This window comes from Ornithodoros turicata, chromosome 1 (assembly GCF_037126465.1).
Source record: "Ornithodoros turicata isolate Travis chromosome 1, ASM3712646v1, whole genome shotgun sequence".
NCBI lineage: Eukaryota > Metazoa > Arthropoda > Arachnida > Ixodida > Argasidae > Ornithodoros > Ornithodoros turicata.
In genome coordinates this window covers 76,401,037-76,472,164 of record NC_088201.1, presented here as the reverse complement: position 1 = coordinate 76,472,164, position 71,128 = coordinate 76,401,037, and the positions used below count along the sequence as shown (strand labels likewise).

General features: G+C 47.0%; 4 protein-coding genes and 2 long non-coding RNA genes across 7 annotated transcripts; 3 read left to right on the top strand and 3 right to left on the bottom strand.

Annotated features, from left to right (window-relative positions):
* Positions 1 to 4,984: 4,984 nt before the first annotated feature.
* Positions 4,985 to 6,988, bottom strand: LOC135401109 (zinc finger protein 235-like). Its single transcript, XM_064633302.1, has 2 exons — positions 5,523 to 6,988; positions 4,985 to 5,412 (listed from the first exon to the last, which is right to left on the bottom strand). The coding sequence occupies exons 1-2, from the start codon at positions 6,814 to 6,816 to the stop codon at positions 5,390 to 5,392; spliced, it is 1,317 nt and encodes a 438-aa protein (XP_064489372.1). The 5' UTR covers positions 6,817 to 6,988; the 3' UTR covers positions 4,985 to 5,389.
* A 7,194-nt stretch (positions 6,989 to 14,182) lies between these two features.
* Positions 14,183 to 24,250, bottom strand: LOC135376331 (zinc finger protein 708-like). Its single transcript, XM_064608882.1, has 8 exons — positions 24,045 to 24,250; positions 22,756 to 22,837; positions 22,444 to 22,666; positions 19,532 to 19,684; positions 18,715 to 18,867; positions 15,532 to 15,827; positions 14,902 to 15,049; positions 14,183 to 14,583 (listed from the first exon to the last, which is right to left on the bottom strand). The coding sequence occupies exons 3-8, from the start codon at positions 22,547 to 22,549 to the stop codon at positions 14,183 to 14,185; spliced, it is 1,257 nt and encodes a 418-aa protein (XP_064464952.1). The 5' UTR covers positions 22,550 to 22,666; positions 22,756 to 22,837; positions 24,045 to 24,250.
* Positions 24,251 to 24,995: 745 nt separating this feature from the next.
* LOC135378413 (uncharacterized) lies at positions 24,996 to 29,662 on the top strand. Its single transcript, XR_010418366.1, has 3 exons — positions 24,996 to 25,067; positions 25,400 to 25,526; positions 29,450 to 29,662. It is a non-coding gene; the product is annotated as an uncharacterized LOC135378413 (long non-coding RNA).
* Positions 29,663 to 29,672: 10 nt separating this feature from the next.
* LOC135378412 (zinc finger protein 883-like) lies at positions 29,673 to 63,516 on the top strand. Its single transcript, XM_064611442.1, has 3 exons — positions 29,673 to 30,861; positions 37,275 to 37,430; positions 61,062 to 63,516. The coding sequence occupies exons 1-3, from the start codon at positions 30,621 to 30,623 to the stop codon at positions 62,648 to 62,650; spliced, it is 1,986 nt and encodes a 661-aa protein (XP_064467512.1). The 5' UTR covers positions 29,673 to 30,620; the 3' UTR covers positions 62,651 to 63,516.
* LOC135378539 (uncharacterized) lies at positions 46,802 to 48,154 on the bottom strand. The gene has a single exon (XM_064611595.1). It carries the CDS (start codon positions 48,152 to 48,154, stop codon positions 46,802 to 46,804), a length of 1,353 nt encoding a protein of 450 aa, XP_064467665.1.
* Positions 63,517 to 64,837: 1,321 nt separating the features above from the next.
* LOC135378414 (uncharacterized) lies at positions 64,838 to 69,372 on the top strand. 2 transcript variants are annotated; one of them, XR_010418368.1, is made up of 3 exons: positions 64,838 to 66,395; positions 66,451 to 66,643; positions 69,058 to 69,372. It is a non-coding gene; the product is annotated as an uncharacterized LOC135378414 (long non-coding RNA). The 2 variants fall into 2 exon arrangements; XR_010418367.1 differs by having other exon boundaries at positions 64,838 to 66,643.
* Positions 69,373 to 71,128: the final 1,756 nt, after the last annotated feature.

Sequence of the window (71,128 nt, the reverse complement as noted above, 5' to 3'; positions counted from 1 at the left end):
TCCATTTTTAAAGGAGTGTTCAAAGTGTCCACATGGAAATAAAATGTTTTGGGTGCACACTTGCGTCCGTGTCTTCATTTCATGATTAAAATCACATACTCCCATAGGCGCGCGATATCTATGGGGCCAGAATAGATCCTCCACAGGTCCCTCGAAGATCCGCATCGGCGGTCCTACGACGTCCATTTCGCATATTTTTTTCTTGATTAGCAGGGTGGTACAGGTGTAGTCATAACGTATCCGGGAGCAAATATGTACGTTCGTGAGACGTAGGGTTCTTTTGACGTGCGCCGGAAATCTCAGAAACACGGTGGTGAAAGCAATGTTTACCTCCCCCACATTGCTACCGCCCTTGGCCGGGATCGAACCCGCAATCTTGAGCTCATCAAGGCAGCACGTTACCGACTGAGCTACCGTAATCGCATGTAATGCCGTTCCCCTAGTGTCCTAGCATTTGCAGAAGAAGGCAACTCATGACAAACCGCGTGATCACGTGCATTCCCATTCCTGTAGTGTCCTAGCATTGGCGAAAGAGGACGACCCATGACGAAGCCCGTAATCGCGTACCACTCCCGGAATGGGGGGCAATCTATGACAAAGGCCGCAATTTCATGGCATTCCCGTGGTGTTCTAGCATTCGCGGAAGAGGGCAACACATAACGAAACGCGTAGTAGTGTGCATTCACATTCCCGTAGTATCCCAGAATTCGCGAACGGGCAACCCATGAGGAAGCAAGCAATCGTGTGGCACTCCCGCGGTGTTCTAGCATTCGCGGAGGAGGGCAACGCATGGCGAAGCCCGCAATCGCGTGGCATTCCCATTCCCGTGGCGTCCTAACATTCGCAGATGGGGACAACCCATGACGAAGCCCGCAATCGCGTGGCATTCCCATTCCCGTGGCGTCCTAACATTCGCAGATGGGGACAACCCATGACGAAGCCCGCAATCGCGTGGCATTCCCATTCCCGTGGCGTCCTAACATTCGCAGATGGTGACAACCCATGGCGAAGCCCGCAATCGCGTGGCATTCCCATTCCCGTGGCGTCCTAACATTCGCAGATGGGGACAACCCATGGCGAAGCCCGCAATCGCGTGGCATTCCCATTCCCGTGGCGTCCTAACATTCGCAGATGGGGACAACCCATGACGAAGCCCGCAATCGCGTGGCATTCCCATTCCCGTGGCGTCCTAACATTCGCAGATGGGGACAACCCATGGCGAAGCCCGCAATCGCGTGGCATTCCCATTCCCGTGGCGTCCTAACATTCGCAGATGGGGACAACCCATGACGAAGCCCGCAATCGCGTGGCATTCCCATTCCCGTGGCGTCCTAACATTCGCGGATGGGGACAACCCATGGCGAAGCCCGCAATCGCGTGGCATTCCCATTCCCGTGGCGTCCTAACATTCGCGGATGGGGACAACCCATGGCGAAGCCCGCAATTGCGTGGCATTCCCATTCCCGTGGCGTCCTAGCATTCGCGGATGGGGGCAACCCATGACGAAGCCCGCAATCGCGTGGCATTCCCATTCCCGTGGCGTCCTAACATTCGCAGATGGGGACAACCCATGACGAAGCCCGCAATCGCGTGGCATTCCCATTCCCGTGGCGTCCTAACATTCGCAGATGGGGACAACCCATGACGAAGCCCGCAATCGCGTGGCATTCCCATTCCCGTGGCGTCCTAACATTCGCAGATGGGGACAACCCATGGCGAAGCCCGCAATTGCGTGGCATTCCCATTCCCGTGGCGTCCTAGCATTCGCGGATGGGGGCAACCCATGACGAAGCCCGCAATCGCGTGGCATTCCCATTCCCGTGGCGTCCTAACATTCGCAGATGGGGACAACCCATGACGAAGCCCGCAATCGCGTGGCATTCCCATTCCCGTGGCGTCCTAACATTCGCAGATGGGGACAACCCATGACGAAGCCCGCAATCGCGTGGCATTCCCATTCCCGTGGCGTCCTAACATTCGCAGATGGGGACAACCCATGGCGAAGCCCGCAATCGCGTGGCATACCCATTCCCGTGGCGTCCTAACATTCGCAGATGGGGACAACCCATGACGAAGCCCGCAATCGCGTGGTATTCCCATTCCCGTGGCGTCCTAACATTCGCAGATGGGGACAACCCATGGCGAAGCCCGCAATCGCGTGGTATTCCCATTCTCGTGGCGTCCTAACATTCACAGATGGGGAGAAACCATGGCGAAGCCCGCAATCGCGTGGCATTCCCATTCCTGTGGCGTCCTAGCATTCGCGGATGGGGGCAACGCATGACTAAGGGCGTAATCGCGTGCACTCCAACTCCCGTAGCGTCCTAACATTCCCTGAAGGAGGCAACCCAATACGAAGCCCGCGAATGCGTGGCGTTCTCATGGTGTTGTAAGATTCCGGAAAGAGGGCATCCCATAACGAAGTGCGTAATCGCGTGCGTTCCCATTCCCGTGGCGTCCTGGCGTTCGCGGATGGGGCCAACCCATGGCGAAGCCCGCAATCGCGTGGCATTCCCATTCCCGTAGCGTCCTAGCATTCGTGGATGGGGGCAACGCATGACGAAGCCCGCACTCGCGTGGCGTTCCCATTCCCGTGGCGTCCTAACATTCGCAGATGAGGACAACCCATGGCCAAGCCCGCAATCGCGTGGCATTCCCATGACGAAGGGCGTAATCGCGTGCACTCCAACTCCCGTAGCGTTCTAACATTCGCGGAAGGAGGCAACCCAATACGAAGCCCGCGAATGCGTGGCGTTCCCATGGTGTTGTAAGATTCCGGAAAGAGGGCATCCCATAACGAAGTGCGTAATCGCGTGCATTCCCATACCCCTGGCGTTCGCGGATGGGGCCAACCCATGGCGGAGCCCGCAATCGCGTGGCATTCCCATTCCCGTAGCGTCCTAGCATTCGCGGATGGGGGCAACGCATGACGAAGCCCGCACTCGCGTGGCGTTCCCATTCCCGTGGCGTCCTAACATTCGCAGATGAGGACAACCCATGGCGAAGCCCGCAATCGCGTGGCATTCCCATGACGAAGGGCGTAATCGCGTGCACTCCAACTCCCGTAGCGTTCTAACATTCGCGGAAGGAGGCAACCCAATACGAAGCCCGCAAATGCGTGGCGTTCCCATGGTGTTGTAAGATTCCCGGAAGAGGGCATCCCATAACGAAGTGCGTAATCGCGTGCATTCCCATTCCCGTGGCGTCCTGGCGTTCACGGATGGGGCAACGCATGACGAAGCCCGCTATCGCGTGGCATTCCCATTCCCGTGGCGTCCTAACATTCGCAGATGGGGACAACCCATGGCGAAGCCCGCAATCGCGTGGCATTCCCATTCCCGTGGCGTCCTAGCATTCGCGGATGGGGGGCAACCCATGACGAATCCTGCAATCGCGTGGCATTCCCATTCTCGTGGCGTCCTAACATTCGCAGATGAACACAACCCATAGCGAAGCCCGGAATCGCGTGGCATTCCCGTGGCGTCCTAGCATTCGCGGATGGGGGCAACCCATAACGAAGTGCGTAATCGCGCGCATTCCCATTCCCGTAGCGTCCTGGCGTTCGCGGATGGGGCCAACCCATGACGAAGCCCGCAATCGCGTGGCATTCCCATTCCCGTCGTGTCCTAGCATTCGCGGATGGGGACAACCCATGACGAATCGTGCAATCGCCTGGTATTCCCGTGGCGTTCAAGCATTCGCGGAAGAGGGCAACCTATGACGAAGGGTGTAATCACGTGCATTCCTGTACTGTCCCAGCATTCGGGCAACTCATAACGAAACCCGCAATTGCGTGGCATTCCAATGGTGTTCTAACATTCCTGGAAGACGGCAACCCAAAACGAAATGCGCAATGGCTTGCAATCTGGTGCATTCCCATGCCCGCTGTGTCCTGCGGTAGCTCTAGTGTCTAGTCAACCCTCTCAGCACAGACTGACAGTGAGATCACCACTTTTATTCCCGCGTACCAACCACGATTCTCTCTCAATGATTACTTTTGGGATGTCATTCACAAACCTGAATGCATTCAACAAAACAGGCCCGTAACACAAGAGGTGATTCTCAGGATTCTTCTCAGAAGTTGCCACATCTTGTAGAAATTTTTTAATATAGTACTTCTTTGGGTTGATTTATTTGTTTATGTTATCCGCCTTGTAGGGCATAAAAGAAGCATTCTTAGTAGGAGGAATAAAAAGGGAAACGGACCTTGGTTAATTTCATGGTCAGTGTGAATGTGTTCTTTCCTGGTTTGTTGTTGTTGTTGTTTTTTTACATGGGCTACCACCCAATCGAGCCCCAATCTCTTTTTAACCTCGGCCTGCTCATGCGTGCGAGTTTCAAAACATCCAACATAAACAAAATACGGCAGGACACAGACTGCGTCCATACAACCTTTCCTCTCATTGCATTACCATGTGTAAGGCCCTTCTTTTTCTGCTGCGGCACATCCTGAATTCCGCAGCAGGGAACTATGACTTCTGCATTTTTCCGCGGTAAAAGGCAAATCGCCCTAGTTAAGACAGAAAATACTCTCTGTTAGCTCTTAGTGTGGAGGAACATGGTTACAACTGCAAAAACTTTTGTGACTTAGCATAACAAGGTACATTGTACTTTCTTGAGAGGGAGTGGCATTTTTTGAAACTGACTACCAAATTGTACTTGCTAGGTGACCTCTCTGCATGAACAGAGTTCACTGTCACACAGAGGTACTTGACAGCTATGGACACCAAAGCAGAGGTCAGCCTTTGCATTCCACTCCAGAATCCCAGAGAGTTGAGGGTTAGGAGAGGAGTTAGAGGGTTGTTCCAGCACACCGATAGGGCCATATCACGACCTGGCGGCCTTATCCGGTTAGCACATCTACACTGTAACGCAAGCCGACCCGGTGCAAGCAAACTCTGTTCGTCTTGCGCGTAAACTGAGTTAAGCATGCTTCTTCTGCAAAATTCTGCGCAAAACCTCATATTCCGCGGCAGACCCGCAAATTTTTGCAGAATCGTGGAATCACAGAAAATGAAGGGCCTTAACCACTTCATCAGGTCTCTGGGTGTAGGACGTGCAACAGAACAGAATTGACACTTGGACGGCCTCTTTCACGTGTACATGTACGTGTATGTGCCCTCTGCACTTGTACGGTCGTTATCCCAAATGTGTACTGGCTACATGCTAACTTTGTGCTGTACATGAACTCTGCAGTACAGAAGTTGCATTCGTACGACTTTACACCTGTGCAAGTTTCCTCGTTGCACTGCAGGTTTGTGCTGTGCCCCAGGTCTGTAGAACAGGGAATTGTCCTCTATGACTTCTCGCCTGTGGGTGTTCATTTGTGATGCCCAGGTCCATGCTGTGCCAGAATTCAACAGGACAGAGACTGCACTTGTATCACACCTCAAGTTTGTGCTGGAGATGACACTGCAAGACAAAGGTCGGCTGCTCACCCATGTGTATTTGCTTGTGACGTGACAGGGTCGTACTCTGCCTGAACTCTGCAGGACAGAGATCACACTTGTATGGCTTCTCACCCGTGTGTGTTCGCTTGTGACGCCGTAGGTGCCCTCTCTGACCGAAGTCCGCAAGGCAGACATCACACTTGTATGGCTTCTCGCCCGTGTGTGAACGCTCGTGACGCTGTAGGTACCTCTTCTCGCTGAATTCCGCAGGGCAGACGTTGCACTTGTATGGCTTCAAGCCTGTGTGTCTGTACCTGTGACGTGACAAGGTTCTGCTCTGTCCAAACACTGCAGGACAGAGATCGCACTTGTATGGCTTCTCGCCTGTGTGAGTCCGCCTGTGATCCTGTAGGTGCCCTCTCTGGCTGAACTCCGCAGGACAGACATCACACTTGTATGGCTTCTCACCCGTATGCGTGCGCTTGTGACGCTGTAGATATTCGCTCCGGCTGAACTTCGCAGGGCAGACATCGCACTTGTGTGGCTTCTCGCCTGTGTGTGTCCGCTTGTGACGCCGTAGGTACCCGCTCTCGTTGAACTCCGCAGGGCAGACATTGCACTTGTATGGCTTCTCGCCTGTGTGTGTGAGCTTGTGACGTAACAGGGTTCTGCTCTGTCTGAACCCTGCAGGACAAAGATCGCACTTGTATGGCTTCTCACCTGTGTGCGTTTGCTTGTGACGTGACAGGGTTGTGCTATGTCCGAACTCTGCAGAACAGAGGTCACACTTATATGGTCTCTCGCCTGTGTGTGTCCGCTTGTGATCCTGTAGGTGCCCACTCCGGATGAACTCAGCAGGGCAGACATCGCACTTGTATGGTTTGTCGCTGATGTGTGTCCACTTGTGATGTTGTAGATATTCGCTTCGGCTGAACTCCGCAGAGCAGACAACACACTTGTATGGCCTCTCTCCTGTGTGTGTCCGCTTGTGATCCTGTAGTTGCCCACTCCGGCTGAACTCGGCAGGGCAGATATCGCACTTGTATGGCTTCTCTTCTGTGTGCGTCCTCTTGTGATGCCGCAGTTGCCCGCTTTGGCTGAACTCCGCAGGGCAGACAACGTACCTGTATGGCTTCACATTTTTGTGTGTCCGCTCATGGCACTGTAATGTGCTTCTGCAGTATGCTTCTGCAGTATACTTCGACTCATGGTTCTCACTTGCAGACCACGAGAATGCAGAGACACAGATGTTGCACTCTGAGCCCATCTCTCCCATCTGAACATCCATTCGGGGAGTAGTGGGACACTTTTCAGACTCATTGTGACAGTGTGCAAACATATGGCATTTCAGACTAGCTTTCGAGGTGCATGCAAGTGCACATGGCTTGCTCTGCTCCGGAGGTCGCTCTGTGGGTCGATCGTTCATAGTGACTAGTGCAGTGCTGTCGAGTTGCAGCTCAACTGTTGCTGTGCTGATCTTCAAGTGTGCATTTGAAGAAATGTGACGAGAAGATTCTTGATCAGAGGCGCCTCTGTGCAGCTCCCTAATATGGAGTGTACCACTGCTTCCTCTTGCACCTGAAATTTACAGAAATGGAACAGTAAGAGGGCATGCCAGTCCTCTTAATCTCATCAGTCATTCCAGTGATTCCAGACTTCTGAAACACTAGATAGCGCCATGTTCGCAGTGCCTCGTCACGCTGTTTGCGTCTGACTGCACAGGTACAGGGTGAATTTAGCGAAGGTTACACATTTCGATCGAGTCATAAAAACATAAGATAACGTCTCCGGCTCTTCAAACTTTGCAGGCTGATAGTCATTCGCCTCAAGTTTCAACCATATTTTTTCAAATGTTATCACTTCGTAGAAAAGAAGCAAGAAGCAAATTTTCACTCCATGCACTTCCTATGCTCTATAGCGCCTGCAGTCAGCCATTTTTTCCTCTGTCTACTTCATGTTCATATCACCATCAGTGCCATGTATGCCAAAGGGAGTATGGACATTAGGAGAAGCCTAAAAAGGAGGCTCGACCTGTCAATTAAACTTAGGCGCATTTCATTGGTTACCATTTTCCATGGGAGCTGCCATGACACCAAATTTTCTCCAAGATAGAGGATGGTGCTTGGAACAGCGAAGTGATGATTTTGTGACAAAAAATTTTCACAGACTGCTTTAATTTCATACTGTGAGTATATACCCCCATGTACGCATCTGCAAAATCAGCTTCAACTTTCGCTCCACCATCATTATTTATGCGAAAATGAGATGTTTTGTCTCTAACGTTAGGCTTAGTTAAGACCGTGATACCAAGAAAATAGCAAGAAGGACGACCCTTATACGTAGGATTTTGCATTATATAATTGCATTGTATTTATACATACATCTTTGCTCATGTTTGATTCGATCTACTTACTTAAGTGATTTATAACTTCATACCGGCGGTCGTCTGCTACGAAGAAGCGGTTGTACCGCTCTCCTGGCCAATCGCTTCTGCCAGCAACCATTTCTGCAATTCTGAGTCTTCCCAACATGCCTCTCTTCGTGCAGATGGCGTTGTTAAAAGTGAATGCAAAATACGTCGTTTTTGTCTGTCACCAGGGATATCCGTTTCAATCCAATCCCATCAAGTTTCTCCAAAATGGTGCCACCAAGTAAATAAGGGTGAAGTGTACGTACAGAATGGATGTAATAACAGAGAACTGTATTTCGACCTGTGATTGGCTAGATACCTCAAAAAGTGGGTGGAGCCTCAGGTATAGGCAGGTCCCATTAATGGCCAGGCTCCCTTTGGTACATGTCGCTATGATGCAGCACTGAGACGGGACGAAGGGCTGTTAAAACAAGGAGACAAACGTATCTGCAAACTCTCAACTGACAGGAATTTATTTGCGCCGACAAATTTAAACAATCAAGAAGGAAAATAGGTGGCACACTAGCTACACAAAATTCTATGCCCCTAGTGTGGTCCAGGTGAGCCCGCAAGGTCAACCCCACACTCCACGTTTAGAAACTCTTTTTCTAGGTCAGTCAGCGCAAGAGACGGGGCACTGATACAATGTGTCCCTTTTCTGTGAATACAGAAGGCTTCAATTATCTCGCGTACAGTCTTATCAGAGTTCTTGCACAAAACAGATGTTTTATCGAAGCATGGTATGCACTCGCAGTCCCTACAGTGCAGGCCAAGGTGGCCTGATGGGGTGCGGCGTATAGTCGATGCATGTTCCATAAGTCGGACGTTCAAGCACCGCCCCGACTGACCAATATAACACGCACCACAATCTAGAGGAATAGAATATATGGTGCCTAAGTCGCAGGCAACAAAAAGCTTCTTGTGGCGAATGCCATACCCCCGAACATTACGCTCTTTATTAATGTGTGAGCAAAGACTTTGCAACTTGCGTGGAGCAGAGAATATAACATGAATATCAAACCTGCCTGCAATCCTTTTTATATTGTGAGATACCCTATGTACATAGGGTATGACCACTGGCCTGGCAAGGGGCATGACAAATGTCCTTTTCGGGGCAGATCCCCTAAGCTGCTTCAGTAAAACCTCAGCCACATCTACTAGCACATTCTCAGGAAATCCTGCACATCTCAGTCTGGTTATTTGGGTCTCGAAGCTACTGTTCAACATGTGCTGGCACGATTTTACCAGAGCTGCACGCATTACTGATTTGGCCAAACCCCTCTTTACTAACTTGGAGTGAGCCGAAGCATATGGCAGGAGGCCTTTTTTGGTTGTATCAGTGCCCCATCTCTTGCGCTGACTAACCTAGAAAAAGAGTTTCTAAACGTGGAGTGTGGGGTTGACCTTGCAGGCCCACGTGGACCACACTAGGGGCATAGAATTTTGTGTAGCTAGTGCGCCATCTATTTTCCTTCTTGATTGTTTAAATTTGTCTGCGCAAATAAATTCGTGTCAGTTGAGAGTTTGCAGATACGTTTGTCTCCTTGTTTTAACAGCCCTTCGTCCCGTCTCAGTGCTGCATCATAGCGACATGTACCAAAGGGAGCCTGGCCATTAATGGGACCTGCCTATACCTGAGGCTCCACCCACTTTTTGAGGTATCTAGCCAATCACAGGTCAAAATACAGTTCTCTGTTATTACATCCATTCTGTACGTACACTTCACCCTTATTTACTTGGTGGCAACTTCCCCTCTTCCTCCCTTTGATCCCTTTGGTATACATGGAACTGATCACCACCTACCGGTGGTGCTGCCATCAGATGAAGCAAAACCAGAACCTGTGGAACTACCAACAACCAGATGCAGGGTATACATGGTGATGTGAATGAGAAGCAGACAGAAGGAAAAAAAGGGGGTTTGCAGGTGGTATAGCACATTGGAAATGCGTGGAGTAAGAATTTGCTTTGTTTCTAACTTCTTTTCCACAAAGCGAGAGCATTTAAAAAAAATACGGTCGAAACTTCGGGCGAATCACTATCAGTCTGCAAAGTTTGGAGCGCTGGGAATGTCATTTTCTATTTTTACGACGGGATCAAAATGTGTAACCTTCGCTAAAGTCACCCTGTAATCCCCGTGGCGCACGACAGAGGTCACAAGGTTAAACGACGATCAACATAGGCATTAATCAACCGTTCATTCGCGTCAAGTTGCGCCGGCCCACTTCGACTCGACGCACGGCCTTCCCCATCCTGGCGTGCGCGCTACCCAAAAGCTTCTGACACAACGCTATGCCTGGCCGCGCATGAATAAGGATGTGCAGCGCTTGGTGAAGACCTGTGTCCCTTATCAGCGAGCGAAGGTCGGCCGCCACACTCGGACTCAACTTCAATCGTTTCTGCCACCTCGCGTCCGATTCGGTCATGTGCACGTGGACATTCTGACACTTCACGCCCGATTCATGTGCATGGTGACTTCGTTGCTTTCTTGGCTTGGTGAACTTTCACCGTCGGTTCATTGCTAGATGTGCTCCGCAACAACCCGAAGCCGTCGTCCTGCGTCCCTTGGCCGCAGTCCGCTGGCGCCGCCTTTGCAGATATCAAGCACGCCCTCGAGAACGCAGCTATGCTAATCGACCCCCGGCACGACGCCCCAAGCCGTCTCATGGTAGATGCATCTAGCACCGCTGTGGGCACAGTTTTGCAGCAGCATACTGACGACGCCTGGCAGGACACCCTGTAGTGTTCTTTTCCCACCGCCTAAACGACGCGTAAACCCACTACAGTGTCTATGGTCGAGAGCTTTTGGCCATATACGCAGCAGTCCGTCATTTCTGATACTTCCTGGAAGGCCGCACATTCCACGTTTTAATGGATCATAAGCCCCTTCCATTCCTATTTCGTACCAACCGCACAGACTACCTCGCCCGCGAAGCGCGGTACTGTCTTACATTTCCGCATTTACGACGGACATACGTCACGTGCACGGTGTGGACAATGCACTGCCGTTTATGCCAAAGGGAGTCTGGCCATTAATGGGACCTGCCTATACCTGAGGCTCCACCCACTTTTTGAGGTATCTAGCCAATCACAGGTCGAAATACTGTTGTCTATTATTACATCCATCCAGTACTTATACCTCACCCTTATTTACTGGGTGCCACCATTTCGGAGAAACTCGATTGATTCGGATTGGAACGGATATCACTGGTGACACACCAAAACGACGGATTTTGCGCCCACTTTTATCAACGCCATCTGCATGGAGAGAGGCATGTTGGGAAGGCTCAGAATTGCAGAAATGGTTGCTGCAGAAGTGATTGGCCAGGAGAGCGGTACAACAGCTTCTTCGTAGCAGACGACTGTCGCTATGAAGTTTTAAACCACGTAATGTAAGTAGATCGAATCAAAAATGAGCAATGCTGTTTATATAAATAAAAGGAAATTATATAATGCAAAATCCTACATATAAGGGTCGTCCCTTGCTATTTTCTTGGCATCACGATCTTAACTAGGCCTAACGTTAGCGACGAAACATCCCACTTTCGCGTAAATAATAATGGCGGAGCGAAAGTTGAAGCTAATTTTGCAGATGCGTACATGAGGATGTATACTCACAGTATGAAATTAAAGTAGTCTGTGAAATTTTTTTGTCACGAAATCTCCGCTTCGCCATTTTAAGAACTATCCTCCATTTTGGAGAAAATTTGGTGCCACGGCAGCTCCCATGGAAAACAGTAACCAATGAAATGCGCCTAAGTTTGATTGACAGGTCGACCTCTTTTTTAGGCTCCTCCTAATGGCCAGACTCCCTTTGGCATACACGGCACTGGGACAACGGTGCCACGGGCGCCCTCTCTCGCATCGAATCCATTTCTGCGCCGTGCACCGCTGGCCTCGAGGACATCGCAGCGGCGCAAGTTGTCGACTCCGAACTGAAACAACTTCTAGCCACGCAAGACACGTCACTGGTGCTGCGCGAAGTTCCCATCCCGGCCACACCGACGACTGTCACTTGCGATACCAGCATAGACATTAATCAACCGTTCATTCGTGTCAAATTGTGCCGGCCCACTTCGACTCGACGCACGGACTTCCCCATCCTGGCGTGCGCGCTACCCAAAAGCTTCTGACACAACGCTACGCCTGGCCGCGCATGAATAGGATGTGCAGCGCTGGGTGAAGACCTGTATCCCTTATCAGCGAGCGAAGGTCGGCCGCCACACTCGGACTCAACTTCAATCGTTTCTGCCACCTCGCGTCCGATTCGATCATGTGCACGTGGACATTCTGACACTTCACGTCCGATTCGATCATGTGCATGTGGACATCGTCGGTTCCCTCCCACCGTCTCAAGGATACCGGTACATCCTATCCTGTGTGGATTGATTTATGAGGTGGCCCGAAGGTGTCCCGCTGAACGGCCTCAAAGCCCAATCAGTCACTGAGGCTTTTGTCGCATCATGGATGCCCTCCATCGTGACCACCGAGCACGGACGGCAGTTTCAGTGCTCTCTCTTCACGGCTCTTACGCACCTGCTCGGAACTCGCCATTTCCACACAACTACCTACCACCCTGCGGCGAATGGGCTAGTCGAATGACTACACAGTCAGCTGAAGGTGGCACTCACTGCCCGTGCTGACACTGCACACTGGATCCAACGCCTTCCCTTCGCACTGCTGGGCATCAGAGACTCCATCAAGGAAGACCTTAGCTGCAGTTCTGCGGAGATGGTGTATGGCCCCCAGCTCCGACTCCCAGGTGATTTTCTCACCCCATCAATCCCACAGCGCGTACATTGAAAAGCTCCATGACTTGTTCCGGTCCATCACCCCGGTTCCGTCATGCATGCCGACACGGCGCATCGTTTTTCGTCAGCCAGGACCTCAAGAACAATTCGCAGTTGTCACCTGGCAAGTGCACAGCACGGACCTATGCCATTGTTCAAGAAGATGCTTTGTTGGGCTAGTTGGTAATTCATTACTAGACCTTCAGTGCAATAAAGTTTAGTTGGAGTAAGCGCCCGTGTGTGTCTTATGTTCCTCCCGTGGTTGCCGTCTTCGCGCTGTGTTTTTTTCCCGGTCTAGCCATTGTTCTCTGCTAGGTACCCATAACACAACTGAAGAAGATAAGCATAATGGTAGCGAGTTGGGCTACTTGGTGACTATCCCTGGTTGACTAATGAAGCACCAAAGAAGCATGGACAAGATATGTAAGACAGTGCTAACGTTTCGCTCTCTTCTCTTGTCCATGTTCCTCTGGCCCGTCATTAGTCACCCATGAAGAAGATAAGCATTCGTGACAAGAGGAATAAAAAAAGGAGGGAAGAATATCGGAGCATGTTGCTCATGGAAATGAACCTTAGTCGGCACTTCAGAGCCTGTGGGAGGATATCTTTTTCATATTTGTTTCTCTCCCCAGCACTATGTTTCCTAACATTTCACACGCATCACCACCCGATCCAGTTCTAATCCACCACTTTTTGAACCTCAGTCTGTCCATGCATGCGAGTTTCAAAACATCCAACAGAAATGAAACGCGATGGGACACAGACAGAATCTGTACACTCCTTGTTCTCTGTGCATTACCATGTGCTTCTTCATGTCTCCGGGTTGATGATGGGTTGAGAGTTTTCATTTGCAATGCTTCATGCCCATGTATGTCCACTTGTAACATTGCAGGTCTGTGCCCTGCCTCAAGTTTACAGAGCAGAGAACGCTTCTGTATGGCTGTGCACCTCTCTGCGCCTACTTGTGATGCCCCAGGACCGTGCTGAGGCTGAATTCTACAGGACGCACATCACATTTGTACGGGTCCTCAGTCGTATGCGTCTGCTTGTGACAGTGCAATTCATGCTGTAAATGGACCCTGCACGACAGAAGTCACACTTGTACGGCTTCTCGCTCATGTGTGTCCGCTTATGATTGTGCAGATTTGTATTCTGGATGAACTCAGCATGGTAGACAAAGCACTAGTGTGTGGCTTTTTGACCGCTTGTGCATTTATAGGTTCCTGCTCGTGTTCAACTCTACAGGTCAGACATCGCACTTAAATGGCTTCTCGTCCGTGCGTGTCCGCTTGTGTTGCTGTAGCCAACCGCTCTTGTTGAACTCTGCAGGGCAGGCATTGCACTTGTATGGCCTCTTGCCCGTGTGTGTTCACTTGTGCTTTCGTAGGTGCACTCTATGACTGAACTCCGCAGGGCAGACATCGCACTTGTATGGCTTCTCGCCCGTGTGAGTCCGCTTGTGTTGCTGTAAGCACCCGCTATCGGTGAACTCCACAGGGCAGACATTGCACTTGTATGGCTTCTCGCCGGGGGTGTGTCTGCTTGTGCTTTTGTAAGTGCGCTATATGACTGAACTTCGCAGGGCAGACATCGCACTAGTATGGCCTCTCGGCTGTGTGTACCCTCTTGTGGTTCAGTAGGTGCCCTCTCTGCCTGAACTGCGCAGCGCAGACGTCGCACTTGTATGGCTTCTCGCCCGTGTGTGTTCGCTTGTCCTGCTGCAGGTTCCCACTTCTGCTGAACTCCGCAGGGCACATATTGCACTTGAATGGCTTCTCGCCCGTGTGTGTCTGCTTGTGTTGATGTAGTTGATCCCACCGGCTGAACTCCGCAGGGCAGACATCGCACTTGTATGGCTTGTCGCCCATGCGTGTCTGCTTGTGTTGATGTAGTTGACCCCACCGGCTGAACTCCGCAGGGCAGACATTGCACTTGTATGCCTTCTTATGTGCATGTGCCTGCTTGTGACACTGTAGGCACCACTTCTTGCTGAACTCTACAAGGCAGGCGTCACACTTTTATGGCTTTTTGCCCATGTGAGCTTGCTTATGAAGCTGCGGGTGTGCAATCTGGCTGATCTTCACAGCTGGCTTCTCGCCTACATGTGTTCGCCTGTGACAGCACAGGCTCGTGTTCTGGTGGAACTGTGCAGAACACAGATCAGACATGCGTGACTTCTCGTCAGTACGCTTTGACACGTGACTCTCGTTGCTCCCAGGTCGCGAGAATGCAGGGGTACAGATGTCGTACGTAAAACCCTCCTCTCCCATCTGACCATCCGGTGGAGAAGTAACGGGACACATTTCAGACTCACTGCAACACTGTGCAAGCATGTGGTGTTTCAAGCTGTCTTTCAATGTGTATGGAGGTTCAGATGGCTTGCTCTGGTCTGGCCGACCGTTCGTCGTGACTAGTAGAGCATTGTCAAGCTGTGGCTCAACGGTCATCGTGCTGATCTTCAACTGTGCCATTGAAGAAGTACATACTGAAGATTTCCGATCACAAGTGCCTCTGGGCTGGTCCTTTACATGGAGCAAGCCAGCGATTTCTCTTGCTCCTCAAATTTTGCAATCGGAAATTAAGGGGGCATACCATTACAGGCGCATCTCTGATTGACAATTTTTGGAAGAACTCGATGGCGCCGCGTTTGCCGTCAGGTTGTTCATGTATGACTCAACGAATAATCCCGTTGTGCACTACCGAGGCCGTAAGATCAAAGTGGCTCCTCCCCTGCCCCTCCTGTATTGGCTGTGAGGTAGAGAGTCAGACTTTCAGGCGGAAAGCCCAAAGCTGGATTCCAGGCAGTCGCAGCCTCGTCATTCATTGCATGTTGCTGAAATTTTTCGTAAATCTTCGTATTGTTTCGATACCTCAAGGCTGTACTCTCTGTGTCTCTCTCTTTTGGGAAGGATATAGGGGATTATTTTTGCTACAATCTGTTCACCCTACACCACGTGAGACTGAACTGCGTTGAACTGGTTTCGAGCAGTTCTTGACTTTTACTCAGTAGCACAACAGGAACCGAACCATTTTCTTTGAGCTGAAACACCTTTCGGTTGGACACCCTGGCCAGGAGTGACTTGTGGGATTCTAATACCCAAAGCGCACTGTCGCACACGATCTGGATCGACCCGCAGTCTTGGACGGCGCAATCCCGTTGGACACGCCGCGCCATCCGCACTTCACGTTCGTGATCCAGGTTTTCATTTGACGCCGTCTGGTGAGAGCTTTGCACAGTACCTACTGAAGTTTCAAATTAAAAGGAAACATTGGTCCAGGATGTCTACTTGAAATATATTCACATTAATGCAAATGCTACTTCAGCTATTTCAGCGTCTGTACATGTTGTTTTCTTCGTTCGTGCCACTGCCATCACCGCCATCGTGCCAACCCGGAACCGGCAGTGCGAGTAGAGAGAAGACGAAGAAGTGAAAGGAAGCCACTGCGCCTGTACCAACCCTCCTTGAAGTGTGTAATCATGTTCGCGAACGCGGGACAAGTGTCTGCATTGTTGATCTCTGTCGCCGAGACTCGCCTTGTCCACACCTGAGGACGATCGCAATTGCCGCCTAATCACAATTGCGCGAGATGTGGATCCTGCGTCAGTGCATTTTGGGTATAAGCAGATTTTCAATAACAAGGATTAGCTTTTTCAGCTGGATTTGCCCTTCCATAGGCCCTCCCAAAAGTGTACAGTCTTTTCCAATGTTGAAGAGATCCTTCATTCTGAGATGCTTGCAACACTCATCCTTACTATAAATTCGAGAGACAGTGGATTTCACAGGAACGCAAAGAAAACGGTAAAGAAACGGGAACCACAGCGTGTGCTTCATGACAAGCCTCATTCAGGCAAGGTCCTGAGAGTGGACTGTGTTCGAATGATGCCATAAGCAATCGAAATGTTAAACATTAACGAAAGTATCACAGTCAGGGGACTAGGCGACTGATGGCGAGAGGAACTATAGTCGGTGTACAAATAAAGCACTACCTACAACTGTTTCTTTGACTTTCATAATAACACGAAGTCTGTGCCAATCCTGCAGATCTGTATATGACCAATGCTTATGCCAGCTGAAATTCATTCATTCAGCATCCACGAGCGCAGCCTAATTTACAGAATGCAACGTCATGGTTTCCCCTGCAATTCCATCCTCACTCACGAATTATCCACTTCGGGCAGACGAGATCCACAGACAAAAGCTGCGCAAATGATATGCAAATCTGCATTCGTGGCAGTCAGAAAGCCACAATGCCTGGCCATTAGGAGGAGCCTGAAAAAGAGGCTCGACCTGTCAATCATATTGAGCGTTTTTCATTGGCTGCTCTTTCCTATCCGGGCCACCATTACACCATTTTTTCAAATTTTTCGGAAAAACCCCGAAGAAAACCAGTTTTTTTCGAGCGATTAAAATTTCCAGACATTTTGCATCTTTAGATGTGGCATCATACCATTCCTTATCATTTTACCCGGAGTAGCGGGCGAACGCGCAGAGCTATGCTTATGCAGGTTTTTCTTTCTTTTTTTGTTGCTTTTCCCCTATCGTACGCTTGCGGAATGGAAACCAACTAGAACAGCACTTTATCGCCGCACAACAAGATGTTGTTGGATAGGCTCATGATCCGAGTAAGACATCTCGCAGAAGCGGTAGATCTGTTAGCTATGAGTGAACCTTCATTGAAGGCTGAGTGAATCCATTTTAAAGCGATAAAACCCCAGTGCTGGGTAAAAAAGGACAAGGGACAAACAACTACGATGATGACTACACTACCCAGCAATGGGGTTTTATCGCTTTTAGACGGATAACCAACCTGCCCAGATTTTAACGTCATTCAATACGGGTAAGTACAGTTGGATATCTCCAGTTATGGATTACTCAATTTCACTGGGAGTGTGCGAGATCCAGTGCAGCAGCGATTAATGAAATGAATGGCACTTGTCAGCCTCCCTTTATGAGCGCCACAACCTCCATCTTATTTTTCCTCATTCCAAACGGAATCAACAACTTTCTCACGACTTGATCGCGACTGTGCTGCGGCTTCTATGCGTGAAACTACGGTACTCCTGGGCCATTTCAAACGTATAAATGTGGCAGCTGTCGAGGATAGCAACCTGGTCTTGGAAGGTTAATGAGAACTGTCCATATCTAAACTTCATGAGAAATATGTTTCAAGTACAATTTTCCGTGCATCATCCAAAGAACGAACGACTCCCGGTGAATCCTGCATATACTGACCTTTTTTAGACACCTGCAAGGATTCTGATGCACTCGCGACATCGCATACTTCCCTAATAATTTGTTGTATATTCGATGTATATGTGGCTGTTTATGCAAACGTAGGTCTAACAAAATTCTCCGTTTTAACGTATTATTTCCATTGCACACACAATTCCACATAAACGACAATGCATACCTGCGCTCGGTTTAACGAAATGCTTTCGTCCGACACGTCCTATTTAACGAAGCCCGCAGGCAGCTGACACCTATTTACGACATCCCATGTGCGCGTGAGAGGGGAGGAGAATCCTGTTCCCCTGGGGAGGGAGGGAGAAGTCACGTCTCCGTAACGTTAACGTTATGGGTTATTGGTGTTGTCACATGAAATGATGTAACTGTTGCATCAAGCATGCAAAACCACTGCTGCGAGAACTATGCAATTGCCCCTTAATTACATTTGTTCTCGATTTTGTTTTGCTGTGGTGTTTTGTGATCACTGTGGTCCAAAAAATGAAGCTTTTTTCAACCGATGATGGCTGCCACGTCCGAAATTCCATCCGTAACTTACGAACATCCAGTGCTCGCCACATCGGAATGTACGGTTCACGTGAAACTTCACTTTTTTTCTTTTCCCATGCCCCTCAATGGCAAGTACGGCAATGACGTTTTTACTCAATGAAGATTTCCCGACATTCGAGAGTGAGCATGATATGATATTTGACAAAGAATCTCCACGTCTCTTTTGCCAGCTTTGAGAACCTTCCCTAGAACAGTGTGTGCTCTGGAAAGCTGATACGTGTCTGTCTGTCCGCCAGAAAACTAAAGCGCATTTCTGTTGCATCCCACTTTTTATCCATATCGTGCTATTGAGTTTGGTGTTGACTAAATCTCCTCGACCATTTTGTATTTACCTTCTGATGTCAATTGACAGTTGTGTCCCATTTCGTCCTGTCCAGTCAAGACTGCAACGTCACAAGGCGCCGTTTTGCCTTCTATGAATGGATGTTCACTCGAAGATTCCTCTTGCGGTTCTTCTTTAATGTCACACATCCCAGCTGTCATGCCTGAAGTAAAACATTATTGAAGTAAAACACTGAAGTAAGCTACATTGCGAGGCTTTGAGTCACGTGACGACCACCTCCGTATAGTGTGAGGGATTTCGGGAGACAAAACGGATTTACATCAAATCCGAATCATGTCCAGATTTAAATTTATTTGAGTAAATCAAATCACTTTAAATCCAGATTTATTTTCAGTGCACCAAATGAAATCCCTTTTTAAATGTGGATCACAAAATCCGGAAGAGGAGCTAACACAGCTGAACACCTCTGGAATGGCTTCAGAATCGACCACAGTTTTCGAAGCTTGGATTTTTTTACACACAATACCTAATTAATAAAAGGAATTCCTAGCAGTTGTGTAACTAAGAAAAAGAGGCGAAACATATGGAACACATCTATTACACTGGAGCCCCATGAGCACAAAAAATGCAACTTGGTCATTATCCATTTCCTTATATTGAGATGCAACAGTGATGTGAAATTTTATAGAGAATCTCCATGTTTATTTTCCATAGGTTTGAGAGTCTTTCATTGAACAGAACACGTGCATGGAACGTGATACCTGTCTGTCAGAAAACTAAAATGCATTTCTGTTGTAGCCCTCTTTTTGTCACGCTATTAGGTTTGGTGTTGACTAAATGTACTTGACCATTTTGTATTTACCTACCTTCTGATGTTGAATCACAGCTGTGTCCCATTTGGTCCTGTTCTGTCAATATTGCAACATTGTAAGGCTCCGTCTTGACTTCCATGATTGGACCTGTGTTTGAAGATTCCTCTCGAGGTTCTTCTTTAATGTGACACATCCCAGCTGTAACTCCTGAAGTAAAGCAAGAAGGAGAGAAGTAAGCAACATTGCAAGGCTTCGAGTGACGACCACCTCCGTGCCTTTTCTGAATCTATAGCTGTTTGTTAAGCTATATTGCACATAGAGGTGTGCGCCATCGCCAGTAACGAAGTCGGGGCGTCGCCACAGCCAGTGCGTGGGAAAGGGTTGTTGGATGAACGGATTTGGGTTATGTAAGGGTGAAGGGGCGTACGCCCAGCACGGCGCCTATGGGGGCACCACCAGCGAATCCTTTAGTGGGAGGAGTGGGCACTTTTTCTCGGGCTCATAGCACACTCTGCAGTGTTGCCTGTATGCGGCCTGCTGCATCACGTTCACCGTAAGCACCTCAATCTTCAGAACAGAAAAGCAGTAAGCTATGGGCGGTACGTGGAGCAGTGTGCCATCATCCATTTTGAGGACGACTACGACTGTAGAGCGCAGAGATGTGGCACGTGTACAATATTAGTGCACCAGTCACGGCATGTCTTGCACGCCCGATGGTGTCATCGTGAAAGGCAATGACGTATGACGTCCACATGTGCAGCTGGACATAGTGGAGCACAATAGAAGGACATAATACAGGGTGTTTCACCTAAAGTGATAAAAAATTCTAACTGGCAACGTACTTGCCGGAGGATTGTGGGACTTTCGGCAATTACCTTCTGAGAACTTTTGACGCCATTGAGGAAGGCTTTGGACAATTTTTAATTGCGAGAAATTTATGTTTTTGATTGAATTTTGAAAATTGCTAAGCAAACCTTAGTTTTTTTTACAGAAATATGAAGTCCTCCACGGATAACCGCAGACCCAACATTGGGCGTACCGCAAGGGTCAGTCTTGGGCCCGCTGTTGTTCCTCGTTTACATCAGTGATATAACTAGGGACATCCGTGTTAACGTCAAACTCTTTGCTGACGATTGCATACTGTACATGGAGGTTAACAGTAGAAGCGATCAAGTAGAGCTCCAAAATGGGATCGACTCTGTCGTTGCTTGGTGTACTGAGTGGCAGATGTCTTTGAACACGTCAAAGAGTGTGAAGATGAGCATCACTTGCAAAACGAAATCGATATTTGACTACCCTTACAAGATAAAGGACGAAGTACTGGCATCCGCCAAAGAGTACAAATATCTAGGCGTTATCGTACAAGATGATCGTCGCTGGGACCGTCATCTTCACACCGTAATAGGTAGGGCTAACCAGAGGCTGTTTTATCTAAGGAGGACCTTGAAAGACTCCAATCGTATCTCTCGGTAACTTGCTTATGTAACACTTGTCCGCTCTGTCTTAGATTATGCATCGGTAGTATGGTTTCCCGTAACTAACAGCGCAATACAGGGCATAGAAAAAGTTCAGCGACGGGCTGTTCGTTTTATATTTAACCAGTTTTCCCGACTTCTCCGACTGGACTCTTAGCTGCGGCTGGTCTTCCCTCCCTCAAAGTGAGAACCAAAATTCAGCACTTAATGTTACTTTGGAGTATCTGCTATGACCAAACCTGTATCCAGGCGAATGAATACCTATGTATGTTTTTCTCAGCGGGGTAGTTCACGTCTGAAGCACGCAAAGCTCATCGAGCAATATAAGTTCCGCACTGAAGAACTAGTTTTTTTCCTTTGACCATAGATGTTTGGAACCACTTACCCGCGGATGTTGTTGCATGTGACACCCTGCCATCTTTCGTTGAGGCATTCACTAGCCTGTTTTTTTATTTTCAGGTACACAGCAACACATAAAACGCAGTAGTTTTTAGCTACTACTTTTATATAACATAGAGTGTTCCTTCTACTCTTATTTACTGTATGTTGTATGTATATGTGTTTCTTCCTTTTTCCCTTTTGTTCAAGATGTTCTAATGATTTGTATTTTGGGAATGCCCCTCCTCCTACTGCACTATGCCAGAAGTATCACAAATAAATAAATAAATAAAACTATGCGCAGTATCTAGACAGAAATGTTGTTTAAAAAAGTAAAAATTATGCTTCAGCCCCACCTGCTTGATTTTCGCGAAGAAGCGCATACAAAGTGTGTGTCTAGAGGAGGAAGTTTCATTTGTTTCACCTTCTTTGTGATAAGACAGTTATCACCAGCATCAAGGTCAAAGTGGTGGAAAGAAATTAAAACAAAAGGCGGGAACTGTTCTTTGCGACAATCAAGCAGGTGGGGCTAAAGCCGAATTTTTACTAATATTTTAGAGTATTTCTGTTGACATACTGTGCATAGTTTTTCTTGGGTCTCTGGTTATCTGTGAGGGACTTCACATTTCTGTAAAAAAAAGTGAAAAAGAAAAAAAGGCAGCTCTGTTTTCAGTGTGTTTTTCATCTAAGTGGTGGCATTGTGCAAATTAATTTGGTCCGTATTGTTAGGTTATATTCCTATTGCAAGGAGTACTAATCCCGTGGTTTTGAAACTACAGTTCAAAACCACGGATAGTTCAGGATAAGTGGAATTTGCACTGCCAGCTCCGTGAGAATAACAGAAAAAAAAAAAAAAAAAGCAAAATCGAGGGTTTTCAAGGACTTTGAAAAATCGCAGGGTTTTCCAAAACCGCAAAAATTGCATTTTGAAATTCGAGGGTATTCAAGCGTTTCAAGGACCAGTGGGAGCCATGACAGCGGACGATTTTCCCTCCCGAATTCGTTTCAGGCTTTTAAACCGAACAACCATAGTTTATTTATAAAACATACCCCACTTGAGTGCATAGTTTACAAGGATTTTACCATAAGCATCACCTCCTGATGGATACTCACCGCAGCGCCGTTGATGTACCTGGTCCTCTTCTGGTAGGCATGATGGATCAAGAGGTTCCGATTTTACTCTCACGGGCTGACCACTCAACTCTGGGGAGAGCCGCATTTCTTGCGGTTGAGATCCCGAAGGTCCTGGCAGTCTGATGAACTCGTAGACGCAAATATCTCTTGCTTCTTCCTTAGCGCTGCCCTCGCCCACGTAAATTACGAGAGAAAATTGGGTCTGGAAGTGAAACGGACACAGCGACGGTTTTCGTACGCTCGCAGAACATGAAAACCTTTAAAGGGGTATTGATGGAAACCCCGACTCACTGTTTCTCAGAGGGTCAGCTACGTTGGAATGGATTCCACGTTGAGACAGAAGAGGTGCAGGTGGGAGGTTTTTGACGAAACCCTGCGTACACGGTGTGTCTTATCGAGAAAGAAATACGACACTGGTATTAGAAGAATCCTTCCTAGTTTGAACACGTGACGTGGAAGATATGAAGGCTGATGAGTACAGCCAGGGTGTTTGTACAAAATGCACATTTTTAGAATGCATTGCAACATATATCCCAACACTTCTCTACGCATTACCAATGACAATGTTGCATGTTTCGGCACACTTGATTCAGGTCGTCTTTGTATGGCCACCTATCGGACAGACAAGCTTGCCTGTATCATGCTTCAAAAATAGTACTGCCCTCACCCAGCTAAACAAAGTGCACATATGGAGTACTTTGTCTCCCACCACGGCCATCATTGGAACGCCGATCTGATAGGAGACGGCAGTTTTGAGCTTGTCGGCTCTTAGCGGCGGTCTTAGGGCGGGTTCACATGAGGGATACATAATGGTGTAGACATTGCAGCCTACGTCATCAAAACATGCGTCTTCTCCGATCTGCAGGGGACCTGGAATTCCACTGCTGAACATTCGCCCCCGTGTCGGCGGGGGACTTGGGGACGGGTCGGCGTCTTTTGACAGTTTTTTTTTTCTTCCTTCGAGGGCCTGTCTTGCAACCGTAACCGCTGAACGGACGGTAGTCGAACAAAAGCGCGATAAAAAAACGGAGAAGTCGTGTACGGGTCTTCACGAAGCGAGAAAAAAATATGGAAAACGAGGGTTTTTGCTACGAGCAAGTGGATCTCCAAATACGATACCCGCTAGAGCAATGCGTGGAAATATGACCTTACCGTACGGTACAACGACGACAGACAGATTAAGATTACGAGAGGTTTTGCATATGCATGCGTCGCTTTGTCCCGTAAATAGCTTTTAGTACGGATTCCTGCATTCTGGAATGTTTGAGATGAAACGTACCCCCAACGTACAAAGCGACAATTTTTCTTTTCAACCAGAGTGCGCGTTCTTAGAGACGGACCTCCCATCCATCATCCTCTGCGAATGCTCGGCAGTGGATTTCTCCCCGGTCCCTCGTGTGAACATCAATGTCAACACAATGTCAACACAAACATTGTCATCAAGCAGGAGAACTACTACAAGGTAGTCCGGTTTGCAAGGAACGAAGGCAAACACTTGTGAGTTTCTTCGGAGGGCAGTACAGTCCTAGCGAGCTGGATACAAAGAACAACGACTTCATTGTTAAATGTTATCCTCGCACCTGTGACTTCAAAACAAGTCTGCCCTGTGACAAAGGGGATTAGGTGTAACTCGATGTTCGACATGTGACCGTTGCATATTTCGGGACCCTCGTCATATGTTCCTTAGCAGCACTTGCTCAGTATGCGCCGAAGTAACACTTGAAACTACTTTGCCATCACTAGGAAAGGAAACGTTCGTGGTGCGCAACATTTTTGTTCACTTGCCGCCATGGAGAATAATATGATGCCGATGTCTTGCATAGCGCCGAAAGTAAAAAGGGATAAAATATAATGATACGTCTAAGAACAACATAACCGCTGTTTCTGGCACGTATCTGGAAGGGTTTAATTTCTAATATCACTGAACCCGTGTTAATTTTTATGTACGCAACTGAATCAAGTGTGTTGACGACGATGTCAGCGTCGTCTGCTACGACCATCTGCTGGAGCCAAACGTGCTGTCAACAGATGTATGTATAATGTGGCTGTGTACATTGAAGACAGATCGGTTATCAATTGCACACGAGTACTGCACACAACGCTTGAAATGATATCGACGATGGAAGGTGGTGAAGGGCATGTGAAAAGAGATACAAAATACCGAAGAACAAATTAGAAGTAGTTTGAGTTGGCTTTTCATGTTGTGTGTACTATTTAGGTGCAATTTTAGTTACCACAAATCTCTTCTCGTCATCGATATATCTATTGAATTTTGACGCGGGACACACGGACTCGAAGTAAGTCATCGTGATCATCACGCTTTTTCTGTTGCGTACACGAAAATTAACATGAGTTCCGGGATATCGGGAATAAAATTCTTCAAAATACGTGCCAGAAAACGCGATGGTATAGTTCTTAGACGTATCATCATATTTTATCTCTTTTTACACTTAGCGCCAAGCAACGACATCGGCACCATTCTTTCCTCCTTTCTTCTTTCTTCTATGGCGGTAAGTAAACATGTAAACATGAAAGATGAAAGATGAAAGTCACTGAAAAGGTTAGCCAGCTGTAGGATTCGAACCCATATCTTCTGGATTACCGTATGTGTTATTACCGATTACTTTGTATGTGTTTGTCCTTTCTATGTTGTTCCAGCCTCAGAACATCAGTTCTCTCTTCTCTCATGTAAACATGTTCGCGGCACAAACTTCAAAGTTCCTAGCACGCTTCTAGTAATGGCAAAGTAGCTTCAAGTGTTGCTTAGAACCAGCATTTACTCTTCATTTCGAGGCGAAGTAAATGTGGTGCTCTGTCAATGGAGACGATATTGGGATCGTCGCTACACAAAGAGGCTGTCTGACATTACGTGTAAATCTACTTCCCAGTTATTATTATTACTATGGATAACATCCTTTGTTCCGTGCTATCCTAGTGCTTCAGGATTGTCGGGGACGAATAACAATTGGAGAAGCAACCAGGACAGAACACCAAGGAGCAGGACACACACACCCCATGCTCGAGCCAGTTGAGAAAAACAGGATTCCATCTTCAGAACACAAGTGAGTTCGGTGCATGTCTAGTTTAGCGGCGCCACTCGATTTCAAACTTCTAATCTACATACCTGGATAGAATTTTGCATGGTGCATCTAATCCAAAATAATCAAGCGGCGGTCGGTTCCACGAATTCCTCCAGAGATCAGTTTCCCCAGGAAAGTTTCGGCAGCGGCGACCATGTCATCTCCATGCGCCCATTGTTTACGTATGACAGCTTACGCACACCTCGCGCTCTTCCCAGCATGCATTTCGCCTGTTCCCTCTCGCTCGTTGCCAAGAATACACAATGAAAGCACTAGATCTCGACGGGTATCATTTATGGTACTCCTACGCGTCAGCCATAGAGCTTGGTTTTCCTCACTAAACGAAGTGTAGTGAGGTTAGGTTAGGCCAGGTCAGTACATATTACACGCGGGGGGGGGGGGCGGTAGCCCCCCCCGCAGTTGTTTGAGACTGTGCTGACAGAAGACAGTGCCAATTTTGGCGCGGAGCAATTGCGTGAGGAGGAGGCCGACTGTCGTCCGATAGCGGAGTTGATCGTCCGATAGCGGAGTTGATCGTCCGATAGCGGAGTTGATCGTCCGATAGCGGAGTTGCTGTGCGTCTTAGCAACGAACAGGCGAAAGGCATGCTGGGAAGAGTGCGAGGTGTGCATAAGCTGTCATACGTAAACAATGGGCGCATGGAGATGACATGGTCGCCGCTGCCGAAACTTTCCTGGGGAAACTGATCTCTGGAGGAATTCGTGGAACCGACCGCCGCTTGATTATTTTGGATTACGATGCACCATGCAAAATTCTATCCAGGTATGTAGATTAGAAGTTTGAAATCGAGTGGCGCCGCTAAACTAGACATGCACCGTGAGTTCTATCTAGCCATGTGACATTGGCCTGCAGAATTCGCCTTGAGTATAATTAAATGTTGTAACGTGTGCCAACAAAGGAGGGTGGGTTCCTACGTTTTGCTCTTTTTCAAAAACACGGAAGCCTGGAAAAGCGAATTATAAGCGCTGGTTTTCTTCAAATAAGAAATAAAAACATGCATTCACATCAAGGCATATGCACCACACCATGTGTAAATGATGTGTCTCGTGAAAGATGTTCATTCGTTCTTCACTTATCCACTCTGGTGTTCCATAAAGACGCCCATGAAAAGGCCTAAAAATCGACATACCAGACACTCAGAAGGCCGAAAAGTCGGAAAACCGAACTGTCGAAAGGCCCAATTAACGGTCACAAGCCATCAAGAAATGCAAAATGTATTTGAAAAGTTAGAACTGCTACATAAAGTAGTAGAGCAACAAAGTCGAGTTCGGGAGAGGCATTGGGAATTAATGTGCTGAGGAGAGGTTTTTTTTTTCTTAAAGCAGAAATCACGGAGATCCGCGCTATGGGTTATGCGTTTATTGAACATGGTGGCACCTCAATAAATCAGCAGGCAGGAATTGTCAGCACCCCATCGCCTCAATAAATTAGAAAGTAAATTATTTGCAACCTGCCCGTATCAGTTGGCAGCATGTCGTAACGAACTAACCCTAACCTGTCCCTTCCGCGGTCCACTTCCTTCCGGCCGTGGCAGCAGTGAAGTTAATTTCAACGTTAATATTGCCACCGTTGATACAGAATTGTTCTCAGTGTTTCACTTTTTAGACGATTTATTTTGGCAAACACCAAGAACTTTATTTTATTGCGATTAATTGAGCTTAGAGCTAGTTTTTTTTAACTTTTGGTAGTTCTGTCTTCTGGTTTTTCTTACCTTCTTGTAGTTCGTCCTTATGATTGCCACCCGTTTCATAACGGCTCCACTTTTTGCTGCTTATTTTTTATTTTTTTTACTCAGTGTAAAAAAAGAAACTTTTAGAACTTATCAGTACGGAAGAACCTAGATTCTTTGAAAAAAAATTCGAAGAACAATCCGGCTGTGGCAAAGGAACGTGGTCCTGCATCGGCAACATAACTTTCGTGGAATTTTTCTCAAAACCTACTTTCGGGTTTGCAAACCACCGATGTGGGACCTGTAGCAGGAGGGTGAGGAGTCGAGCCAAAATGTCAGTGAAAACTATATCTAGTCCTCATTCGATAACGGGACGCTTGAGAGCACTGTGACCATGGATGCTGACTGCGGGGGGGCTTGGGGGCCTGAGCCCCCCGGAACGTTCCAGGGGGATCGGGGGGCAGGACCCCTTTGGGAATTCTACCCAGCTGACACTTACGATGAAAGTTTCAAGGGATATCCTAAGAACTGCGTGTTGTGTATGAGTGATCATGATAATCCTGTAAAAATTTGTCTCACGACGTCGCAACAAGGAATTCCGGACACCCTTCCTGACCTCCTGTAAAAATCCTGTAATCCTGTAAAAAATCCTGTAAGAATCCTGTAATCCTGTAAAAATTTACTGTAAAAAAATTCTGTAATCTGGTAAAAATTTGCCTTGCGACATCGCAACAAGGAATTCCGACATCCTGCCCGACCTCTGTGCATGAAGGGGGGTGGGTGGAGGTTGTACCCCGGCCCCCTCTGGCAGATTGAAAACTCTCCGCCCGTGGGTCCGACTTCGTTATTTGCTGACCTAAAGTTAGTCTTTGGCAGTGCCGGATTTAGGGGGGGGGGGGGGGCAAATGGGGCGCATGCCCCGGGGCCTCCACCACTGCAATTGTCACTGCTTCTTCTGCAAACGATAGAGTTCTGGGTTCTGGCAAAAATCACATATGCAGTAAGAACTTTCGTGCAATTGGAAAATACCAGCCCAGTTGAAATTTATTCGTACAGTTCACTCCCATAATTCAGTTGTTCATGTTCTTAGGCACCTTAGGAGGTATGAAGAACTATCGTCCTGGTTCTCTTTGGAGAAATCTGCATCCTCGAGGTATATACTTCAGTCTGTGCTAAAGCATTTTGCAAGACGAGGTCGGCAGCCAAGGAGCGTTCCTCTAGACGCTTATTATAGAGAACGAGTGAAGGAAGTTTTCCCTTATGTGGAGTTGCTCTTAGTATATATCTCACTATGATGGTAGCAGAAGTTCCTGTGAGCACTCATTATCGATACTGATGCTCATTAAGAACAGTCATCGGGCAACCATGACGCACGGCCAACTTAATACCTTGTCGTAGGCCTCACGCACGGCATGTTATACGAAGGGATATTCTTAAACAGCTTGATTTTACGGAGCTCATTACCGATTTTTGAGTAAGGAAGTCAACGAAGGTTCCAATTTGCGCTAGCAGTGTAATGTAGTCTTGAATAGCTTGCTAGATAGTAGATACGAGATCTTAGAAGATGTAAACTATAAAAGCTAATGTGACACACTCCTTCTAGAAAATGTGTGGTAATAAACGAACCAACTGCTGTAATTTAACTTTTACATATACGTATATATCGCACGGCATACTCGCACCGAGGTCAGGCATCTCTATGACCATAATTTATCCTTATGAAGCACCATGAAACGTACTGATGAGGCGGAAGGGCCCCCACCATGTATGCTGCCCCGGTTCCCCACCACTGTAAATCTGGCACTGGTCTTTGGAGCCGGCACGAAAAGGATCCCTTACAGGTACAAAGTTGCAATCAACAGGTTTCATGTCGTTGTATCGCCCACTACAACTTTCCCATTGACATTTTCACTCTATTTCTTACAATAAAAAAAACTAATTGTTTTCACTTCATTAAGTGATTACAAAAATGGTTGAGTATCCTAACACCACTGGTAAGGTAACACCGTACAGTCCGGCCTTTTTTTTGGTGCGTGATGAACCATTTTTTTAAGAATTTGGCAAATTTTTTGTGAGGCACGCTGAATAGCATTGAGCTCATAATATTTGGACAAGTAGATTTTTCAATACGTTTTTTTTTTATCGTATTAGGTGAAACAACCTGTGTGTATTTTTTAAAATTCTGTCACCCACTTGTCTCTTTGTTTCATTTCAGGGACAAAGGGTGTTAACTTCTCATTAAAGAAGATCCGAGTGATACCTGTGCGTTTGAGTTGTCGAGTCCCATCCCTATGGATCCGCAGCTGCAAGAAATGCGCCTGTCCCCAAAGTCCGGTGTTCAGCTTTCGAGAGTGAAATTGGAACCTCCTGATGCTGCATGTCTACATGAACAGGGCCACGTACAGGAACAGTACTGCAACGAGTCTCCGTCAAGTTACGGTAAATTATCTTATAGATTATGTGAGGTGGTGAGTATGTTTTACGGAATGTCCCCAGGGAACGTATCATAGCAAGGTTTCGGTAAGTTATTTTGGATTCACATTCGAATCTGATTGCAAGACAGGTAAAAAGGCCGTATTCCGCCACAGCCTTTCCACGTGTGAAGACGCAGGTGCGTTCGGAGCAGTGGTATCCAGTCCAATGCAAGTCGCTTCCGCTTGGGCTCCCTGTGCCATGCAGGGGGCCAAGTGTGTTTGTTTTGCTTGCCATCACGTGTGCGCTTGGATTCCATAGGGAACAAGTATCGTACGGTTCATGCCTCCTGCTGCGCCGTGAAAGAATGGACCTCGTAGGAGACACCGCTCATAACACGCTATGCCTAACGTACCGATCGTGGCGGCTCCCACGTTGAGATTCCCCCCTTCACTGGCTTGGTTTCTAGTTGTTATGAGAGTTCTGTGCGTGATTCGAATATAAAATAATTTCGATTAATATTAAAATTGTAACGATAATTTAACGAAGAAATGTTATTGTGGCTTGCTGATTTGCTGTTATGATCATCATTATGTCTGCACTTTCAGATGCCATGTTCCTCACAGTATCTGTGGTGGTAGTTCAGCTATTTACACACTGTATTTATATTTTGTATATAAATACTCATATCAAAAAGTATTTATGAAGAGTATTTAAATACCCCTTTCAACAAAGTATTTTGCATTTATATTTAAATACTAAAAAAATGTATTTATGCCCATCCCTGGAGTGTGCCACAAGTCGCGCTAGGGGATTCGCTTGTGGCGCCCCCCTATAGGTGCTACATGGGGTGTATGCCCCTCCACCAAACAGCCCTTTCCCATGCTTCAACTCATGCATCATTGTCTGTGGCGGTACCCCAACTTTTCGTTACTGGCGATAGCACACACCTCTAGGTGCAATATAGTTAAACTATGTTCGGAAAAAGAACAGAGGTGGTCGTCATGCGACTCGAAGCCTCACAATATGGCTTACTTCTCCCCCATTTTGTTTTACATTTAGGAGTGACAGCAGGGACGTGTCACGTGAAAGAAGAACCTCGAAAGGAATCTTCGAGGGAACATCCAATCATGGAAGTGAAAACAGAGCCTCACACTATTGCAATCTCGTCAGAACAGGACCAAATGGGACACAGCCGTCAATCAACATCAGAAGGTAAGAACAAAATGGTCAAGGACATTTAGTCAACACTGAACTTAATAGCGTGATGAAAAGAGGTATACAGTCAAAGTCCTTTACAACGAAGTCCAAGGGGCCGCGGAAAATATTCGTTATAAAGGTGACTTTGTTAAAAAAGACCGTGGAGCAACATTGCAGTTCAAACTGACCGTAATAGTCGCGATGCAATAGTACGAGGGTAGGCTCAGGGAGAAACCTATCACGCACGTGTGGCAACATCTGCCGCTCCAGGGGCGACCAAAGTCAGAACGCAGAGTCCTATGCCCTATTTGGGCATCACTTTCCGCTCTGACAATATATTTCTGGGAACGAGTTTGAATACGAACCGCGCGGAGGTTACGCTTCGCAGAGCCGATGGCCGGTGTCGTATTAGGGTAGACTCAGGAAGAAACCTGTCACGCATCATGTGAGAACGACCAAAGTCAAGTCAGACCACAGAGTTGTAGGCCTCTAGGTTTCGCATTAGTTTCCACTATGACAACAAATTTCTGGGAACGAGTTTGAATACGAACTGCGCGGAGGTTTGTTCATGGCACGCTTCGTGGAGCCGATGACCAGCGTCGCCACCGTCACGGGCAATGCAGTTCTTGTTTCTGAATGCACAGCACCGTAGAGCCCGGTTATGAACTCAGATGGCTCATGACATATGCAAGCTTATTTACTCATTTATTTCTTCAGACTAAAAAAAACTCTGTTACTTTTTTTTGAACAAGTGTGTTCAAAGCAGCACACTTTCGGTCAGTACACTGTCAGTCACAATACCAAAAACAGACAGCAGTCCCTTTTGCTGCATGGCACTGCACGGCATGCTGCGCGGCCCATTGCCACGTGTCAGGAGCATTTTCTTTGGAAACTTCGTCGTATGGGTCGTGCGCTTCGGCAATCGGACCGCAGAATTACTTCGTTATTGCGGTAGTTTTGTTGTAAAGGATTTCGTTATAAAGATTCCAATTATACGTTGCGCCCTGTGGGGCGCTGACCGGACCGTAAGAAACGTTCGTTAAAACGGTCTTTTCGTTAAAAAGGCATTCGTTGTAAAGGACTTTGACTGTACAACAGAAATGCATTTTAGTTTTCCGACAGACAGGTATCAGCTTGAAAAAGGTCAGAGACTGCTCTTGCCGCAAATAAATTATTTCTCGATAAATGCTGTACGTTGCTGGTTTTCTTTTGCACTGTATACATGGTGTTTCATTTTAACGAAAGTTCGATACAGTTGAACCTCTATATAACGAATTTGTACATGCTGGCTCTTTGTTTCGCTAAATCGAGATATTCGTTAAATGGAACACGCCAAGTTAAATAAAGATGGCCGCCGCACTACCATCGCCGCGCGTACCGCAAAACGTCATTTGTCATAAAACAGGTACTAAGGTAAGAAGGGCACAAAATAGCAAGCTTTATTCATTACATAACACTAGGTAACGTGTAATTTGTGCACAATATCGTTCTGAGCGTTCATAACCTTCGTAACTCCGGATGACCTCGACTGCTTTCTCCTACGCGATCACTAGGGTTCCGGGATTTCAGAGTTTATTTCTGTGTGTTACCGGAGGATGTTTTTGGGAGTTTATTCTATTTTCAAAAAACTGATTTTTTCGGAGTGTATCATTTACAGCTCAGTTAATATCCGAAATTCGGAGAGCACTTGACGACGCCTCGGCGTCGGGAACATGGCGCCCCCATCGCCCGGCAGGTCCGACCTGTCGCAGCAGCCCGCTCTCACATTATGGTTGGGTCGCTGTGGGAGTCAAGACCCCTACGTCGAACTGTACGTAGCTCACCCGTGTCCGGGGAAATGGGAGTCCTGGCGGTTGAGCCAACCCGGAGGTTGTGTTGGACCCGTAAGGGCCCCTTTGGGAAGGCAACACACCGCTTTGGCCCCTGACTTCTCGTAGTTGGGAGGTCCTGGGAGGTCCGACCAGGACTATGCAGTTCAGTCACTGCTCCTTCTCCTCTACACTTCCCTCCCTTCCTACTGCTCTTTCCTTTCCTTCTACATCCCCTTTTTTTTCCCTCTCCAAGTCTTGGCAGTGGCAAGGACCAACCTTGAGCAGCGTTTTCACCTCTCTGAGTACACTGCTCTAGGGTATAGTACTTGCCGAAATGCTGGCGCGTTGAACGCGTCCCCTGGTTGGGCTCGGTGGTGGGCGGCATAACGTGAGTACCGAATATTTCTATTCCACTTCATGGGTTCTGCAAATCACAAAAAACAAGATCGACCCCTGAAAAGGAGTCGCACCGAGGTCACGCTAAAGGTCGACAAAAAACACGCAGAACACTCACTATCAGAGCTCTCTTTCCCAAGGTTTCTGGTGGTACATTCAGCCGACGCTGAGAGGCCAATGAGCAGAATATCTCCATTCGTGATTGCAAAAGACATCGAAAAGATTGTAGGAAAGGGCTATTCAGCCAAAAAGCTTCTTTCTGGAGATCTACAAGTTGAGGTACAGACAAAGAAACAAAGTGACGCGTTGCAAGCCACCAAGCAGATTGCTGGAACGGACGTTTGTGTTACCCCACATCGTGTACTCAACACCGTGAAAGGTGTTATCTCAGATGATGATTTACTTACAAGCTCTGAAAACGAAATTTTAGAAGGTTTGTCTTCGCAAGGGGTCACCGCGGTACAGCGTATAAAAATCCGTAGGGAAGGCAAAGAAATCCTGACAAAACACATTATACTGTCGTTCTGTTTGCATTCTCTCCCACCTACAGTTAAAGCAGGGTACCTTAATTGCCAAGTACGTCCATACATCCCAAATCCACGGCGATGCTTTAAATGCCAGCGCTTTGGGCATGGTTCCCAAACTTGTCGTGGCGAAGCCATCTGCCCAAAGTGTGCGGGAAAAGACCATGTACCTGAATCTTGTACTAATGCAGCTAAATGCTTAAACTGCGCAGGCGATCACCCAGTTTTTTCAAGGTCATGCCCTCGATGGCAACAGGAGAAAGAAATTCTAAAGATTAAAACAATACCAAACATATCGTATAAAGCGGCAAAATCACAGCTTGATTTCCAAAGAGTTGGATCCTTTGCGGAGGTGGTGCGAAGGGGAATGGCCCCACCCTCGACGTGCGTTGAGACTCGGACACATTCTAAGCTGGAGTCTCAACCCAACATTCCCCAAAAGACTAGGCGGAGTACGCAGAGACTGCAGCCAGTCTCCGTAGCCTGCCAAACAGAGTCCAGGGAAGAAACCTCTTTGGAGGCTGTCGCCACCCCATCTTCTGGGGGGAAGTCAATGATGGCAGTAGACGGAAGTCAACAACCCATGGAACTTTCGGATGCAGATGACCGTGCATCGCTGAAGTCAGTGTCGAGTACATCTAGCTTCCATGGCCGAACAGAGGCTTCAAAAGGGAAACGTTCAAAAGGCAGAGGAAGAGGCACGACAACAACTTAAATAAGTTGTTGAAGTTTTAAATATAGCCTAACAAAATTACTTTGCCTTTAGAAAGGCACACTTCTAATAATGAGTATTTCCATTACACAGTGGAATTGCCGAGGCTTACGGAGCAACTTGGATGACGTATATGCCATAACTGAAAGGTACAATTCAGTGGCTATATGCCTACAAGAAACTTTTCTTCCCGGAAATAACATAAACCCATTCAAATACTTTAATCTTTTCTCTAAAGCGAGGACTAACACAGCGCGCCCCTCTGGAGGCGTGGCAATACTTACAAAGGAAAATTTACCAGCAAAAGAAATTCCTCTTGTCACAGGTTTTGAGGCAGTTGCAGTGCAGATCTGCATCGATCAAGTTTTTACTCTATGCTCCTTGTACATCCCTCCAGATTTTGACTTTGATCCCCTGGAGCTAGAGCGACTTCTGTTGCAACTCCCACAACCATTTGTGGTTCTCGGTGATTTTAACGCACATAACCCCTTGTGGGGTAGCAACAGATATGACATACGTGGTAAACATATTGAAAATGTAATACATGCCCATTCTTTGTGCGTGCTGAACATGGGAGCACCTACTTATTATAATGCTTTACATCATACCTTCTCGTGTTTAGATGTATCGTTCTGCACAGCATCGATATTTCAACTCTTTGAATGGTCAGTGAATGACCATCCTTATGGAAGCGATCATTTCCCGACAAACTTGAAGTATGTACAACATTGTAATTCTCTTTTAACGCGGCCGCAGAGGTGGAAACTGTCCCGCGCAGATTGGGAAGCTTTCCAAAAAATATGCTTATTGGGATCGTTATCCTCTGGTATGACAGTCGACGAGGCGAATCAAAACATTGTGGAGGCAATAATACATGCTGCTGGAAAAACTATTCCAAAAACAACAACCTCCCTGCCTAAACGTCCTAAACCCTGGTGGACTGATGAATGTAAAAAGTCATTTAAGGAACAGAGGAAAGCTTGGGGAAAATTTCGTAAGTTCCCAACGCTGGAAAATCTTATAGATTTCAAGAGGAAGCGTGCTGCAGCGTGGCACACTCAACGAAAAGCCAAAAGAAAATCTTGGCACGAATTTCTTACATCTCTTAATCGCAACACCCCATCTAAAGTTATATGGGATAGGCTAAACAAAATCCGAGGTGGTTATCGAGGTTTTACGATGCCTATGATTCATGTGAACGGAGTACCTTGCAAGAACCTACACGAACAAGCAGATGCCCTGGGTGAATATTTTCAAGAGATATCTAGTTCGTCACACTACAGTCCACGTTTTTAAAAATACAAGAGCAGAGAAGAAAATAAACGTATCGTCACTGGCACATTTGACACTGAACCCTATAACACAGATTTCACGTTTGATGAATTTGAACAGGCTTTGTGCATTGCTATGAAAACAGCCCCTGGGATGGACTCCATACACGTTGATATGATCAAACACCTTTCAGTTGAGTCACAGGCTACACTTTTAAAATTTTTTAACCAGATATGGAGGGAAGGGAAGTTACCTTCTGGATGGAGAGAAGCAGTTATCGTACCCATACTCAAACCTGGAAAGGAACCATCATTACCTAGCAGTTACAGACCGATTGCACTGACCAGTTCGGTAGCAAAAATTATGGAACGTATGGTTAACAACCGCTTAGTGTACGTATTAGAGGATAAGGGCGTTTTTAATAAATACCAATGCGGCTTCCGCGGGGGTCGGTCGACAATAGACCACCTAGTACGTCTGGAGACACAAATTCGGGAAGCGTTCATACGAAACCAGTATTGCATCTCAGTATTCTTCGACTTGGAGAGAGCATATGATACTGTCTGGAGATATGGAATCCTACGAGATCTTCGGTCATACGGAATCTGTGGGCGTATGATCAGTCGATTTCAGGATTTCGTTAAATCAACGTTCGTTCTTGAGAGGTTCAACTGTATAACGAAGTAAATTGCCTAATTTACCAACTTCGTTATACCAAGGTTTAACTGTATTTTTTCCGTGATGCAGTGTGATGATTTCAGGATTTTGCGTGGACCGACTTTCCATTGAACGGAAACGTCTCCTGGAGTCTCAGGAGCAGCAAGGGGGGGTATTAGGGATGGTAAAGGGACAAGAACAGACGACGACTGAAAATCAGCTAATGAACTCGTTATCGCTTTTTGCACTTTCTCTATGTTGAATAAAGTGTTCATTTGCTGGTTTTGAGTCGTCGTCGTCGGTTTTTGTCCCCTGTCTTTCCTGTCCAGTCCCTCCCCCGCTGCTCCTCGCACTCAAGGAGATGTTTCCGTTCAATCGTATACACCAGCTTGCTTGCCTCCTTCGACTTTCCATCTTCAGCGACGACAGTGAAAAGCTCCCCATCAAAAACTGTCTGCTGCGCTGCAGCCATTGTCCAGAGTTCCCAGTGAATGACTGAGTAGAACTGCTTCGAACAGTTGCATTTTAACGGTTCCCTTTAGGCACCAGGCTTTGTCAAGTGACGTAAGTGGGAATCACATCTTTCCCAAATTTCGGGTTCTCATTTCTCTCTCCCTGCTTCCAAGACAGAAGCAACAGGGGGTGGAGATGGCCTCATTCGCACATTGCGCTGTTTTCTAGAAGGACAGAAATCTCCCAAACACACGGGATGAGTGTCCTGTAGCCTCTAACCAAGATACCCTTCATCGCAGTAGGGGCTAACAATGTGGAAATCGAGAGAAGCCCACAAATACAGGTGGATGAGATATGTGTAGTTAAGTGTACATATTTTAAATATAAATACGCCTAAAACGGTATTTAAGTATAAATGCATTTTTCTTGCCTGTATTTAAATACGTATTTTAAATACATGTATCTATATAATTTAAATACTATTTTAAATACAGTGTATCTAAGTACTGCCCATCCCTGTCCCACACTGTATGGAAGTGGTCGTCATGTGACTCGAAGACTCGCTATATGGCTTATTTCTCACCGGTTTTGTTTTACATTTAGGAGTGACAGCTGGGACGTGCCATGTCAAAGAAGAACCTCTAGAGGAATCTCGAAGCAATGAAGATCCTATCGTAGAAGTTAAGACAGAGCCTTACAACCTGGAAATCTTGACTGGACAGGACCAAATGCGACACAACTGTGATTCCACATCAGAAGGTAAATACAAAATGGTCAAGGACATTTAGTCAACACCAAACTCAATAGAACTATATGGACAAAAAAAAGGGATACAACAGAAATGCACTTCAGTTTTCTGACAGACAGACACGTATCAGCTTTCCAGAGCACACGCTTTGTTCTATGGAAGATTCTCAAAGTGGGCAAAAATAGACGTAGATATTCTTTGTCATATTTCACGTCATGCCTACTCTCGAATGTTGGGAAATCTTCATTGAGTACAAACGTCAGTGCCGTACTTGCCATTGAGGAGCATGGAAAAAGAAAAAAAGTGAAGTTTTGTGTGAACTGTACATTCTGATGTGGCGAGCACTGGATGTTCGTAAATTATGGATTGAAATGCCGTTTTTCTTTTCGGATGCGGCGGTCATCATCGCAGATTCCTCATCAGTTGAAAAAAAGCTTCATTTTTTGGAGCACAGTATGTAATCACAAAACACCACAGCAAAACAAAATAGAGCACGAATGCACCGTATTTGCACGATTCTAACGCGCCCCCGATTGTAACGCGCAAGTGAATTTAGCACGGAAAAATCGCCAAAAAAGTTTAGTTGCCGATTCTAAAGCGCGGGTATGAAACAGCACGCCAAACACGTTTTTATAACTGTGTTGATTAGGACAATGTATTTAGTGACTAGTTCAGCGGACTCCATCTTCATTCGGCTTCACTGTCCGAATGTTCCTTGTCGCTTTCGATCGACCACAGGTAATCGTCCTCGCTGCCGTCCAGGGAGTTAGAAATTCCGCACTTCTTGAACGAATGTACCACCATCGACTGTGGGAGAGCTTTCCAGGCGCCACGCACCCAATCAACAAGTTCTCCAAGTGTTGCTCTCTTCAGCCGTCCCGCCGGCGTCAGTGCATGTCCGTCGGAAACAAGCCAGTCATTGTAGGCAGCGCGCACATGGTCCTTGATTGGCGTGTTTAAGCATACATCAAGCGGCTGTAGTTGAGAAGTCATCCTGCCAGGAATTATTACCAGATCGGTGTTGCACGCCGCCAACTTCTCCTTGACACGCTCACTGATGTTGCACCAAAAAGATTCTAAAACCAGCATCGCACGAACACCGAGCTCTGCTCCAGGCCTCTTTCTCCAGACACAGTCTATCCAGTCCACCATCAAGTCATTATCCATCCACCCTTTCGGGTGCACACGGACTTCTACGTCCCTAGGGAAAGTCACGTCGGTTGGTATAGTTTTTCTTTTGAAGATCATGAACGGCTTCAACTTCTGCCCGTCCGCCGTACAGCAGAGCATCGCCGTCACTCTGTTCTTCTCGTTGCCGGAAGAAAGTATCCGCACCTGCTTGCAACCCGTCGAATCTACGTTGTAATTCGATGGCACATCGAAAAATATGGGAGTTTGATCGGCGTTTCCGATTTGCCCTAACATGTAGTCGTTCGCCTTCCGAAGCCTAACCACGAATTGCTGGAACGCGATCAGTTTCTCTTTGTAGGCTTCCGGAAGCTTCCGACAGATGCTTGTCCTCCTCCTCAAGGAAAATCCCTTCCTCTTCATAAATTTCGTGATCCAGCTCCTGCTGGCCCTGAATTCTGATGAAGGGATCTTGTGTATCCTTGCAAGTTGCAGTGCCTTTGCCTTGATGGTGTCTGTTGAAACTGGCAGCTGGCGCAGCCTCAATTCCTTGACATATTCTGCCAGTGAATCCTCCAGGGCGGGAAAACGTCCAGACTGTGGTCCGTTGAATCCATTCCTCGATGCTTTACAGGAGAAGATGTTTTCTTTCTGCTTTCGCCACTCGCGCACACATGTTTCCGGGACGCCGAAAACACGCGCCGCCGCCCTGTTTCCATCTTGCTCAGCTGACAAGATTACCTTCCGCTTGAACGTGGCTTCATAATGGCGTCTTTGTTGCATCGTGTAGGTCATAAAAGGTCGTGATCCAATAATACCATGTGCGAAACAGCTCCAGACCCTACAGACCGAACGGGGCGTCTGTTATAAAGGCATGGAGCGTGTCACGTGCGTGGCCACGTGACTCGCAATGCCAATGCGATCGGCCGCCTCATACCGAGTTCCATGTTTTTCTGATCACACGCCTCCGATTGTAGCGCGCACGCGGTTTTGAGCACCAATTTCCCCGAAAAAAAAGTGTGCGTTAGAATCGTGCAAATACGGTAATTAAGGAGCGATTGCATAGTTCTCACAGCAATGGTTATGCATGCCCGATCCATCAATTACATCATTTCATGTGACAACGCGAATAACCGATAACAACGTTAACGTTTCCGGGACATTACCGTATTTTCACGCGTATTAGCCGCACCGCAGATAAGCCGCAGGACTCGTTTTTAGATACATTTTGAAAATGTTTTTGCAGATAAGCCGCACTCGCAGATAAGCCGCGGCTAATACGACACGACTGCTTTGTGCGCTAAACCAGTGATGCACATACAAAATCAACAGAGACGCTCAACGCTCGTCAGCGCCATTACTCCCTGCCAGCTGCCCTGTTCCCGTACTTGTCCGCGAAGTCGACGACTGTTAGTTTGAAGCCGCTGTCGTGGCTATGCCTTAGCGTTGGAGCCATGCCTCACCTCTAACTGCCGTGCCCGTGTCCACGAATGCTGCTGCTCTCGTCAAATGAGAACTGGCGCTTAGCTGACCACGTTCTATCCCGATGACAGGTGTATTGAACCCTACCTGTGGGTCTGCCGACAAAGGAGACCGTGGGGAAGGCCATAAACCCTGTCCACATTCCGGTGTCGGCATGATGTATATAAGGAGGTCAGTTCTAGTGTTCTACTAAGATCGGATTGTGCCCTTGTTGCGTGTTTTTCGTGGATTGACGGGTTAGTCCACTTGAATGTGGAGTGGACCCGCCCCTGTTCGGTATTGTTCGTGCACTGGCAGGGCGGTCCTGTTCCGAAAAACATGAGGCACTGTCAGCCCTTTCGTTTAACCCGCGGTATGGCGAAAGTACCAGGGAAAAATAGTCACCAGATAAGCCGCACCCACGGATAAGCCGCAGAGCGTCCGCGAAAAAAATAAATCGCGCATAAGCCGCGGCTAATACGCGTGAAAATACGGTACTTCTCTCTCCCTCCCCTGGTGAGCAGGATTGCTCCCCTCACGCCCGCACATGGGAACGGCATATGGGATGCAATAAAGGTGTCAGTTGCCTATGGCCTTCATTAAACAGGACATGTCGAATGAAAGCATTTCATTAAACCGAGTGCAGATATGCATTGTTGTTTATATGGAATTTTATGTGCAACGGAAATAATATAATAAAAATTATAATAATAAATAAAACGGAGGATTTCGTTAAACCTACGTTTGCATAAACAGCCACATATACATGGAACATACAATGGAATCTTAGGAAAGAGTGCAATGTCGCGAGTGCATTAGAATACTTCCAGGTGTTCAAAAAAGATTGTGTACAGTCATCGACTGTTAATTCGGACTTCTAATGGTCACGGGATTTGTCCAAATTATCGAGCAGTCCGAATTAGTAGTTAATCATAAAAATCCACTCTCACACTGGCATTTATTACAAAAAATTTACACGGGACGGAAGAAAGTGTCGATATGCGTCTGCCTAGCAGCGTGCGCACGAGACAGAACGTCACGCTGCATTTCTGATAATGTCACACTGTCAAAATAAACTCGTCCAAGCGTATCGATGGCCGCGAGGATCTGCACAGTAGACGGAGGTTCGTCGTCATCCTCGTCGTCATCCTCGTCGTCGTCCAATCCATCCGCAGGCAGGTTCAGAACTTCGGCGACGATCTCATCATCGGTGAATTCAGCGCAAAATTCTGTGCACTGGTCCACCTCAGCGTCCACCTCAGCGAGGACGTTGACGGTTCGGAGCTCGTGCTTGCTGTGGCAGCTGTTTCCACGTTCACCCGAGTCTCCGCCGGCGTGCCGTCCACATCGCTGATATCCAAAATGCCACTGATCGCACTGTCAGTTGACGGAGACGACGACATTTCCACAGTTTCGATTGTCGCATCCGAAGTGCGCGTCTAAACAGCAAGGTCGATCACATGAACGCGAACTTCGCGCGGGCGCGCGCTTCTCCTCCCCGCTTCTTCCCGCAGGTGGCGCTCCGAGGGAGCTACTGGAGGGGCAGCCCGGCGGCGAGCGGGAGTCAGAAGCTCGAGATTCCGATTTTGAATTTAGGAGCGTGGATTTTCACAAAAAGTAGGGAAAGTCGGCCAAAATCCGTCTGAATTATCGAGCCGTGGCCCCGAAAACGGTCCGATTTGTTGGAAGCTGAAATGCATTGGTTCTATGGGGGCTATTGATTGAGTCCAAGATTTTGTCTGAACTATTGGAAAGTCTGAATTATTAGGGTCCGAATTAACGGTCGGCGATTGTATATGCAGGATTCACCGGGAGTCGTTAGTTCCTTGGATGATGGGAGAAAAATTATGCTTGAAACATATCTCTCATGAAGTTTAGATATGGACAGTTCTCATTAACTGTCAAAACCAGGTTGCTATCCCCAACAGCTTCGATATTTATATATTTGCAATTGCTCAGGAGTACTGTAGTTTCACACGTATAAGCCGCAATGCAGTCGCGATCAATTCTTGAGCAAGTTGTTGATTCCGTCCGGTAAAATAAAAAATAAAATGGGGGTTGTGGCGCTCATAACGAGAGGCTGACAAATGTTGTTCATTTCATTAATCGCTACTGCACTCAATCTCACACTCTCCCGGTGAAATTGAGTGATCCAGAACCGGAGATATTCAACTGTACTTAATATATATATACGTCTGGGCAGGTTGGTAATCTATTTAAAAGTGATAAAACCCCATTGCTGGGTAGTGCAGTCATCGTTACACCTGTTTGTCTTTTGTCCTTTTTTACCCAGCAATGGGGTTTTATCACTTTTAAATGGATTCACCCTGCCTTCAGTCAGGGTTCACTCATAGCTAACAAATCTACCGCTTCTGCGAGACGTCTTACTCGGATCACGAGCCTATCCAAGAATCCAATCCAGATGCCTATCCAATCCAGATGCCTATCCAATCCACGAGCCTATCCAAACAAAGTCTGTTTCCATTCCTCAAAGGTACGATAGGGGGAAAATAAATTGGCTTTAACGTGACAGAACTTGATCACAGTGGCACAGCTAGCGCATACCACGTGCGTGATTAGAATGCGCTAGTTATGAAAACTTTGCGCCATCACCACAAGTGGCGCCGACAGTGGTAAACAGAAGCACCCTCTGGCCGAGCCGAACAGGCCTATTACTGCCTGGTGTGACATTAGAAGTATGAAGCGAAGCAGGAGTGGGTTCAGTGCCATGTTTGCAAGGGTTGGGACATTAAGATTGTGATGACAAATATTTTATGTAGGGGTGTGCGAATATTCGAGTTTTCGAATTCGAATCGAATATCAAACGCACGAACTATTCGATTCGCGAATCGAATATCCAATATTCGATTTTTCGAATATTCGACTATTCCACGAATATGAACGACACAACCCAAAAGTGGGCTTCACCTGATGCTTCCGTGCATAAGGTGAAGCCTCCTTTACGAAATTGCCCTTGCTGCAGGACCAACACAGGCGGGACAGTGTTTGGTTTAAGATAAAGTTATCCAAAGTTAGTTTTGTAGGCATCGTCTGTGGAAGGGGTGGCGCCCCTCACATATGCAGTTTAGCGGTACCGACGGGGGCTTTGATTTGATGTCTGTAAGGTCGCCTTTAAAAAGTTAGGACTCTCGAATAATGACTACAGCCCATGATCAAGAAGGGTGTCTTAAAGATGTCCTTTACATCTAAAATTTCAGTAGTGCAACTTCCTAGGGCAAGTGCAAAGAAACTAAAGGGTGTTCGTGGCAAAGCTGAGGCAGGATGCCAATTCATTTGTTTCACAAATGGCCTGTGCTCGTCTGAAACAATTACAGCGTCATCTGTATAACATGTTACTGCCTGACATCAAATTTTGAAATGAAGGTAACTGCTCCAGTACTCCAGTAAGTGTAGGCTCACCTGAAAAGCAGGAAGCACTCTCATGTAAAATTAAAGAGTAGGGGCTTTAAACAGAAGAATTGTATGTCTATCTTGTGACAGTTAATGTCAGAAAAATTACACTAAAGCCATGGGCTACAAAATGGAAACTTTTAGTGCAAAAGTCACATATTGTAAATTTTGCACGAATATTCGATATTCGATTCGGTATTCAGAATTTTTTCCTCCATTCGATTCGATATTCGATTCGACTTCAAATATTCGGATTCGCACACCCCTAATTTTATGTTTGGCACGACTGCATGGCAAGTCTCCGATTCCTGCCTAATGCAATACCAAAATTGGTTGAACATACCCATGGCCTACTGCTATGTGCCCCAAGGTTGGGGCACATTAAAACATTGCCTCCTGTTGCGTATTAAGATAGTTTTTGGCCATATTGGCGTCAAGTATTTGCATCATTTTTGTTCCACAGTTTACGGAGGGATCTACAGTGCAGCTAGCGCACCGAAATGCCTACACCCCCCAAGTACGTTCCGAAGTAGGATGGTTACCACAAAAAATGTTTCAACTCGCCCTTTCCCACGTGGTGTATATTGTTCATTGGGCTCATCCAGGCGCCACCAAATGCTGCCACTCCACGTGCCAGCCGTCGCCGCCACAACTGCGAGGGTGGCGCGGCGCCGCCGACCATTTCATTCAGCCTCCGCTTCCGCCAAAAAATTCTGCATGGCTCCTAGCTCTATCTCACGCTCCAGCTTCCATGTCGGAGCTCGCAAGTACTGCTCTGGCTCTTTGATGTATGGAGGAAGGGGACGCCGAAAAACCATTGAGATGCCCTGGAAACTTCACCAAGGCGCGTATCGATCTCGTACATGGTTCGTGTCTCTGAAAGACCGTTTAGTAGAAGCACCAGAGTACGAGGGACAGAGTGCACCGAGCGTGTTGGGTAGAGACGTTGAGTCGCCAGTGATGGCCACTAACTACTCCTAAAGTAGTTTGACTATAACTATAACTACTTCACAATGGAGTAGTTTAACTAGTAGTTCAACTACTTTTCAGGGGAGGTAGTTAAAACTACTTCTTTAACTACCGCGATGTATTTTAGCTACATCTATAACTACTTAACGTTGTCCATCATCACTAATCCCATTCTGTAGTGTTCTTGGTCACCTAAATATGAATCACAAGCAGTGATAAAAGCGAAGATTTAGTACGCATGCACACACGTCACAATTGCTGGGACACCCTGGGGTCCCAGAAGCTGGCACCTCCGTCCTCATCAAACAAGTACTTCAAGGTAGAAGTCGGAAGCACAATCGTGCCGTAAAGCTTGCAGCAAAATCGCCTGCAGTAATCTAATTACTGTAGTTAACTACTCGAAATAGTAGTTTAACTAGTAGTTGCCACTACATTCCTGCAAGTAGTTAATTACTTTTTAACTACAATCAGGTAGTTTAACTAGTAGTTTAACTACATGTAATTAACTACTGGCCATCACTGAAGGTCACTACTTCAATGAGTGCAGAGGGCCATCTAAAAATTTCCAGATTAAGACGTCTGATGAAAGTGTGTGTGTGTGTCAATGTACCGCATAGCACGAAAGGTTTTGATGTGTCCAATTTGTTTCCCAGAAAAAAAAAAGAAACACGCGTAAACATGGCTCTGCGCGTTCACCATTAACCCCCCACTCCGGGTCTAATCACGAGGAGAAGTATCGTGCCACGTCACCGATGACGCGACAGGGTCCACGCATTCTGGTTCTCTAGACATTGGGGCTCAGCGCCCTGTCCCTTTGTGTCCGTATACCAGTTTTGCCAGTTCTCCAGGAGAACTGGGGATAGAAGGAGCAGCCGAATCATGGCTGAGCCAGGAGAAAGGCTTTTTCTGAACCCCGAACAGCCGAGTAGCACACAACATTTCTCTGAACCAATCAGCGAGCGTGGACTCAGTAGCATCAGTGCAGGTCGCGGGCAGATCATAGGCTGGAACTGCTTTCCACCACTGTTGCGCATGGTCGCCTTTTGCGGCGTACTTTAAATTCAATTTCTACGACAATTATTTACTCTGTGGCGTGAATTACTTCTCGCGGTGCATCTTACTGGCCTACGTAACAGTTTGGTAGGAAGAAAATGTCGTCGGAATTAAGTCTGAAAGACCGTTTGGCCTCAAGAATGCCGCTTCTTCCACCACAAAAGAAAAAAGAAATCAAAACATAGCTGTTGAAATGGGCCAAAGAACATGCAAAGTGATCTGAGGATTTTCCTTTTCCTTTTGAACAAAAAAAAACAAATCTAAAATATATGTTCAGTTTCCTTCCGGATCATGTAATTTTGTTTCGGTTTTCATTTAGTTCCGGTTCACCCAAAAACGACGCATTCTTTTTGTTTTCAGTTCAGGTTTCAGTTTGCTCGATTTTCATAACCCTGCTCGTAGCTCAGTACCTTAGGAAGTCCTTCAGTGGAGTTGCATGAGCTCAGGTAGCAGATTTTGAGCGGCTTCTTCGAGACAGGTAAGAAAGCCAACAGAACACCTCTGCTGGGTAACTTGGACAACCTCAGTGAATTCCAACCATGAACCCAGCCAGCCGAGATGTTGATTGTCCACCTTCCAGTCGTTCTAAGCAACCATCACAAGGATGGTCGTGCGACACGATAAGGCCACACATGCCAACAGGTGTTACGCTAATGAGTTTCAATTAGTATAATGCAATTAAAATTAGTTCACACCGCGCTACCGTGTAGAAGAAAAACGCAATGAAAACAGAGCCATCTTTGGTGGTAACAAATGTTATGCACACTGTTGTATCTGTCTATGCTGATTCACTGAATTGTAGCCCACAACGGTTCTCGCGAACGTTCCACTGACAACATTTATCTTCACGTTCTTTGGAGAGCGACTCCAGTGCGCTTTGCAACGCGCACTGTTTTTCACCGGGTCTGCTCCAGGGTGTGGCGCACACATGCACGCACAGCATGGACGAAAACACCGTTGAACGAGCTGAAACGACGTATACTGCTTAGCGCCGAAGCAAGAAAGAGTCTAGTATAATTTTGATTGTAGATACGTAACGGAATCAAAGTTTTGAATTATGGTAACAAGGTCGAAATTAACATAGTTAAGGGCTCCAACTTTCTGTGGTGGAAAATTAATTTTTCCACGGCGCTGCAATGTCAAATCCGCGGGCGTCCGCGAGTAAAAATTGCAAATTCTGCGCCATTCTGCAAGTGTGAAAAAAATGTATGTCTGGAAGCATATGCACTCAGATCAAGCTAGTCAAAGAAATGAACACACTTTTATTTTCTGTTAAGTGTTGTAAATTATATACAAGTTGTGTTGCATCCCTATACATTACAAAAGGCACATCCTTTGGTTCACACAACACATCAATAACTTAGCAACAAAGAGAACTGTTGTGCCTGAGTACTAGTAAGTGCTTTGTGCATTCCTCGGTTAGCCCATGCCTCTTTTTTGACACAATGTCACTGTATTGACTAAATGATCTTTCTGCATCCACAGAATTTATGGGTACAGAAAGGTACCGCAGGGCAATGCATGACAAGATAGGTGTTAGTGCCTTCATGCCAACCCAGAAGCCTAAGACATCAAAGTCTGTGGTGCAGTCCCCCTCCTTTGACAAGAATGTTGAAAGTGGCCTGTCACTGGCCTTGAGATCACTAGCTGTCTTCAGGTATAACTGCCATTCTGCACTCAGAGATGATGAATGATCTGCAAGCCCTGGGATGTTGCTGTACTCCTCTCTGTTCTGACTGAGGAACTTGATCTGCAGAGGATCCAGACATCTGATGCTCTTGAAAAATTTCCAGGGCTTTGACTTTTCCAAGTATGCTTCTGCCTTCTCGGCAGCTTTGCCCATGCCAGTTTTCAACTTTCGGGAAATTTCAGACGCTTCGCGTTTCGAAACATCCTCACGTAAGAGCAGACGTTCAAAGTCCTCTTGGGCTGCAGCTTTGAGATATCCCCACAGGGTGAACAGTGCGTCGTAGGCCTTGTGGCATGCCACTCGCTGTCCCTCTGGAGCTTCCAGTAGAGCAGCAATCTTACGACCGAAAACTGCAATGCAGCGCATAGTATATTTGAGTTCTACAAAATTTCTATCTAGCAGTTTCAGTAGGGAGCCCACTTCTGCGGCGTCTCTGTAGCGCTCTTGCACCCTTTTTAGGAGGGAAGGGTAATGCTCGAAGTGACTGGAATGCACAAGTACAGCGTTGATCCACGAATTCCACCGAGTCTTAACGGGTGCCGGAGGGGTTTTTGCGTCTTGCACGCCACACTGTTCGAGATGCTCTTTAAATAAAGATCTCTTACCGCTTGACAGTCGGAACGCTTTTTTCATGCAGGCGACCAACTTATCTACGAGCTCAAAGTACTCCTGCATTGTGCTGCCGACAAGATTCACAGTATGTGCAACGCAAGTGACGTGCACGGAGTTTTCACAAAGGGGTCCGATGTGTTCCCTGAATGCCTTCGTCATGTAGGCCGCGTTGTCACTCACAAGTGCCGTGACGTGATCGTACTCAACGCCGTAAGTCGTTAACGTCTTTATGACGATACGCCCGATAGCTGCAGCGTTCACTTCATCGACGTACTTTACCTCAACAAGTATTGGTTTCAGTCGGTCGTTTACACACTCTGGCTGCTTCACAAAAAGAACGTTCACGACAGATTTGGATCTGTCGCCCGTGGTCTCGTCGACCACCACCGATACTGTCAACCCACGCAGCATGCCTTTAAGCCAAGCTTCGTGTTTCTCGAACAGTTCTGGAACTCGACGGCGAAGTGCGTTCGGCCCCGGTATCGACCCGCCGTTGATAACCCGCGTCTCCAAGAAATTCCTTATTTTGGGGTGTCCAACCTTTTCCAGCGGAATATTAGCGGCAATGAGTGCTTCCAGAAATTCCGTAACAACGTCTATTCTTGCTTCCCGGGCTGTGATCACAGAGTCCAGCGTCTGCAATCTTACATCACGCTGCTGCAGTCCAGAACCAGCAGCAGCAACGTTATTGCCTCGCTGCGTTTCTTCCTGCTTCAACTTGTCGGCGTTCATGCGGTGTCTGTTGCTCATTACGTGGTCATCGATCGTTGATTTACGCCGATGGTCGACAGACTTGGCACACACCTTGCAAAAAAGGATGCCTCCGTCCTCATAGAATCCGGCGTTTCTGTATTCTCGAGCGCGATCACGCGCAGTTTTCTTGCTAAGATGCGACATGACATAGTACGAATTGGAAGGCGTTCGTTCTCCAGTGGCTCCAGCGTTCCCCGAATGCACGCAATGCACGTGCGCGCTGACCCTTTCTCATTTCTGTACAACACGCGGGGAGAGGAGAACCGTGCCATGTGACTCGCGCTGGTCGTGGGTCTGCTGTCGGCGCCATTTGCAGGCATCGCTCGAGCTTGAAGCAAGTCCTTTTCTTTTTTTTAGCACGAGTCTTTTTTAGCGAAGTGCTTTTTTAGATCTAATAGGCATTATTGACTACGGGAGCATATATTATTAATTGCACAGTGAATTACAGCATTCCGCGTATTTTCCGGGGAAAAAAGGCGATTCTGCAGAAGATCGTCATTTCCGCGAAATTTCGCAGATTCGCGGAATCGCGGAAAGTTGGAGGCTTTAAACATAGTATTTAACATAATTTGAAGTCAACTTGTTTTTGCATTTTGATGCCCCTTGAAGTGGAACAAAACGGTAGAAGTGCAAAGGGTGCAGGCGAGCTGGTACATCATTAAACGAGGATAAAACCGTGTCGTGTCAAAACAATAAAATCTGTCTAAATGAAAGGAATAATCTGTCGTGTAAAAGCAGTAGAATGTGTCGTGTTCTTGTTTTTTCTTCCTTGTCTCAGGGTTCATCGCCGTTGTGCAATAAAACCTTTATTGCACTTAAGGCTACGGTCCCACTCATCACCCGAAAAGTGTCATTTTCACTCAAAGGTTACACGGCTTCTCGGCAACTTACGTGAAATATGTTGGTACCGTTGGAAAGCTTGTTCTTTGGGCAAGCTAAGCCAAGAACTCGTTTTTTTATGTGACGATCAGCTGTGGCGTTATAAAGCGAGAAGGACGACCATATCTTCCATTTTTTGTGTTTTTCAATCAAGGATGATGCGAACACGAAAAGAGATAGCGCTGTCAATCTTTTTTCAAAGTGACGTTGCACAGTATGCAAAGGAAAGTCAAGAACGTTTTTACTCGCGTAAAGCGTCATTAATTGATTATTGCCTATCAAATTTAAGAAAAAAAACGCTACTTTTACACTTGCCATAAAAGGCTATTCTGTACTTATTCTCGGCTGAAAATATGATCAGCGGGCGGGTAATTATCAGCAGGAGTGATGTTCAAAGTTTTATCACAAATGAAAGAATAATAAATAAACTAGCGTGGTTCAAAATCGTACACAGAAACGCAGAAAATGTGGTGACTAGCGCCATCTGCCGTACGCGTTTGAAACCAGCGGCAGCTTCGCGTTGCAAGAAGTTGCCGAGAGATGGCACGTGTTCCTATGTGCTGATCACGTGATCACGTAGCGGTTCTCTGACCTCCCTGACTTACGAAACGTTGGCCCCGTGCGTGATTCCGTATACGCAGGTTCCTGCCGCGTGTATTTTTGTTGATCGTACGATTATTTTGTGTCCGTTTGGCTGAATTTCGTGCTGAGGAGTTGCATTATTCTCCATTATGCTGGTCGCCAATCATCCTTTTGTAGTACTGCAGGGCTGCACATTGGCACGTGTGGGCACGTTGTCCTCATGTGATTTCTTTATTCATATGTGTTGAAGTCAGGAATTGAGAGCACCGGGCCAACCGCATGGAGCCAGTTTGGCTTAGATCAGCCAGTTACCCACACACTGCAAGCAAACACCACTGAGCATTCACACTGGAATGGTGGAGCAGATGCTCTTGGTCGAAGTTCGGCCTTTGTCACGTTATGCGCACCATTTCGTCGTGTATTCGATCACCCAGGATTGTAATCAGACTACCTAGAAAATCACTCTCTCGCAAAAGCAACATATTTCGTTGCTGCCATCTTTCCTGCATATTTCGTGTTTCTGTTCGTGCTTCCGGATTACTGTTCGAGCTAAATTGAGATAGCAAAGAAGAGCGTTTACTATTATTATTTTTGGTGTGTGTTGTTGTTGTTCTACCCTGACAATTACGTCCCCCGCGGGGTGCAGGTTTGATAGGTATTTTCTCAGTCCTATTTTAGGCCCCCTTACTTTTCTGTTGAAATTATTCCTGTACTGTGTGAGAAATTTTCTACCTTTACGAATAACTGGACTCGAAATGTGGTACGTTACCAGATAAAGATGGAACGCGTTACTTTCGTCGTTACCGCCCACGTGATCAGAACAGTGCCCGTCGCGACGTCGTTGTGTACGATATAACCAGGTCACGCCGGAGCAAGGATGATCAAACAGCATCGAGAAATACACTCAAAGCAAATATATTCGCACTGGAATGGCGGGAGAGAGGCTCTTGGCGGAACTTTAGACTATGCAAAACGGAGTAATCACTTCGTCGTGTAACTGGTCACTCAAAATTATATTCATTTTGCCTAGAAAAATTACTTGCTCGCAGAAGACTGATTGAAGTAAAATTCACTAAACGAGTAATCGATCTTCACGTGTTACGTACAACTCGGTCGTGACGTTGTCCGCTCCACTGAGGTAAACGTTGCAGCTTTCACAGAGGCATAATTCCATCTGAAACATGCCTACCTCATGCTACTTTCGAAAATAAAGATACCGTTCGAGGCAAATTTCGCCAGCTTCCAATTCGAGAAGCGACATGAGAAGTGCGGCAGACACTGCGTTCAGGGGTGCGTGCAAAATCTCGCCCTTGGAGTATGGAGCCAGGGCACATCATCACGACAGGTAGCTGTGGGTCAGCTTCTTCGCTTCTTTTGTCTTTCAAACACACTTCTCCGTTGGGTTCAGTTTGCTTTCTCTCCGTTTCCTTGTTTGCAATTGCAAGGTACCATGCTCCCTTCTACCCCTCCCCATCCTTCCAGAGAAAAGAAAGAGAAAGAGCCGTCCCCATGTCATTCACGATTGCGCCGTTCCTCGCCAAGAACAAGTTCAAATTCAAGAATCGGGTGCTCCAAGAACCAGGACAAAATTCATTTTGTAGACAAGGGGACGGCATGGTGTTGCAGGCATTTTGCTGTGAGGAACTTTCGCCACGCGATGCTGTTTTATTTGAAATCAGTTTATGGAAACCAATTTCTTGAACTGAACTCTGAAGTTTACATGAGGGATCCTCTGTTCGCTCGCAAGAGGGACGATCACTTCAATCACTTCACTGCAAACTAACGCGGCGGAAAAGACTGAACTAAAGTAGCGAAATCAGCGACTTGACTCTTAGAAAGGACACACCTCTTACCATCACATAAAGCAATAACTGCGCCTAGTACCAAATTTAGGTGGCGGACTACTGCTACCCGCTACTCCTCTAAAAAGTAGCGCAATTACAAGCGGCGCTACTCATTTCTAAACGATAGTGTGATATATCACTCTTCCTAATTACTAATTATGTATTCGCGTTGTGGCGAACACGTACCCATTTTGACTACATGTTGCTATAATCAGGAGCAATGAGCACGAAAATCGTCGATACCAGCCCTGAAACCAGGATACTAGACAGAATAGGTTGTTGTATATGTATCCAATTACGGTTATTCAACGAGTAGCTTAATTTATTCGTATTCAATTCCATTTTAAAATGACTATTCACACGTAGCATTTCTTTGCCTAGGTAGTCACTGTGGGTCAGTTTTGGTGAATTTACTTCCTTGTGTCTTGCAACAATGCGGCCTGTACAGTCATGGGGCTCCCGAGATGTGATACCGCTAGATATATTGAAATATATTTTTGCCTGTCAATTTTGTTGCTTTCCCCCCGCATTTTATTTCCCTCTTTACACATCACACCTCTCGTCATCTCACAAAGCGATAACACGAATCGCAGCCAAATAGAAAAAAAAAAAGTTATCTTCACCTACTACGCCGCTACTATGCGGAATACGGACAGGTTACATAGCGTATAATTGTCGACTTCCCTATTTTACTTCGGTTATGCCATTCCTTTGATTCTTATCATTTTGTGTGCGTACTGTGAGTTGAACTTCTAGTTTCAACAGAAGTGGTAATTTCATAATTAATTTCAAGAAATCCTGTTTCTGTATGCTGTATTGAGATAAAACTGCTACCGATCGGCACGTGAACAGACTCTTCACAGCTGACTGCAATTATTTAGTATTTGCGCCCATTTTTTATGACGGTTGTTTGACCATTTTGCGTTTGAGATATATATTTTTTTATATCTCAAATATATTATATTTTGCACAGTCTTCGTCACACGCTACGCGCGCGGCAGCTACCCCCGTGCTACTCAAACCACAAAAGCACCAAAAATCAACTCGCCGTCTTGCACGACAGTTTCAGAAGGCTTTTACGAGACAATGCTCCCTTCTACACACGTATAAACACCGGGTACAATGGCATACAGAAGAAACTCAAGGTCAAAGGGTGCAGTCGGGAGAATCGCGCGGGGGACAGCTGTCCCCCGCGCGATTCCCCCTTTCGGGGTCATCCACGGAAACCGTGACGGTGGCGCCCCGCCGTAGCAAGTCCGTAAGTAAATTCAAGATGGCTACCGTGAGACCGTAGCCTTAAGTAAATGTAAATAAATGCATGTTTTTAACAATAGACGAGTTCAGAAAATCCCAGTGCTCTTTGTGCACGCATTGCAACCTGGGTGCTTGCTGAGCGGCAGAACGAAGAACAATCTTTCACATTTCTCTTTCGCTGACCTTGACCCGTCATAGACAAGGGACCGGTAGGGGAGAAATCGGAACAGTTTGGAGATCATCTGTTTCTTTCGTATTAGTAAACTCCCACAGTTCAAAGCGACGCTAAGTGCTCTGGGATTTTGTGAACTTGTGTATTGTATCACCCTCATGGTAATTTTTATAAAAAAGTAACTAATATAACAGTAGGGTCTCGATGATACGATCTCGCATGATACGAATTCCCGGATGATACGAATTTTTTGGAAGTCCCGACCGGAACACGTTGTCTGTAATGTGATAATATTTGAGTAATACGAACGTACAAGTCACCGTTACGGATGATACGAACAGCGGACACGTGGAAATAGCTACGCCATGACGCCTGACAAAGGCGAAATAACGGAACGATCGCACAAGAGACAAAGTTAATCTTCCTCCATGACCTCGCACGTCACGCTTCTAGGTTAATCCGGTTAATGCCTTTGTTGAGGTGGTCTTGGTGACGTGTCCACTGAGCGCGAGCCCCAGGGCTCCGCCTTTCAGCTGTGCCCTCTCTCATTGGTTCCTGAGAAGACACCATGTGGTGAGAGCGGCAAGAGTGGTGAGACGCCGGAAGCGACGAGCGAGGAGCTTAGTGTAGTCGGTGTAGTTGCTACGTGCGTTATTCGTTTCGGTTTGACAGCCGAAGATGTCCCGCAAACGGAAGGCCTTGTCGTTGAAGGACAAGCTTGATGTTCTACGCAAAGTGGACGAAGAACCAAAAAGGAAACGTACTGACCTCGCCGAGGAATTGGGACTCCCTCCATCGACCCTGAGCACAATCGTTGGCCAACGTGACCAAATATTGAAGAACGTTCAGCGATTCGACGTCAAAGTCAAGCAAGCAAAGACTGCGCAGTACGTAAAGCTCGAAGAGATTTTGCTAACGTGGTTCAAAGAGGTCATTGCAGCAGGTGTCAACGTCGACGGAAAAGTTCTCAGGGAGAAAGCAGACAATGTTGTGCTCTCTCTTGGAGTTGAGAACTTTGGAGCATCTGGTGGATGGCTTCACCGGTTCAAAGTTCGGCACGACCTCGTGTACAAGAGTGTTTGCGGGGAAGGCAAGAAAGTGGACGAGTCTGTTGTGAGTGACTGGATGGCAAACTCGCTGCCTTCCCTAATTGCTGGGTATGAACCACAAGATGTATTCAACGCTGATGAAGTTCGCATCTTCTTTAACATCCAACCGGGAAGAAGCCTGTGTTTTAAGGGCCAGAAGTGCCCGGGCGTTGAAAAAATTAAGAATAGAATAACCGTTCTCTTCTGTTGTAACGCCGATGGATCAGAAAAGATCAAGCTCACCGTCATCAGAAAGGTGAAGAAGCCCAGGTGCTTTAAGCACGCAGGGAATTTGCCGTGCATCTATATGGTGAGCCGAAAGGCTTGGATGACGACGCCGTTCTCTGAAGAATTTTTATTTTACCTCGACCATAAAATGGCATGCAAGAACAGGAAGATCATTCTGTTCATTGATCAGTGTTCCGCACATCCCAGACAGAGAGTGCAGGATTTACAGTGGTGGGGACCCCGGGGCACTGTGCTGTGGGGGCTCCCTCGTGCATTCTATGTATTATTCTATGTATTCTATGTATTTGTGTATTATATGTCCATAAATGACATCGTTTTGTTTCTAAAGGACGGTGGCCGTGTGGCACACTAGTCCGAGATTTTTCAGCAGTCAGGTTTTATCATATTTTGAACATTTCGTAGACAAGTCAAATAAATCTTCTATTCATGTCTATCCAATGTGTTATTCGGGGTCGATATGCGTGGACAGAGGACAGATTTTTACCAAGTTTCCGTTTCATGGATGCGTTTCAGGCATGCAAAACAGATTTCTCTTGGACAAGACCTTTACTGGTGGGGGCCCCGGGGCAAGTGCCCCGTCTGCCCTCCCCTAAATCCGGCACTGCAAACCGATACAGCTTCAGAACGTCAAGCTTGTGTTTCTGCCACCGAACACAATGAGCCACCTGCAGCCACTGGACACTGGCATAATTTGGAACATCAAACATCATTTCAAGGGGCTGTTGGTTCGACACCTGCTTGCAAAAATCGAGCGCAAGGACCAAAAGCTAGAGATCAGCTTGCTCGATGCATTGCATTTTGTTGCCTTGGCATGGGACCGCGTGAAGGACACGACAATCCAGAACTGTTTCTGCAAATGTGGATTTTTAGCCACGGCAGCTGCTGCGCCCACAGACCCTGCGGAGGATGATCAAGATGATCTCGTGCTTGAGAGATGGGAGCAACTCTGCATCGAAGGATCCGCCCACGACTTCGTTACCGCAGACGACAACCTTGCGACGTGTGGGATGAGAACAATAGAAGAAATCATCGAAGAAGCGGAACCGCGAGCTTCGTGGAACAACGACGAGTAGGGGAGTGACGACGGTGATGAGGCAGCCAAGGAGCCACCGACGCCGGCGGAAACTTTGCACGTGCTCGATCGTCTGAGACGCGTTGTGTGCTCAGTGGGCATCAGCCAGGAAACGTGCGCGCGGTTTTACGCGTTTCAGTCCACTCTACTCGGAGACCTTGACAGAGTGAAGAAGCAAAAGAGCATCACGGACTTCTTTCTAAGAAAATAAAGGAGGACTGCTGTTTGTTTGCATGTTTTGGTACACTATTTTCGTTCACTTTGGATGATACGAATGTTTTTCCGGACCCCGCAAGATTCGTATCATCGAGATTCTACTGTAGTTTGCTTTCTCTCAGTAACAGTAACTATGTAACTTGAGCAAGAAAGTAACTATAACAGCAACTTAACTGCTATTTTTGGCACTTCACCTGTAACTGTAACTCTGTTACTTTTTTTTAGAAGTAACTTACCCAGGACTGGTCCACCTAGTGTTTCTTTTGGAGGTGGCCGATGAATAAATTGACTTCGTTATTCGGAGGGAGGATCTGTTGGAAATGTAAGGACAGGCGTCGTTGAGGGAAGCGAAGAAGCAGTGCAGGACGACAAGCATTCTCTCTCTTTCTTTTTGTTGCCATATATGGGAATATCTTCTGCGGGCGATGTGATATCTGGAGAGGAGGCACTGAGAGCTTTCGCTGTAAAAATGAACGAGATGAATAAATTGTATTTATTTTCTTGGCAAAATAGATCTATCTCAAGCAGCACCACAATATTGGTCCAATATTGGACCCATATGGGCTGCCAAGATTGCCAATATTGGACCAATATGGGGAGTGCAACCAGGCTCCATATTGGACCAATATTGGCTGCCCATATTGAAAAGCCCATTTTGCGCCAGTATTTCGGTGATAACACCAACGGCGAGTCCGTGTAGTAATAAATCATTATCCGGTTTAATATCCACCACTGATGTTACTTCTCTTCTTTTTTCTTTTTCATTTCTGCAGATCTCATTGATCCACGTTGCATATAATTACAACAAAAAAGCACTGCATCGCCCCAAAAATGAACGGGTGCTACGTCCGTCTTGCTCAAAGACACATGCAGTCCCACGGAACTGCCAATGCCAAACATCCCTCAGAAGCCTTCATTGGGATCGCAATAGTGTATGAACCAAAAATTTCCAACCTGCTCCGAGAGTACAAAGGAGCGAAACACTTTCGTGACGATGACGGACATACGCCAGAGTGACTCACACTGCTCGCAGCAACTTGAAAGCACCTAACTTTACAGAAGAGCCATCCCTTCCTTTCAAACATTGTGTATTTTACTTGACCTGCCGCAATTCCGTTATCATTACAGGAACCAGCGACATTATAGCCCATATGAAACATCCGATCCGACTATCGCGCATGCGCATTAGTTGTAGGACGCGTGATTTCGCTGAAACAACCACGCTCACTCTCAGTCAGCTTGACCGATTGGTATTGTCATCGCGAAGCAAGATGTTGGCTGCTTCCAGAACGTGGAAAGTAGAGTTGTCGAGTCCTAGTGAACGTTATATGTAAAAGCTCGTTAATTCACCACTCGTTAATTCGAATTATCGGATAATTCGAACCAGCATTCACGGTCCCGCCAACTCCCCATAGACACGCATGTAAAACGCCGCTCGTTAATTCGCACGCGAACCGCGCCTGCTGCGGATAATTCGAACTGAGCGCCACCTCACGCGCGCGCAAAAAAAGTAGGATTTCTAAGTTTTCGCCGGCGGCGGACAGGCGTCGCCGTAAACAAGAGATTGCTTGGAGATTGCCCTCTTCATTTTACTTCTTTCTTGTCCCGTGATCTCTCGTGCTGCTGCTACTGTTTCCACGCCGCTGATCGTCGAGCCTCCCCACTTCCCACGGTGTTGGTCGGCATTTTTCTTTTTTTGTGTGTGTGCGCGCGGGAGCACGTGGTTTTGCATTCGTCATGCCGTCGTCGGAAAGAGGAAAATACCGCGCCAAGACGCTGAAGGACAAAATCTCGATTCTGCGTGAAGTCGACGAAGGCAAGTTATCGAAGCTGGAGATAGCCAAGAAGCACGACATCCCAAGGAGCACGTTGTCTACCTATGTTCGAAACAGAAGAACAATTGAAGAGGCATACGAAGCCGAAGCATTTGCTTCCGACAGGAAACGTCTAAGGACTGCTAAGCACCCGGACTTGGAGCGTGCCCTTCTCACGTGGATAAAGGACGTGAGAAGCAGAGACATCCCACTCAGCGGTCCAATCATCATGGCGAAGGCAACTGACTTTGCGCTTCGCTTAAACCACGCTGATTTCGCCGCATCTGAAGGTTGGTTTCAGCGCTTCCGAGAAAGGCATAACCTGGTTTTCCGGACAATCAGTGGCGAAGCTAAAGAAGTTAACAAGGAAACGTGCAGCACGTGGCAGAGAGGGCAGTTGCAAGACTATCTGGCCAGGTATTCCCCACATGACGTCTTCAACGCGGATGAAACCGCTTTGTTTTTCAAACTGCTGCCGGAAAAGACGATAACGTACAAGGGCGACGACTGCGCAGGCGGCAAGAGGAGCAAGGAACGCGTGACTGTGCTGCTTGGAGCCAATATGAGTGGCACGGAAAAGCTTCCGCTGTTTGTCATCGGGAAGTCGTCGAAGCCGCGGTGTTTTAAAAACATCCGCACCCTTCCTACAGAATACACATCCAATTCGAAGGCGTGGATGACCGGTGAATTGTTCAAGTGGTGGCTCAAGAAGCTTGACAGAAAGTTCGAGCTGCAGAAACGGCGCGTGCTATTGACTGTGGACAATTGTTCCGCTCACAAGGTGGATGTTGAGCTCAAGTCAATTGAGCTTGCCTTCCTGCCTGCCAACACGACAGCAGCCCTGCAGCCGATGGACCAGGGTATCATCAAAAACGTCAAGTCCTTCTACAGGCGGCATATCCTGGAGCGCATGATATTGTGCCCAGGAAGTTACACTGTTAACCTGCTCTCTGCCATGCATATGCTAGCTCGAGCGTGGGAACAGGTTACTGCGGCAACGATCTCGAATTGCTTCAGACATTGCGGATTTGTTGTTGCCGACACGGAGGCTTCTGACAGTGCTGCAGCGCCGGAGGTGGCTTGTGAGGATGTCAGCGACGTGCTGCCTGAGGCGCTCCATGATGTGAACTTCAGTGATTACGTCGATGCGGATTGTGGTGTGGCTGTCTGCGGTGGACTGACCGACGATGACATCATTTCCGAGGTTGTCGGCAGCGAGGACGCGGCTACGGACATTTGCGACGACGATGACGAGGAGGACCCACCAGTGCGCCCGTCTGCGTCGCAGGTGATGGAGGCGCTCAACGTTGCGCGTCTCTTTTTCTCTTGTGAAGAAAACGCAGAAAGCTCATTGCGTCATCTTCACGCGCTCGAACAAAACTTGTCAGCGATTGTGCTCAAGGAAAAGAAGCAGAGCATGATCACTGACTTTTTTTCAAAATAAACTGCCGCTACCGGTATTGCCGGCGCTGAGTACGTCTCCATATTCTTGTACACTCGTTAATTCGAACTCCGGTTAATTCGAACTTTTTTCTAGTCCCCGTGATATTCGAATTAACGAGCTTTTACTAATGGGACTGCCACGTATGTTGACTGTTTTGAACAATGCGTATCATCTGCAGGAAGTTGTTGGATGTAATGACATACTGAATTGGGCATTTCACACGCTTCACCGTCCAATCTTGCTGTGCAGCTTGGGCATTTGTGCAACACGGGTACCATTTTCTGTATTTTCAGTCAATATGGGGTGTACACGGGCAATATAGGGCCAATATTGCCAAGATTTTTCCAACATTGGCTTAAACTGGCAATATGGGGCTCATATTGCCAGGATTTTCCCAAACAAAACAAACTGGGCAATCTGGGCCTCATATTGCCCAGTTTCAGCCAATATGATCTGATCTGATATATGGGGCCCGTTTTGCAAAGATTTTTCATCTTTGCAAAACGGGCCCCATATATGACCCGTATCGCCAATGACCAGCCAATATGGGCCCAATATCGTGTGCTGCTTGGGATACCTCAGAAATGTCAACATGAAGTTAGTAAACAGACTGAGACCGAAACAAATTGGAAGGGTAAGGGTTGGGTTCCATGAATGGGCACTTGTTCGCTGCCTCTTATTGAAAGAAAAGTAGGACTGAAAGTCTTGTCCCTTTCAGGGAACATCGTAATCCCATCTAGACCGGGGCTTTCGGGCGCGACCTTGTTCGCCCTCTACCTTCTAGTATAGTTCAACTCTAGCAAATTGGTGGTGCTGTCGAATGCTATGAGGTCATTTGTTTACAAAACGGGAGAGGCCTATAGTGTGGGCAGTTGAAACACGCATCTCAAAACCTGCTATAGCGTATTACACAGTCGCTGGTACAGCAACGTGAGAGCCTCCTAGGAAATGAACAAACAAGTTTTGATCATATGAAATTACTTTTCTGTGACCATTTCATCACTCTCTCATTTGTCATGCAACACTGCAGAAAACAAAACACTTGAGCCTTCTGTGTTGTTCTGATGATCGATGATATAGCGCTTTTCGTAAAATGCACGTCTTGCACCTACAGGACCAAATGGACATTTTAGTGAATTTTAGTGGCAACTGACTAGCACTCAGACTCATTGCTGGCAACCCCCATTTTATAATTGCACATGTGTGCGCATTATCTGTATTGCCATCCGTACTATGCGATCAGATTCGAGTGGCACCGGCCTCGGTGCCTCAGTCGGTAGCGTGATCACCTTCTGATCCCGAGATCGCAGGTTTGAACCCGGCCGAGGACGACAGCAACTTGCCGGCAGGGTACAGGTTGCTAAGACACGCCCTTTTCCGCAAGAGACGTTAAATACAGGGCGCTGTGTGGTGAGCTTTCATCGCACGTTAAAGAACCCTCGGGGGGGGGGGGGGCATAAGCAATCCACAGACTGACCGCTGTGGCATCGCTCATGATCTCAGTTGTCTCGCGCCGTAAACCCCCAATTATATAATATATAGATTCGAGCGCCAAGCACAGTACGTATGCACAGGTCATACACAGCTTTGACATATTCAAACAATACGAAGGTTTACTAAAAATTACATAACATGCCATACAAATGCCAGCGGCTAGACCACAAAATTAAAATAAATACTTACACAAGAAAAGGATTGAAACAAGAAGCTGTAACTGTCCTGAATTGAGCTCTCGGCCTTCCGTCTGAAGGTCTGACACTTCAGCTCATATACCAGGCAGGTGGGAGCTGCTTTGAACTTAGAGCATGAATAGTACACAGGTGATTATTTGCAAAGTCAGACATAAGCAGTGTGTCTGCAGATGCGGCGCCATCAACTTTTTCAAAAAATCGTCATTCAGAGATGTGCCTGTACTGGTATGCCCTCTAAATGCGCGATTTCAAAATTTCAGGAGCAAGAGAAACCGCTGCTTTGCTCCACGTGAACGACCAGCCCAGAGGCACTTGTGATCACGAACCTTCAGGATGTACTCCTTCAAAGGCACAGTTCGAGATCGGCAGAATAACGGTTGAACCACAATTCGACAACACTCCACTAGTCACTACGAGCGATCGACCCACTGGGCGTCTTCCAGGCCAGAGCAAGCTATGTGCACTTGCATGCACGTCGAAAGAGAGCCCGAGACACCACATGTGTGCAGAGTGTCACAATGAGTGTGAAATGTGTCCAGCTACTCCGCCGGATGTTGAGATGGGAGATGAGGGCTTTAAGTACGACGTCTGTCCCCCTACAATCTCGCGATCTGTGAGCGACGAGAGCCACGTGTCAAAGTGTACTGACGAGACGTCATGCAAATCTGATCTTTGTTCTGCTCAGTTCCACCAGAACAGGAGGCTGTGTTGTCACAGTCAAATGCTTATGGGCGAGAAGACGCACAAGAGTAATCTCTGTCCTGCAAAATTCAGCGGGATTGCGCACCTGCGGCTTCACAATCAAGCACACACTGGCAAAAAGCCATACAAGTGCGATATCTGCCCTGCGGAGTTCAAACGGAATTCTCACCTGCTGAATCACAAGCGCACACACACGGGCGAGAAACCTTACAAGTGTGAAGTCTGCCCTGCGGAGTTCAGTCAGAGTGGGAAACTGCAGCGGCACAAGCGAACACACACGGGTGAAAAGCCATACAAGTGCGATGTCTGCCATGCTGAGTTCAGGCAGAGCGGGAATCTACAGCAGCACAAGCGAACACACACGGGCGAGAAGCCATACAAGTGCAATGTCTGCCATGCTGAGTTCAGCCGGAGTGCGACGCTACATCATCACACGCGGACACACACAGGCGAGAAGCCATACAAGTGCGACGTCTGCCCTGCGGAGTTTAGCCGGAGTGGGAACCTACAGCAGCACAAGTGGACACACACAGGCGAGAAGCCATACAAGTGCGATGTCTGCCCTGCCGAGTTCAGCCACAGCGCGACGCTACACCGTCACAAGCGGACACACACGGGTGAGAAGCCATTCAAGTGTGATGTCTGCTTTGCAGAGTTCAGCCAGAGCGGAAACCTACAGCAGCACAAGCGGACACACACCGGCGAGAAGCCATACAAGTGCGATGTCTGTCCTGCGGAGTTCAATTACAGAGGACACCTACAGTGTCACAAGCGGACACACACGGGCGAGAAGCCATACAAGTGCGATGTCTGCCTTGCTGAGTTCCGTTACAGAGGGTGCCTACAGCGGCACAAGCGGACACACACGGGGGAGAAGCCATACAAGTGCGATGTCTGCCGTGCGGAGTTCAGTCAGAGAGTGTGCCTACAGCAGCACAAGCGGACGCACACGGGCGAGAAGCCATACAAGTGCGATGTCTGCCCTGCGAAGTTCAACCAGAGCAGTAACCTACGACAGCACAAACGGATACACACGGGTGAGCTGTACAAGTGCGATCTCTGTCCTGCAGAATTCGTCCATAGCTCGAGCCTGTCATATCACAAGCTGACACACAGACGCGAGAAGCCCCACAAGTGCGATCTCTGAAGGGACAGCTTAGAGAGTCGTAAGCGGACACACACAGGGAAGAAGCCATGCAAGTGCGATGTCTCCCTTGAGGTCTTCAGCGAGAACGTGACCCCACAGCATCACAAACGAACACACATGGGCGAGAAGCCAGACAAATGTGATGTTCGCCGCACAGAGTTCAGACGGAGTCATGACCTACAAGGTCACAAGTGGACACATATGGGCGAAAGGCCATACATGTGTGAGCTATGCCCTGCGGAGTTCAGTCAGAGAAGGAACCTATAACAGCATAAACGCACGCACACGTGTGGGCAAAAAGCCATACAAGTGAGATGTGTGCCCAGTGGTTCAGCCTGAGTGGGCACCTGCAGCATCACAAGCGAACACACACGGGCAAGAAACCATTGCACGAGCCTATCGTATCTATATCTAGGCATTTTGAGCCACGGAAGTCACGATCACAATAGTCTTATAAGTAAGGCCATCGCTCAGCCGCAGGCTACAAACTTACCTGAAAGTCGACATGGAATATCGCTGAGCTCGATGCCACATATTAGCACACTCAAAGGTTAACATCACACGTGTGACCAAAGCAAGAGTTAGTTTGCGGATTTTTGCTCACAAGTGTGATGTTATATGATGAGTGCGCTATACGGCATGATCGAGCTATGCCTAGCTATTGAGCCATGTGGACATACATGTTAGCCGCACATGCCTCAGCTTACAGCCTATCAGATGATTGTTATCGTGAGTTCCATAGCTCCAAATGCAGAGCTATGGTCCTATCACAAAAGGGATACACACGAGTGAGAAGCCACACAAATGTGATCTCTGCCATTCCATGTTCAATAAAAGCACACAGGCTGGAGAATCACAAGTGGAGACACGAGGCCGTACCAGTGTGGTATCTGTCCTGCAACCAGAACACAACCGCGGTATCACAAGCAAAAGCACACGTGCAGGAAGCCCTGCAAGTGCAAACTCTCTAGTCCAGCGATCGCGCAAACCTACAGCGCCACATGCGGGCGAGGAGCCAGACACAAGTGGTTTTAAGCGGGTGCCTTTTGGAAAACTTGCATCTTGTCCTGGTCGCACGTCATAGGAAACGTCATTTTGAGGTCATGTGACTTTGTTTACATGCCGTAGCGAATGCCGAGATATTCCCGTCGGCATAAAGCCAAGAGATCAACGTATTTTGCCAAGCGTAAACTATACGGTGCTTCTTCCGCGACATGATAACCTATTTCTCCTCAGTTTAAAGGAACTGTAAAGTTGAAATTTCACCCCCCTCCCGTTTCTGTGTGCAGCCTGGTAGTGTTTGCCTGTGTGATGCCGCACACAGCCTAAGCACTCAAAGCGCGTTAATTATTACACAGCATAAATTAGAAAAATTCTATCAGACGGTAGGTTGCGCATTGCAACAGCTAAAAAAAGTCATGATAGGAGTACTCCCATCACGTGGTACCTAAGTCATGCCCGATGAGCTTATGACAAGCTACTAATTACCAATAAACACTACTTTTAGAATCACAAGAATTAATGGGCCAATTCTTCAAAATATCGAAGCAGTATCCCAAAATACTGTCGGCGCCCTCTATTTGCACTCATCCCAACTATATGCCACGGCGTGTATTGCGTCTGGCGAGTGTAGTGTATGCAAAAAAAGTTCATTTCCTGCCGAAATTCAACAGAACTTCACCTGACAGCGATCCCAGGTATCTACTGTAATGTTCGGGGATACACCAATTGTGCTCTTTCGACAAGGGACGTTGTGTACCGCAAGATTCCAACGGATAATGCGCGTAAAGGAAAGTGGTTGCAAGCGCTTGGTCAAGACATTCGTGATCCACGCCGTATTTGCTCAACGCATTTCTGTGACGAGTCGTACAAAATGGTAGCAGCGGACGGTCGAAAACGTCTCAAACGGACCACAGTCCCGACACCAGTGTTTCTCCTTGTGACATATGACGATGCGAACACCAGTGCACACGAGGTATGTATTTACCGATACATATGAATAATACCTATATAGATATAGTTCATTTTTTCAAATTCAGATTGATTTTTCTGATGCCTTCGCTGCGTAATGTTCCAAACGGAACATCCCCCTTCTCCTGCTCTCGCAGGAGAGTATAAGTGTCAAATAAATTGTGCGCTATTGCTACTGACCGTATTCTTTATATCAGCGATACAGGCTTCATCGTGACTGACAAGAAAGTGAAAATCGGAAGGAAACGCGTGCAAACGGATGATAATTTACCGTCAACACCTCTCAACCTTTATGCAGTGATGATTTCAACACCTATTGTCCATACACCTTCATGCTCACAGGTATGAAGGTGGCTCCATAAGTTTCCGGCCCGACCAACTTTTAATAGTCATAGAGACGAAACAAGTGTATCAGTTTTCGACATAGTCACCCTTAACTTCGGTGCACTTTTGACACCTTTCAACCAGCATTCTTATACCCTTGAAAAAATAGTCCGAAGTTTTGTCCGCAAAATGCTGGAAAACTGCCTCTTGCACCTCACTATCGTTTTGAAATCTCTGTCCTCTGAGATCCCTCTTCAAGTTTGAGAACTGGAAGTAGTCACTCGGTGTCAAGACTGGACTGTAGAGTGGGTGGTGGATTTCTTCGAAGCCGCACTCCTTCAGTGCAGCCTTGGCAACAGAAGCCGTGTGGACAGGGGCATTGTCCTGGAGCAACCGGACACCTTGACTCAACCTGCCGCGCCTCTTTTCCTTGATGGCGTCTCGCAGTCGGTGCAGGAGTGAAGCATAATAAGTCGCATTCACTGTGGTGTTCCTCTCTTTGAAATCGATGAGGAGGATCCCGTGACAATCCCAAAATATTGTTGCCATGATCTTCTTTGTGGATTTTGTGACCTTGGCTTTTCTTGGGGGTGCTTCTCCTGGTTTGCGCCATTCCATCGACTCCTTTTTCGAAAGGGGATCATAGTAGAGCACCATAGTCTCATCCTCTGTGAAAATTGACTTCAATATTTCTTGTTCGTTCTCTTGACAGAGCTCCAAAAACTCTTTGGCACAGACGACGCGCTGTTGCTTTTGAACTGACGAGAGAAGTCGTGGCACCCATCTCGCGCTGACCTTTATCATGTGAAGGCCCTCGCTGATGATGTGAGAAACGGTTGTTTTGGAAAGCCCCAGCCTTTCTGAGATTTCCTCCACCTTCAGACGCCTGTCGCTCAGCACTTCCTCCTCGACAAGAGACAAATTTTCTTGTGTCACCACTTCCACTGGACGACCATCGCGTGGGTCATGTTCAATGGACTCTCGCCCCGGTCGAAACTGCTTAGCCCAGTCTTTTACCGTTGTGTACGACGAAGAGGCTTCCCTGTACACGTTGTCCAGTCGTGCTTTAATTTCTTTAGGCGAAAGTCCCACTTTTGTCAAGAAGTTTATCACAGCGCGGTACTCGATTTTTTTCCATTTTAACTGAAGAGTGCACCCTGGCTGTTTGAAATGCCGCTCTCCAACCGACAAAAGCATGGAGAGGGTTGAGGGTGGTGCTCCGGCCCTCCAACAAATGGCGCCACGCGTTCTTAATCGCATTTTCAAATTCGCGCGCATTTTCTTCCTCGCGCCGGAAACTTATGGAACCACCCTCGTAGGTCAAGCTCCTGTTTTGTTTAACATTTTAACTTCTGCATGCCTTGCAAATGCGTGATATGACAATATCTTCACCACTGGTGGAACCAGCTGTTGAGTCATTCTGGGAATCTGAAGGCAACAGTTTTGAATGGTGCAGAGCCTGTTGGTACAAGTTTGCAGATACTAAATGCTCTTCTACTTTGCAGTGTTGTGCCCTCTGCTTCACCAGACCCGAAGAAGTACATCAAGTTTCAGAACTCCACTATTAGAACTGTTTGAGAAATGCAGGATCTTACAGTGCATCGCACAAAGTGGACACAGATTGTTCTCGTCACGCTTCTCACCGCAAGAGCTGAGTGCCCAAGTGAACACAATTTATCTTGGAAACGTCAGCCAGAGGTGAACAAGATTGCTGAAGGGAACATGTTGCTGTCTGGCACAATCTGTTTCAGTGGGGCCAGTGCAGCCAAGGTGTGAATTCATAGCCTCAATCAATGTTCAATGTATAGAAAACCATTCTAACCTGTTTCGTTGCCGAAAGAGATGTCAGTAAAGTTGGGTGAGAGCAGAAAATTGCCGATGTTTGGTATGGCATACCTCAGCCTACCTATTCCAATAATTTTGCGGTTACGGAAAGGCCGTGTCCCCTAAATCCAGCTGCAAAAATGTGTTGCACTATTTTTGTGGGGTGAACGCAGCGAATTTTTCTCTGTGTCCAGGTTTCGCAGTTGCTGCCTTGCACTCCGACTCCTCTTTCGAGTGTGCACGCCATCGCGCGTTTTGAATTGCACTTGCCTTCGGTCTTCCTGATGTTGCACTGATTCTTGCTACTGGCACTTGTTTGTGGACATGTCCACGTCGTCATTCTTCTTTACTTGCAAACCTTTCATATGCCGTTGCGAGAGGAACATATGACGTCGGTCTATTATGCCGCAGTGACTGTGAGTGGAGTACTGACTGACAATATGTAGCTGAGTATAGTAACAACTTTTGAAACAGTTTTGTCAATACTGCACAGGGTGTGCGCAAAAAAGAAAAAAATCTACTGGGAAGTTCTACCAAGTGGCCAGTGTCTGGAGGTGCCGTCTTTATTACAGCCGCCAAGAAGAAGTAACAAAAAACTGTCATTCGCTTAACTTACATTGCACAGGTAGCATATGCATCCCCTGAGCCCCGACATTGTTTGGTCAATTAGACAGTATTTTGTCAATACGAGGAAGGTTGCACCACGCCAGACCAGGCGAACTCTTGTCGGTAGAATGCGCCTCTCATAATTTTTTATTAATATATGTCACAAATAGATGTCACGATCATTTCCATCGCAGAAAGGCATGGTACTTATGCAATGTAGGCTGACAGTTTTTGTTACTTCTTTTTGTGGTTGTCATAAAGACACCACTTCCAGCAGACAGCCACTGGTAACGCTTCCCAGTACATAATTTAATCTAAAAAATTAACACCTTGTGCGGTATTGACAAAAGTGTTGTTATACTCAGCTACTCCAGTCAGTACTCCACTATTAGTCGCTGCGGCATAATAGACAGACGTGATCTGTTGGTCTCGCAACAGCATATAAAAGGGTTGCTCGTAATTAAGAATGCCGACGTGGACATGTCCACAAACAAGTGCCAGCAGCGGGAATCAGTGCAACATCAGGAAGACCGAAGGCAAGTGCAATTCGAAACGCGCGATGGCGTGCCACTCGAAAGTGGAGTCGGAGTGCAAGGCCGCAACGGCGAAACCTGGGCACAGAGAAAAATTCGCTGCGTACACCCTACTAAGATAGTGCAACATATTTTTGCAGCTGGATTTAGGTGACACGTTGGCCTTTCAGTAACCGCAAAATTATCGAAATATATATTGTAGCGGCCGAGGTATGCCATAGCAAACATCGGCAATTTTCTGCTCTCACCTAACTTTACTGACATCTCTTTCAGCGACGAAACGGGTTAGAATGGTTTTCTATATATTGAACGATGGAGGAAAGATTGCGCATGAAAAGCATATTTCATTTACGGATATCTGGCTTGCTGTCGACGAGCTATGAGCGCTAAAAAATGTACAATTTTTGTCATATCTTCTGACTTAGCATTCTTTCTTCAGCGTCCCTTTAAAGTTACACCATTTTCACTTCGTACAGGTATACTAGAGTGCCCAGACTTTAAGTGTGCTAGCTATGAGGGCTGTGACGCGATTGGAATGGCATCAGTAAGGCCGCAAAGTCGAGAAAAAAAATCTCGTCGCGAAGACGGCGCCACCTTAACCCCTCTCCATCTGTGGGCTGGCTGATCGTAGGAAGCTCCAGAAACTTGCTTTCGTCTTCACCGAAGGTCGTTTCCAACATATATTTTTTTCACTGAAATTAAAAAATGTCATCGGCGGACCTTGGTCGATTTGAAATGGAATTACCCTACTGAAACACCCATTGCTTCAAATACTGCCTGGTCAAAAGACTGATCTTCAAGCGGCATCAGCGAAACATACATGCGACATATGTTAAGCAAAAGCCGTGTTACGTGAAGTATCTGGAGCAAGATACTTGGCAATTCGCTTCTGATATACACATTCCTGGAGCAATGATGTTGAGTACATAGCGAGGCTAACAAGTCATTCCAGTCATGACTTCCAGGGATTTGAAAGAAATTCATTTCAGTACTAACATTCGTTTTGAAACATGTGCATACATTTTTTTTATTTTTTAAAGCAAAATCTAAGAGGGTGGAGCCACAACTCTGTCTCGTTTCGACTGGAATGGTTCTGTGTAACATGGCTAGCTACTTTATGCTCTCTAAAACTGACTACTACTTCTGCAGGTTTGTGTGGGTAACAGCGTCCATGAGACGGAGAACCAGGGGTGCAAGAGGGAATGCTTATTCTACAATTACCGCACTTTTTCGAGGATCCACACCACTTTGTGGCTCCAGCACCAGTGGTGCTTCCTGTCAACACTTTCAAGCATGTGACACTACAAATGTTTAGTTTAGCGTGTTTTTAACCACCAAAGCTCATCACATTTTGCATAATATTTGTGCTTTATTGTAACGAACAGATCTGAAGGGTTCACCCGTGTGACTAGTTTTGCATACTTTGTGTACAGTTTTTGGTTGAAATAAATCCATTACAAAATGCGTGCTCTCAGACTGAAGTACTCACAAAGGGTTATACACAGACAGAAAATTCGCATTAATGTGCACGGGGGGTACGATAGACACGACGTCTAAACTACGGATAAGGGTAGCAAAAGTGAGGTATAACAAAGGTCTAATCCTAGACCTACTTCCGAAATGGAGGTATAAAACAGATCTAAGTCTAAACTTCAGTGCTAATGCATGTCTAATAGCCACGACTAATTTTAGGCATCAAGTCTAGAAAAGGGGTAAACCATGTCTACGTACGTAGACATTCAATGTCTAAGGTTAGATGGCTATTAGTGTTACATTAGCACGTCTACTGCTATGCTAGTGGACGTCTATTTGACATTAGGTCTAGCCTTAGACATTCTATAGTTATCCCAGATGGGTCTAAGGTTAGACATCATATAGCCATCTATTATCCCACCATGTGCTGCCTGGGTAGAGTGTATTTTTGCTGTATAGTGGCTGTCTGATTACTGCAGAAGGGTATATGGCAGACCTCGTTTGTGCATGAAAGGGATATTGTTGTGGTCACGGCAACCATCCAGTGTACATCTGTCAATGTAGCATTCGCTCAATGCTGCCCACATGCACCTGAAAGAAAAGTGAGAGCTTCACTTCAGTGAAAGTGAATAAACATACACATGGTCAGACAGCGTCTACTGCATCACACGTCAAAAAGGCAACAATCTTTGTATGCTTCAGAAGGAAAGTTTTCCCTTATGGCATGTACAGCACATGCTCTGAGGAATTTTCTGCAGTGCTTTCCTAATGGTCCCCAGAGCCACCTAGTAAAGTGTTTGTAGGCAACGTACGGAAACTTCCTGCATGTACTATGGGCAGCGTAAATTTTGATATGTAACTTTACTGATAACAATCTGAAGGCACACATGAATGAACTCACTTGTTCACTTCGCTGTTCCTGATAAGGGCATAGTCGTCGCTTTCTCTCACGTAGCAGTAGGACACCTGGAGCACCTCAGTCTGCAGCCACAGTATTTCAAAGTACATATTTATTGAAATGCAACCGCTGCACTGCTTCAGTAACGTCTCATTTCGCGGCAACAAAGGCATTCGTCTGCCGTCGACATCGGCACGCATTTGCCGCAAGGACAGCTGAACCGAAGGAGCAATATCATATTTCCGCTGTGAGGCTCTCAACATTTTCATTACACATGAAGACTGTTTCCGCGACTGCTACGCCGCGACGACGACGCCTGTTGCCGCGACGACGGCTATTCATCCTCCGTCGACGATTCTGCGGATGACATCGTGTCATGCTGTGTCTCCGGCGTGCCGTCGTAAGAACAAAAGTTTTGCAGGCGTGACTGCAGGACTATCCGAAGCTCGAGGGCATTCAGGTTTGGTAAATTGTACATCACACGGCGTGGACCCCCAAACATTTCGGCTTATTACGGTTTCGCCACAGATCGGGACGCGGATGAGAAAGGCGAGACTAGCCATAGCCGACATGAGCCAACCCAGTGTTGTTCCTGAGCGTACTCAGCTTTGCGCTCGAATGCAACCTTTGAAATACGATTACTCAAAGAAACAAAACGGGAAATTTATTGGCAGAGAAAAATAACAAAAAAGGAAAGGGAAAAAGTCAGCCATGCAGCACGCCGGCTTGCTATTCCCTAAAAAAAAGAGAAAAGAAAAGGAAAAATATAAACAAGAGAAAAGGAAATAACAAAAAGATAAATAAATAAATAAAAACAAGAAAAGTTGAAAAAGACACTCGGTTCACAGG

Excerpts from the sequence above, each read along its gene's own strand:
- LOC135401109 (XM_064633302.1), bottom strand. The coding sequence starts at position 6,816 with ATGAACGATCGACCCACAGAGCGACCTCCGGAGCAGAGCAAGCCATGT. Across the intron at positions 5,413-5,522 it reads TCACAAGCGAACACACACGG|TGTCATCTCCAGCACAAACT; the intron begins GTGAGAAGCCAT and ends TTTGTCTTGCAG.
- LOC135376331 (XM_064608882.1), bottom strand. The coding sequence starts at position 22,549 with ATGCGGCTCTCCCCAGAGTTGAGTGGTCAGCCCGTGAGAGTAAAATCG. Across the intron at positions 19,685-22,443 it reads GGTACATCAACGGCGCTGCG|GAGTTACAGCTGGGATGTGT; the intron begins GTGAGTATCCAT and ends GCTTTACTTCAG. Across the intron at positions 15,050-15,531 it reads TCAGTCTCACGTGGTGTAGG|TTGAAGATCAGCACGATGAC; the intron begins GTGAACAGATTG and ends TCAATGGCACAG.
- LOC135378412 (XM_064611442.1), top strand. The coding sequence starts at position 30,621 with ATGTTCGGAAAAAGAACAGAGGTGGTCGTCATGCGACTCGAAGCCTCA. Across the intron at positions 30,862-37,274 it reads CCGTCAATCAACATCAGAAG|GAGTGACAGCTGGGACGTGC; the intron begins GTAAGAACAAAA and ends TTTTACATTTAG. Across the intron at positions 37,431-61,061 it reads CTGTGATTCCACATCAGAAG|GAGCAAGAGAAACCGCTGCT; the intron begins GTAAATACAAAA and ends TCAAAATTTCAG.
- LOC135378539 (XM_064611595.1), bottom strand. The coding sequence starts at position 48,154 with ATGCTGCGTGGGTTGACAGTATCGGTGGTGGTCGACGAGACCACGGGC.